This window comes from Chenopodium quinoa, unplaced genomic scaffold (genome assembly GCF_001683475.1).
Source record: "Chenopodium quinoa cultivar QQ74 unplaced genomic scaffold, ASM168347v1, whole genome shotgun sequence".
NCBI lineage: Eukaryota > Viridiplantae > Streptophyta > Magnoliopsida > Caryophyllales > Amaranthaceae > Chenopodium > Chenopodium quinoa.
In genome coordinates this window covers 406,201-478,289 of record NW_018744249.1, presented here as the reverse complement: position 1 = coordinate 478,289, position 72,089 = coordinate 406,201, and the positions used below count along the sequence as shown (strand labels likewise).

The 72,089-nt window shown below is 41.1% G+C and overlaps 2 protein-coding genes across 3 annotated transcripts; both read right to left on the bottom strand.

The window, feature by feature from the left end:
* Window positions 1-1,040: 1,040 nt before the first annotated feature.
* On the bottom strand, window positions 1,041-1,627 carry LOC110694813 (uncharacterized mitochondrial protein AtMg00860-like). Its single transcript, XM_021871977.1, has 2 exons — window positions 1,224-1,627; window positions 1,041-1,116 (listed from the first exon to the last, which is right to left on the bottom strand). Exons 1-2 carry the CDS (start codon window positions 1,625-1,627, stop codon window positions 1,041-1,043), a joined length of 480 nt encoding a protein of 159 aa, XP_021727669.1.
* A 38,501-nt stretch (window positions 1,628-40,128) lies between these two features.
* LOC110694828 lies at window positions 40,129-55,710 on the bottom strand. Of its 2 annotated transcripts, XM_021871995.1 has the most exons (14): window positions 55,426-55,708; window positions 52,534-52,678; window positions 51,602-51,669; window positions 51,443-51,496; window positions 51,111-51,194; window positions 50,939-51,024; window positions 49,515-49,595; window positions 48,952-49,082; window positions 43,033-43,074; window positions 42,849-42,925; window positions 42,658-42,748; window positions 42,468-42,549; window positions 40,581-40,653; window positions 40,129-40,436 (listed from the first exon to the last, which is right to left on the bottom strand). In XM_021871995.1, the coding sequence occupies exons 1-14, from the start codon at window positions 55,512-55,514 to the stop codon at window positions 40,268-40,270; spliced, it is 1,272 nt and encodes a 423-aa protein (XP_021727687.1). In that variant the 5' UTR covers window positions 55,515-55,708; the 3' UTR covers window positions 40,129-40,267. The 2 variants fall into 2 exon arrangements, with proteins under 2 accessions (XP_021727687.1, XP_021727688.1); XM_021871996.1 differs by lacking the exons at window positions 40,129-40,436; window positions 40,581-40,653 and adding an exon at window positions 42,276-42,370 and having other exon boundaries at window positions 55,426-55,710.
* Window positions 55,711-72,089: the final 16,379 nt, after the last annotated feature.

The following is a 72,089-nucleotide window of genomic DNA, read 5'->3' as shown; positions in this document are numbered from 1 at the left end:
TGACCAGCTGACAACTACCCTAGGTCGAGTCGTGTGTGTTTGTGAAACCATTTTGAAAACAAGGAATAACAAACACAGACGGAAAATTAAAGAACAAGAAAGCGATGGAACTGGCGGTTACCTTGTATTGAAGGTACTGTTGTAACTTCTTGGGTCGGCTGTGATGCAAGCGGATCAAACTCAAGTGGCAATAAACAAATTCTCTCAAAAGTCAAAGATTCTCTCTCGAAAAAATTTCGTGAATATGCGAAAGTGAGGGGGGTGAAACCTATTTATAGAGGGGTAAAGTTTCAAGGGCAATTATGAAATTTACTCCAAAAGGTAAACAATAAAAAAAACCTGTTCACCCATGCATGCATGACACTTGTCACAGGCGTGATGTGGCGTGCCACATCACCCTTGTGAGGGGCAAATGATTTGGGGATTTTTACCCCGCCACGTGGTCCGATGAGAGTGTGATACGTGTCACCCTAAAAGGAGTCCAAATGGACTCACTTGGACTTAACACATGGCATGCAGATATTCATTAGGGAATGACGGCCTTCAGGGCCCAGTTCCCGAGAAAGCGTCAAAGAGGCGCAGCCCACCAAATCTAAGGGCACATTTACCAATGACCCTATAAATAGGGAGATTTACCCCATTTTGGGGACACGTTCATTTATTACAACACAATTAATTCTCTCACATTAGAGAATCACCTAATATCTGGATCCGAGAAGATCTACTTTAACTTTCCGCACTTTTTACCTTACTTCAACCGGTTCTAACTTGATCGTCGGAGGCTTCCATTGTTTTGCAGGTACAACCGACAAGGAATCCAGTCTTGGTGATGTAACTCTCTCGTAGGACACAAAAAACCCCGAAACACCTTGAGCTAAGTTAGAATCCACTACTAAGATTGTTAGAAACAACAGCTAAGCATCCTGAATCCTTGAGAGAGCATCAGCAACCACATTTTCTTTACCAGCTTTGTCTCGGATTTCATAGTCAAACCCCATCAACTTAGATAGCCAAAATTGTTGAAAGGGAGTAGAGATCTTTTACTGCAGTAACCATCCAAGACTGTTTTGATCAATATTGATAATGAAGTGAGCACTTATCAAGTATTGTTCCCACCTTTGAATAGCAAAAACCAAGCTAACAGTTTCTTCTCATAGACTGATAATTTCTTCCAATTAGGTCCTAGTGCTCTGCTTATATATGCTATAGGATGGTTATCTTACATTAAGACAACACCAATACCATAATTAGAGGCATCAGTCTCTACTACAAACATCTTTGAGAAATCTAGAACAACCAAGACTGAGGCACTGTATAAAGCCTCTTTTAATTGAATAAAAGCCTTGTGAGATGTTTCAATCCATTCAAAAGCACCCTTCTTCAGTAACTCAGTCAATGGTTTACTCATGACAACATTTTCCTTAACAAACCTCCTGTAATAACCAGAAAGGCCCATGAAACTTCTCAATTCTTTCACTGTAGCTGGACTTGGCCGATAGTTAGGTGCACTGATCTTAGTGCGATCAGTTTCAACTCCTTTTTCAGAAATGAAATGCCGCAAGTACTCTACCTTTATAGTCACAAAAGAGCATTTGCTCAGCTTATAATAAAGTGAATGTCTAGTCATTAACTCAAATACACTAGCCAAATGCTGCCAGTGCTCTTCCAAGCTCTTGTTATACACTAAGATATCATTAAAGAAGACCAGTACGCACTTTCTAATAAGGGGCTTGAAAACTGAGTTTATCTAACTTTGGAAAGAAGAAGGTGTTTGGGGTAAATATAACCCCTGCCACGTAGCTCTATGAGGGCCTGACTCGTGTCACCCTCATACAGGCCTAAGGGGATCCAATCAGAGAATTCCACGTGGGCATTGAACCCCCAATGGGGGAGCAGATTCTCATCTGCTATAAATAGAGGAATCATCCTCATTTATGGAGATTCATAAATACATACAAAAAACCCGAGCATTATTAATTGCGGAGTCTCTCTAAATCAGTGAGAAATACCTATTTATTTTCCGCACGTTTACCCATTCGTAATAATACTAACTTGATCATCGGAGGCGGAACTCCACCCAACTGGAGTTTCGTGGTTTTGCAGGTACAGAAGTTAGGCGCGCATACTCCGTATTGTAACTCTCCCGAGGGACCAAAAACACTCGAAACATTTGGCGCCGTTTGTGGGGAGGGTACTACTGAGATGGCATCTAATGCTATACCGAACGTAGAGGGCAGCCGGCCTACGGCTGACCCTGAGGTCCATACGGACCACGAAAGTGGCAGTGGTGACGACTACAATGTCAAAACCTATATGGCCCCAGACGTGTCATTCCGCTCTAGGCGCACCCGTTCCAAGAAAAAGAAGGAAAGGGGCCAAGATAAAGCTTATCCCAACAACCCAGTCGGCAAGCATCCTGGACAACCCCATGCGGCGGAGGGGGCAACCCCCGTCACCAGAGACGAACTCATGAACCTCATGACTAGTTCAAGGGGGAAATTAAAGACATAATCAAGATGTCAACTGGCTCCAGCAAGGGCCAGTCGGCATAGAAGCCTTCACCCTCTAGGAAGAAGCAAATCAAAGACCGGTTGCCTACTCCGCACCTTAACCCCAAGGGGACGGATGGGACCCTGATCAACCTCTCAAAATTTCGTTTCCCTGAATCATGGCAATTGAAGGCCATCCGACATACACAGCTGGATGGGTCAAAGAAGACTTTCTCTGACGCCCGGTTGTTCATCCAAGAGAAGAGAAGTCAGTGTATGTCTTAGTCGGCTTCAACGTCGACCTACTCAGACAGTTTCAGGAATTCTTCAATGAAGCATTCGAAGACGCAGCAAGGGAGCCAGTCACGCGGTGTGTCCGCACGAACTAGTCCTCAAGTTATCCAACAGGCTCCGTATGTGCCCTAGCGGCCATACGCGCCCTATGGATCTCCATTCATGCAGTCTGCTCCCTTCGGGGGTCAGGCGGCATACCAGGTCCAGCCTATGGACTGGCAACTCCGGCTGCTAAACCTTGGGAAACAGCCTTAGGCTTTCTCCCGGGAAATAACCGAGGCGGCACAGCCGGCCAAGGTTAAAAATGTGTTGGTTGGTGCTTACGACGGTACCACCAACCCTGAAGATCACCTAATGGCATACACCAACCTCATGTACCTACAGGGGTCGGATGACGCCGCCTTGTGCAGATGCTTCCAGGCTACCTTGAAGGGCATAGCCCAGCGATGGTTCGGTAACTTGCCGGCTGGGTGTGTCAACAACTTCAAGACTCTTGCATATCTGTTTGCGTCCAACTTTTCCATGAATATCCCTGCTAAGAAGACAAGTCTCGACCTAGGGGCTATACAACAGGGTGACAAGGAGGGACTTTGGTCCTATGTCAGGCGGTTCAATCTGATGAGAATTCAGGTTAAGGGGCTGCCTGACGAGGTTGCATATACAAACTTCTTCAAGGGTTTGAAGGATGGTTGATCTTTTAAATTTGATCTGGTGCGCAAGAGGCAACTGAGCTCTACGCCATCAAACATCCGTCGGAACCCAAGCGGTCTGACAGGAGAGACAGTCGGCCAAAAACGAAGAAAAAAAAAGAAAAGAAGTCTGGGGAGCTGACCACCCAGGTCAGCAGTCCCAGAAGAAGCAGAGGAAGTTTGAACCGTACGTCCCCAAGTACGAGTTCAAAAAAGACTGCTCCTCCATCCTTATGAAGATAAAGGACAGGTTGACAATCGAAAAACCGCCTGCAATGAAAAGCTCTGTTAAGAACAGAGACAAAAGCATGTATTGCCAGTTCCATGAGGACGTTGGCCTTGACACCAATGGTTGCTATAGCCTCAGGCGGCTATTGGACCGTCTAGCTGATGAGGGTACTCTAGAGTCCTATCTGGTGAAGTCCAAGGGCAACCCCAAACCAAGTGGGGGACAACCATATCTTCACTATAGCAGGCGGCTTCGCAAGCGGAGGTCCTACCATCCGGGGTGCCAAAGATAACATCCGGAAATTATCCAACCTAGAATATGAGGGCCAGGCGTCGAAAGACACCTTCCCTAAGGTCTTTATCTCTAAGAAGGATAGGGGCACGGTCAGGCGTCCCAATGATGACCCCATTGTCATCGAATGCAAAGTTGCCAATCAACGAGTTGGCCGGATCTTGATCGATACCGAGAGCTCGTCTGACCTGACTAGCTACTAGTGCTTGACAAAGCTCAAGTACGAGCCTAGCAGCATGCATAAGGCCCCCCACCCCTTGGTTGGCTTTGGGGGAGGGGTCGTGCATCCGGTGGGAAGGATTGACCTACCCATCCGGCTAGGAGACAAAGGGGAAGGACGGCACATGGTCGTCAAGTTCTTGGTGGTCGAGGAATTGACCGCCTACAACCTTATTCTGGGCCGCCCCACCCTCAACGAGTCCAAGGCTGTCATCATCCCCTCTCTTATGATCATCAAGTTTCAGAGGGATGACATATCAGTGGGTGCCCTAAGCGGGGACCAGAAGACGGCTAGGGAGTGTTACCTCTCAGACGTCAGGCCGATTGTTACTACAGCCGGTCATAACGAGGAACCTGCTGACCTCAAGGACTTAGAAGTCGCGCCTGCCCCCAAGGCAGCCGGCAAAAAGCGAAAGGCGGACCAATTGGCCCCCGTCAGAAAAGCAAAATAGCAATCACTAGCCGGGGAAAGGCCAGATGACTCCCGACCACAGCATTAACGTCGTCCTAGATGACAGCCGTCTTGACAGAACAGTCAAGGTTGGGACGGTAGCTTTTGAAAAGTTGGGGGCAAGCCTGCTCCAACTTTTGATAGAATTCAAAGACATTTTTACCTTTGAAGTGGAAGAGATGCCAAGCGTCAGCCCGGATCTAGCTGTCCACAAGTTAGCCGTTGATCCCAAAATAAAGTCGGTTAGGCAAAAGAAGAGGGATCATGGCAAGGAGAGGTCTCAGGCGGCAGCCGCTGAGGTCAAAAAGCTCCTAGAGGCGGGGTTCATTCGGCAATGCTACTACCCGGATTGGGTAGCAAACGTTTTCCTTGTCAAAAAAACCGAATGGTACGTGGCGGATGTGTGTAGATTACACAGATCTGAACAAGGCATGTCCGAAGGATAGTTATCCCCTTCCAAAGATCGATAGCCTGGTCAACTCTACAGCCAGCCATGCCTTGATGAGTTTCATGGACGCCTACTCAGGCTTCCATCAGATCCCCTTATGGAAGAAAGATCAGGAGAAGACGACCTTCGTCACTGATCAAGGGTTGTACAGCTACACGGTGATGCCGTTCGGATTGAAAAATGCGCCTGCTACCTTCCAACGAATTATCAACACGGTTTTCATCAATCAAATCGGAAGGAATGTAGAGGCGTATATTGATGATATGATAGTCAAATCCAAGCTTCAGGCGGATCATCTAGCTGACCTCCGAGAATTCTTCACCACCCTCAGGCGGCACAAGGTCATGATTAATCCCAAGAAGTGTGTTTTTGGTGTTGAGTCTTGGAAGTTTCTCGGATTTCTAATTGATCAAAGAGGCATAGAGGCCAATCCTGAGAAGGTACAGGCGGTGATTGTCAAGGAGGCCCAGAAGCTAACTGGTTGCCTGGCGGCATTAGGAAGATTCCTCATCCGGTCAGGCGACAAGTGCCTTTACTTCTTCCAAGCAATCAGGAAGAGGTCTAGATTTGAATGGGGAGAAGAAGCTAAGGCGGAATTTCAGAGGTCAAAGCAACACTTTCATTCTTTGCCATGGCTAGTGAGCCCCCTGCCTAAGGAGGTTCTCTACATGTACCTAGCCGTATCATATCACTCCCTTAGTGTTGTTCTCCTTGCTGAGAGGGACGGCAAACAGCTTCTGGTGTATTTCATCAGCCAGATACTTAGAAATGCTGAGCTTCGGTACCCTATGATTGAAAAATTTGGGCTGGCTCTTTACAAAGCAGTCAAGCGGCTAAAGCCCTACTTCTTGGCTCATCCGATGACTATCTATACTAATCAGCCACTCAAGCGTCCAAAGAATACCATAGAGTCATCCGGCAGAATGATCAAGTGGGCTGTTGAAATGCAAAGCCTAGAGATAACTTTTGAACCTAGGCGGGCAGTGAAAGGTCAGGCATTTGCCGACTTCATTGTTGAGATGACTAGGCCGGATCAGCAGGAAAATTCCGACCAAGTTTGGAAGTTATTCGTAGACGGAAGCTCTACCTTGAACGGCTGTGGTGCAAGCGTAATTTGTAAATCTCCGGAAGGGGATACCTATGAATATGCACTACGGTTCAAGTTTCAAGCTTCAAACAATGAAGCTAAGTATGAAGCCCTGCTAGCCGATATACGCATGTGTAAGGCGGCAAGGGCAAGAAAAGTTGACGCCTGTTCTGATTCACAATTGATTGTGAGCCAATTCAATGGTGACTACGAGGCCACCCATCCAGCAATGATCAGATACCTTCAGGCGGTCAAAGATGAGGCGAGGACACTTGACGAGTTTCATTTGAGTCAAGTGCCTCAGTCAGAAAATAATCAGGCGGATGCTCTTTCCAAATTGGCCTCATCCGCCACTTGTGATACGCCTAGGTTAGTCTTCTGGGAGGTCATTGAAAAAAGAAGCAATGAGCATGATCCCATTGGAGTTCTTGACCGAAGCTCTACCTGGATAGACCCCATCTGGGACTATTTGGTAGACGGCACTCTGCCGGATGCCTCCTCAGAAGCGGCTGCACTTAAAAAACAAGCTTTGAGCTTTGAAATGTACAAGGGAGAACTCTTCAGAAAGGGTTACCTCCAGCCGTTGCTGAAATGTGTTACCCTAGAAAGGGGAAAAGAGGTGCTAGAGGACCTGCATGCACGCTTCTGTGTGTCACATATAGACGGCAGGACTCTAGCAAAGAGGGTCAGGCGGCAAGGATACTTTTGGCCCACTCTTGAGGCAGACGCGATGGAATTGGTGAAGAAATGTGACAAGTGCCAGAGGTTTGGCCGGCTCATACACCGTCTGGCAACAGACCTGACGGCTATCTACAGCTCGGTCCCATTTGCAAAATGGGGCATGGAAATCTTAGGTCCTTATACGCCTTCCACAGGCGGCAGAAGATATATTCTGGTGGCTGTGAATTACTTCACCAAATAGGTCGAGGCAGAGGCGGTCAAAGGCATCAAGACAAAGGATGTCATCTCCTTCATTTGGAGGAATATCATCACCCGGTTTGGGGTTCCTATGTGTATGGTGTTTGACAACGGTCCTCAATTTGAAACGCCTACCCTCAAGAATTGGTTGGGAGATCAGGGGATCTCACATTGTTTTGCATCTGTTGGCCGACCCCAAGCAAACGGCCAAGTAGAAGCCTTCAATAAGCTCATCTCAGACGGCATAAAAAAGAAGATTGAGAGAGCCGGTGGTCTTTGGGCGCATGAGTTACCTCACGTCCTATGGGCCATCAGAACAACTGAAAAAGGGGCAGCCGGTGCAACCCCGTTTCTCATGACATACGGCACTGAAGCCGTCTTGCCCATTGAACTTTATGAGCCAACACTCCGAGTCATGCTCTATGACGAAGAGGCTAACTGGGAGGCCATGCGTCTTGCATTGGATTCTCTCCTAGAACGCAGGGGCAACGTCGCCTTGCGTCATGAGATATACCGTCTGAGAATGACGAGGACTTACAACAAAAGAGTACACAAGCGGTCCCTCAAAGTGGGGGACTTTGTGTTACGAAAAATGGAGGCAACCGGTAGGGCAAATGAACAAGGAAAGCTAACCCCCAATTGGGAAGGCCCCTACCGGATTTTTGAAGAAATTAGAGGCGGCACCTACCGTCTGGAAACACTAGACGGCAGGCAGTTAGCCAGAACTTGGAATGTAGATAACTTGAAAAAGTACTACTTCTAAGGAGATTGTAAATACTTTTTGTAAAGAGTAAATGAATGAAAGGAATAACTTATTTCAATTTTTTGTATTAAGTCCCATGTGTAATGCACAACCGGGCATCTCCCAAGTCCCCTGTGCAATGCACAGCCAGGCCTCCGTTTGCTCAAAATAAGAAGCTAAGTTCTTAACTTAGCTACTTAAGGCCCAAAGCCAACATATTTTCAAAAAAACTGTCTGCTTTAAACCTAAGCAGTTATCTGGCGACGCCCATCTGTGTGAATTCGTCGAAGAGAGCATCTCCCTTTCGGGTGATACATTGTTCTATGCGTCATGAACTCAAACGGCTTTAACCAGTTAGGTTAAAGATAAACTATGTTCATTTGAATGACTTATCGCAAACAAGATACACCCGGCTATTGCCCCAAGGCAATACAGACGGTTAATTAAATCTTGTTAAGCAGCCGGCTTTGCTCAAAAGCACTATAGCCGGACCCCTCTTCTATCTTGAAGTTCAACCTTAATTAACTTCGAAACCATATCTTAAAAATTGTAACCGGCTATTTCCTCAGGGCAATACAACCAGCAAATTTTGTTATAACTACAACCGGCTAGTGCCCCAAGGCAATACAGCTGGAAAGTAGTGTCATAGGTCAAAACCGGTTATTGCCCTAACGCAGTACAGACGGTAATATCGACCTTGATCAGTGGTCGGCTTTTGCCCAAAAGCACCCCAGCCGGCCTAACAATCCATGCGGAAGGTCAGACCTTGTTGACCCCAGCATCCGCCTTGCTATTGCCCCATGGCAATATAGGCGGAAAATTGTACCTCAGTGCGCAACCGGCTTTTGCAAGAAAGCATTACAGCCGGCTACGATGTAAGAAAGTCCAGACCGTGCTTCATACTTAACAAGGGTCTAAAGAGCATACGTCCGATCCTAGGCCGCCTGTATGCAGCCGGGCAAACCTGTTAAAGTTAAGGGTCTTATATTCATTTATCTGGATAACTGTGGACGGCTGCCTGCTTAAACTGAGCAGCTAAGCAACCAACCATCCAGGGGCATACGTAGCGAATACATCCAGCATATGAAAAAAGAATTGAAAATGATAAAAAAAAACCGACCCAGTCGGCGCATATATATATAAATAAGAATTTGTTCAATTGTTAACCGGACCCCTGTCTGGTGAAAGATACATAAAATACACGGCACGCAGGCCGAAAAAGTTGAAGACAGTAAAGCTTAAGGCTGAGGTAGAGGCTGAGTCGGGTCCTTAGAGGCGGCTTCTGAAGTAGGAGGGACTATCTCTTTTTGATTCTCTCCCCCGTCTGAGTCGATCTCCGCCTGCATGGCCTCGATCTGCTTCTGGACCCACTCTTCATAAGGCTTTGGAGCCAGCTGGTTCGACTCTTGGGCCTCAATGGCAAGATCAGCGTACTTATAGGCAAGTTCCCAAACGGTATACTCCGTGTCCGGATGAACCAGGGACCAAGCCTTTTGCATTCGGTTAACCCAGTCTTGCTCATTCTCTTCAATGAGCCGGCTCTGTTCAGCTTCCAGCGTAGATTTGAAGTTCTGACTGGCAGCGGCCGCCTCCTTCTTCAAGTGGACATTGTCAGCCAGGAGCGTCGAATTCTGCTTCTTGGCCAGGTCCAGAAGTTTGGAAGAATCCGTCACCTTCTTCAACTCCGCTTCAGCATTATCTTTTGCCGCCCGGAGGTTGAAAATCTTGGTGTGGGCTTCATTGAGAGATTTTTGAAGAGCCTTGACGGAGTCCGCCTATTGCATGATTATGCCTTTAGTTTTTAATTCATGCATAATCATGGAATATTGGGCTACGCTATGTGCCTCAAACGCATCCTGTTTAGCCCGTCTTACCTCCTCGCATTTGCGGGTGTAGGCTTTCTTGAGCCCCTCCACGCGTAGCATTGACTGCAAAAGCCCAAGGGGTGTTAGAAGGGGTCAGACGGCATATTAACTTAAACAAATTGAGAGAGCATATACCTCAGCCAGTCCGGCCATAACCTGGTCGGCGTTGAAGGTGTTTATCCCTGGGATCGCCTCCTTCTCCTCTTTGGGAATGGCCTTCAACATGGCCCGGGCGTACTGTTGTACATCTGGCCAGCGAGGGGAGTGATCTGCACCAGAAAAAGATGGTGAGAAGGCAACATACTTCCCTCCTACGAACTGTCGGCTGCCAGAAGAGTCTTCTGGTTGCAGCTGGGAGTGGGACTTGACCTGCATGGGCTTGCACTATAAGAAAGCAGCTGGATTCCGACGGAATTTTCCCGTCGAAAACATATGGTATTTCGTCGGAATCAAGCCTTCCGTCGGAAGTAGTCTTTCGGAGCACCCCTTGTCGGAAATTCGGCCTTTTCCGGCGGAAATTCTGTCGGAAGAGGTGATTCCGACGGAATTTCCGACGGATCTAATTCTGTCGGCGCCGATTTTGACTTAAATTGAAATTCCGTCGCAATTTTCCGACAGAAAATTCTATCGGAGGTGGATTAACTTCCGACGGAAAATTCCGTCGGAAGAGGAATATTCCGACAAAATATTCCGTCGGAAAAGTCAATTAAAAAAAATAAAAAATAAACCAGCCCCTCACCTTGCCCAAACCAGCCTCCCACCCTGCCCAGACCAGCCCCCCACCCTGCCGAGACCACCCCCCACCCCACACCCACACCTACACCTAACGCCACCCCTTCCCACCCACACCCAGTGCCACCCCTTCCCACCCACACACCACCACCAAACCACCCCACCCCCTGCCCCCTACCCCCACCTGACCTCCCACCCACGCCACCACCAGCCCACCCTACCCCCTACCCACCCACGCCACCACCAGCCCACCCCACCCCCCTGCCCCCATTGACTACCCCCCTACCCACCCACGCCACCATCAGCCCCACCCTACCCCCTACCCACCCACGCCACCACCAGCCCACCCCACCCCCTGCCCCCATTGACTACCCCCCTACCCACCCACGCCACCACCAGCCCACCCCACCCCCTGCCCCCACTAACTACCCCCCTACCCACCCACGCTACACCTACGCCCCCTAACCCACCCACAACCAACACTGCCCCCCTACGCCCCCTACCCACCCAAAACCCACACTTAATCCACCCACCCAAACCCGAAATCATCAAAAAAAAAACCGAAACTACCCAAAAAAACCCACCACCTTAAAAAAAACACCCAGATCTACCACCCAAACTCACGAAACCACCAAAAACACCCACCACCTTCAAAAATCGCCACCCACACATCACACACGCATACACAACAACGTTACACCCAAAAATTTAAAAAAAACAAAGAAAAAAAGTCGAAATTGACAAAATTAATAATAAAACATACCTTATTCGGCCATGAAATCGACGAAAACGGGTTAACAAGGCAAAATTCGGCCATTAAAAGTCTAGATCTAGGCTTTTAATGGTCGAATTTGGCCTAAAAAACCTTTAAAATAAAAAAAACACACCCCATGGTGGCTAGTAGAGGCGGTTGCGCAAGGAAGAAGATTCGGCGATGGTGGTGGTCCGGTTGCGTAAGGAGACGAGCGAGAGGAGGCATGACAGGGAGAAGATACGAGAAAAAGGAGAAGGGAGGAGAAGGAAGGAGAAGGAGAAGAGAGAGAAAGAGAGGGTGGAAGAGAGAGAAGGGGGAGAGAAGAGAAGAGGAATTCAGAGGAAGAGGAAAGAGAAGAGAAGAGGAGAGGAGAGAGAAGGAGAAAGGGGGGAAGTGGCGGTGGAAGGCTTTTATCAGGGTATAGTTGTTAATTTTTTATTTAAATAAGATTCCGACGGAATATTCCGTCGGAAACTTATTTTTCCGACGGAATATTCCGTCGGAAATTTTCGACGGATTTTAGTTTTGTCGGAAAGTTAGCGTTTCGACGGAATATTCCGTCGGAATATTAAGTTTCCGACGAAATATTCCGTCGGAAAGCCCATAATTTCAGACGGATTTTTATTCCGTAAGTAATCCGACGGAATATAAATCCGCCGGAATATACAGGATTTCCGACGGAATTTGTGTCCGTCGGAAATCCATCGGAATCTGGCCTTTTTCTTGTAGTGTTGCCAAGCAAAGAAGGGTTGAAAGGATCATTTGTACCTTGGGACGTTGGATGAGGGTCATAACTACCCTCAGCCGGTACTGAAGCGGCGGATGCCCTAGACGGTGGCGTTCCCTTGGATGCCCCTGGGACATCTGGCTGCTTGGGGACCAGGTCGAATCCCATACCCGTTGTCTTGACAGATTTACCCCCAACCGTCAGCCAGCTGGGAACTGTTTGGGAGGAGGTCTTCCTCGTCTTATTTTGGGCAGCCGGCTCTTCTCCTGGTCAGGGTCTGATAAGCTTTGTTAAGGAACGGGGCGCCTTGCTTCTATTCTGAAATAACAAACGTACAAAAAGGTTAGCCGGCACGAAGTAAAACGGAAGTTGAAGGAAAAAAGAAAGGAAAAACAGTATACCTTATTTTTTGCCGCCTGGGCAACAAGTTTCTTCTCCGCATTCTCCTTGTGGATTTCTTTGGCAGACTTAGCCGGTGTCTTCTCTGCTTATAACATGGCTAAGGCACACACTGTAAAAAGGAATCTACCCGATTAGAAAAGAATTGAAAGCACATCATGTACAAACGGCAAAATAGGGTCAAGCGCTAATGCAACCTACGTTTATCAAACTAAGTGCTAAGTTTACAGGCGGACAAAAACGCCTCGTCACGAAGGAATTCTTGCTTTGGTACCCAGTTCCTAGGCACGCTTATTAATTCTCCATTGGAGAGAGTGGTGGAGGTCTGTTCAAAAAATTTGGACTCTATTATTCTCTCGTAATCCTCATCCGGGACTCGAGGCTTTTTGCACTTGTGCCCCAGAAGGTCTGGTTTCCGGCTGTATACCCTATACTCCCGGTTTTCCTCCTTGGTGGGAGCAGAGACCAGATAAAACCTATTCTTCCAGTCCGACCACTTGGACGGTTTATCTAGAGTCATCAAGTATTGAGGATAGGTGGTCAATGTATACCAGGCTCTCCACCGGCCTGGGCTCCTACTCAGATAGTGCATATGGGCAAAGGCCTCCCAGCCGGGGTTGATGTTTTTCATCTCGCAAGCGAAGATATAACCTAAGATGTTAACCCATGAATTGGGGGTTAACTGCCAAATACCCAGACCATACCCTCGAAGAATGGCCTTTATGGTGTCGTGCAGAGGGAAGCGGAGACCGGCTAGAAACGTCACCTCGTAACAGCCGAAATACCTGTTTGAATTCGGCTGATCATCTTCCCAGACTATAGTGCCCATCTCAAGCGGCACAAGTATTCTCCAATCCTCTCCAAGAGGACGAATTTTTACAAAGTCCTCCAAGTTTTTGGCCATGCTAGCCCTATCTCTTGCAGAGACGACAGTAAGGAAAGGATCTCCCTTATTGTTCCAGGTGGGCCTCTCCTCCTCCTCGCTATCAGCATCCGACGTGAAAAGGCTGCTGCTGCTGCCGCTTCGCTCTAAGCAGGATAAGGAGGCGGCTTCTTCACCACTCGCGTTCTCTGATGGGTTTTCCTGTTCAACCCCGGAAGGAGAGGCGCATCCTCACCGCCTTCTTGATCAAATCCTAGTATTCCATCACTAGGAGTGTTTGGGGTGAGCCCATTACTCTAACAATATATATACAGCCAGAAAAATTAAAAACCTCCAAAAAAGCAAGGAACACAGGCGTTACCTTGTAGTTGAAAGGAGATGATGAAAAAAGTTGAGATTGTTGACCAATGATACCCTAGACGGTATCACTTTGAGCAGACTGCAAATTGGCAAAAGAAGGAAAAGTTAATCACAAATGTTGCCCAAAGATACCACATGCGGAAAAAGCCAGTTGTGGTAGACACACAGCAAGTAGTCTGGAGATTTTATGAAAGGTTGTCCAAAGATCCCGCAGACGGTATAAACCGCCTGAGGACCATTAATGAAAAACTCGTGAAGAGAATTAAACGGAACTACCACAGGCGCTAGAAAGCCGGTTGTGTATCCGTTAAAACAATAAATCAAGAGGTTGTTCGCAGTTACCCCAAACGGTATAAGGCCGGTTGGGGTGTCAGCAAAGCAGTTCAAGAGGGAATTGTTTGCACATACCCGAGAAGGTGTGAGACCGGCTGAGGGAGAGGCAAAGCCATTCAAAAGAAAGTTTAATTGAAGTTACCCCAGACGGTGAAAAACCGGCTGAGGGTCTATTAAATGCAACTCACAATGAGTTTTCTTGAAGATACCCCAGACGGTGAAAAACCGGCTGAGGGTCTATTGGGTGCAATTCATCATGAGATTGCTTGAAGATACCCCAGACGGTGAAAAACCAGCTTAGGATCTATTGAATGCAACTCACAATAAGATTGCTTGAAGATACCCCAGACCGTGAAAAACCGGCTGAGGGTTTATTGGCATCAATTCATCATGAGATTGCTTAAAGAAGCTCCAGACGGCATAAGAACGGCTGTAGCTTTAACAAAATTCAAGATTAAAGAAAATAACAAGGCCAAACGGATACCTTAGTGAGGCGGGAAAAGAAATACTCAGCCGGTATCCGGATGAATTGAAGTTGAAGGTTGTTTGCTCGAGAAAACAGTCGGGATCTGGAGCTCTCTTTTTTCTCTCAAATAAATTCTCTCTCAAGTTTGGCAAAGTGAGGAATGAGAGGAGGGAGGTCCCAGAAGGTGAAGCGTCACCTTTTCCCCCTTCAGTTTCAAATTCAAAAAGTGGAGGGAATGAGGCGAACCATCGCCCTCGCGCATGGTGACAAGTGTCACAGGTGCCACGTGGCCAGCCACGTGACACCTGTGAGGGGCAAATGTTTGGGTTAAATATAACCCCTGCCACGTGGCCCAATGAGGGCCTAACATGTGTCACCCTCATACAGGCCCAAGGGGATCCAATCAGAGAATGCCACGTGGCATTGAACCCCTAATGGGGGAGCAGATTCTCATCTGCTATAAATAGAGGAATCATCCTCATTTATGGAGATTCATAAATACATACAAAAAAACCCAAGCAATATTAATTGCGGAGTCTCTCTGAATCAGTGAGAAATACCTATTTATTTTCCGCACGTTTACCCATTCGTAATCATACTAACTTGATCGGTAGAGGCGGAACTCCACCCAACTGGAGTTTCGTGGTTTTGCAGGTACAGAAGTCAGGTGCGCATACTCCGTATTGTAACTCTCCCGAGGAACCAAAAACACCCGAAACAGAAGGTGCATTAGTTAGGCCAAATGGCATGACTAAGAACTCATAATGGCCCTCATGAGTCTTGAAAGTTGTTTTAAAGACACCATTGGGATGAATTCTCAATTGGTGGTTTAGATGATGATATTGGATTGTATGTGGTAGATACTTGCTTTCTTTTTGTAATAAAATTTCGAGCATGGTTTAGATGCCCTTGTTTGAACATAGAATTGGCTAGTTTAGGCTAGTATGAGAATAACCTTATCGAATGTACAAGACTTAAGTCTAGGTTTGTGGTAAGATGGTGTCGCCTGTCTCAAAGGAATTTGAACCCCAAAAGGTAGTATTTGATCCCACATTTGTCCTAGAAAGTGAGGTTTTATGTTTTCAAGCCATCAACACTTTTAATGAATGGCAAGGATCCTCCTTGATTTAGTACCTAGATCGAGAACTTGAGCTCCAACTCCTAAGATCGCGACTTAAACTACTTCTGTTATTAATGAAGGTTGTTTCATAAGGTGTATATGCATAGTGCAAGTTAAGGCATCCGAATTTAGTTTTATTAAGTGATTTTCCTTCTTCATTGTAAATATTAGTTGGTTATGTATATAAAATATTCAAAAAAAAAAAAAAGGAGATGTGATAAATAGTCACCACCTTACCAAATAAACAAGCTTGGGGTGCATTTTTTCTTAGAGTATGGTCATAGTTGTATTTGAAGATCAAGTTAGAGCCCTACTTAGGGTTGTACTTTACGGTTTATATTTTAGCTTGGAATCAAATACAAGCTCTTTTAGTTTTCTTCTATGCCTTAACTTGGTGTTGAGATCCTCATATTTTTTGTGTATTAATAGAAAGAGTTGTTAAAGCCATCGTCGGTGGAGGGAGTTGGTTCACAAGCATATGGAGAGGGTACTTTTTCATTGAGAAGTCGAGTGTTTAAAACCCGCTATATCTATGTTTTTACGGCTCCTTCGAGGAGTCATGAGACACTACCATTAGAGGGGATTTGAACTTTGTGATGGGGACGCGGTAAGATTTGTTAAATAGGCTTAAGTTGAGTATTTTTGGGAAGGTTAGCTAGTCCTTGGCTAGTCATGACCGTGGTAGATGTTAGGCTTATACCTCATGCTCGAGTTTTATTGCTTAAGGATTCTCTTATCTATGCATGAGCTTTTCTTTTAACAAACTAATCTATGGGGTTGTTTTGTGCTATGTGAATTGCTAGAGGACAAGCAATTAGCTAGCTTGGGGGGATTTGATAAGTGGTTTATTCGACCACATATTGTGGTGATTTTAACCCGGTTTTGTAATCTTTTGTATATAAATGTTGCATTTTGGCTTTGCCCTCTCCTTGTGTGTTTGTGTACTTAATTTGCAGGTATAGCTGAAGTGAGGCAAAGCAAGGAAGTTCATGGATTGAGAATGGAGGCAGAAAGGGATGAAGGGAGAGGCTGCTCCTGGTGGAGCGGGCGTGCACCTCCCCAGGAGCGGGCGCTCCAGCAAGAACTCAAGAATCTGGCCAAATTTGAGATTTAGAGGAGCGTCCGTGCACTCATTGAGGAGCGGGCGTTCCTAGCTACTCAGCTCGAATCTGCCAACCTTCTGGAACAGGAGGAGCGGCGCTCCTCCCTGATATCTTGAATCTGCCATCTACTGAAGAATAGGGGAGCGGGCGTGCACCACCTTTGGAGCGGGCATTCCTGACTGTGGAGCGGGCGGTCCTGACTGGGAATCCGGGTTACTTTTGACGGATTTCCCTACGCAATTTGGGGAGTAAATACTACCCCTTTAGTTCATTTTAAAAGCAGCAAGCAGTAGAATAGTTTTCAGAAAACTTCCTCTTAGTTAGCACCTTAGTTCATTAAATTAGTTGATGATTTAGTTTGGAAACTCTCAAATCTAATCATTGTAGAAGCAAACTTCAATGTTCATTTTCAGATTTTCAGCATTTATTCAACATTTTGAAGCTTCAATAGTAACTTCTTTCACTTGTCTCTACTTATTTTCTGATTTTATTTTGTTATTGCAAGTCACTTGAATCTCTCTTAATCTTGATAAATTGTTGTTGCATGTTAGTTTTATCCATAGTGAATCACTTTTCCCCAATTTTAGAATTACTTAGAATTCCATCTTGGAACTTTGATGTCACTTGAAATGAGTTGTGAGTAGTCCTCTTTGCTATGGGTTGGGTGAAACTCAACCTAATGGTCAATTAAGTAGACTTGGGAGAAGTATTGATGTTTGATTTGTGATTAAATTGATTGTATGAGATTGCTTGTTAGTTCTTCATGAAAAGAGTAGCTACCCTTGAGTTTGGAGCTTGATGGCATGTTATGCTTAGTTTGACATGGAAATGTAGATTGAATTCAAAAACATTAGCAAATGATCAAACACTCCCCTTCTAATTCAAAAACTTGCATCAGGCAAGTTAGGCTGTCATATGTGATCATATCAGCCACTTGCAGTAAAAAAATAAGAGTTGCATTGGCCATACACTTGACCGAGGGTCCTTCTTCTATCACTCTAAGTTTCTCGACTGGTATACCCTAAAGTTCAACCTCCTTTTTCTGAATGCAGAACCTCATGGTAAACTGTCTAAAGTCCTAAGTAATAAACCCAAGTGTGCTGAGCCATTAAATTGCTAACACCATGTCACAACATCCCAAAGGAATTAACATGACATCAGTCATAAACTCATGTCCACCTAAACTCCATGTAAAATTTCTGCAAACAGATTGGCACAGCAAGTGATTTCCATCTGCAACCAAAAGAGGTTGTCCCTGGATATGTTCAGTCACACACCCCAATTTCTCTACAAGATGTATATCCAAGAATCTATGAGTGCTTCCTGAGTCTATCAAAGTATGTAGAGGTTCTCCTTGAAAGGAATGGTGTCCTTCCAACAAGTGTATTCTTCCGATAGAGGGTTCAGAATTATTACGGAGCTAATTCTTCAGTAAGGTCAAGTGATCGGAATGCCTAGGTGGAGGCCGCTTCCGATCAGTAATATCAATGTACAATTGATGTTAAAGCTTAATCTTAACTGAACCCTTCGGGTCGAACCCAATCGAATCACCAATCCGAGACGATGAATTAATCCGAAAGGATTTGATGAGTCGTAGAGTTTTACGAATACAGACGTCGGATATCGAGCCTAGGGCGTCGAGACTGAGCGTCGCAAAATCACAAGCAACAAGTATGAGCGTAGCCGTAGCTAGGCTAGGCTAGCTCATCACAAGCCTAGGTGCACTATGTGTGTGATAGGCGCACCATGGTGTGCTAGGCACTATCGCAAGCCCTAGCATCATGCCTAGGCGCTATCGCAGCCCTAGCATGATGCTAGGCACCATCGCAGCCCTATCGCACCAAGCATAGCACCCATGTGTGTGTGCATAAGCGTGGGCACTGTCGCAGCCCCCTAGCACCACGCACAGCACCATCGCAGTGCTAGGCACATGCGTTTGTGCGTGTGCGTGTGCACCATAGCACAGCAAGCTGGCAGGTAGCACAAGCCTTGCGTGTGTGCTAGGCACCATCGCAGGCCACGCACCAAGCACAGCGCTAGTGCGTGCTGGCCTGGATGCGCGTAGATGTGCGAGCATGGGCGAGTGGTGCTTGCTGGCTGGGTGTGCAAGCATGTGCGAAGGGTGCAGCAATGATGTGTGTGATGCTGGCTATGCGAGAGCCATGCATGTGCGTGTACCTGCGATAGCAAGGCAGCAACACCACGCATGCATGTGCGTGTGCCTGCGATAGCAAGGCAGCACCAGGTGGCTGTGCGTGCTGGCAGCACCAGGTGGCAGCCAGCCCAGCTGCCTTGTGAGTGGCGGTTTAGGAGAGATGGGGACCAAAGCCTCCAAGCTTCCCTTGGGGAGCAAGGCAATGGTCCCCCCATGGGATATGGTCCTCACCTAACCCATTCTTCCTCTTGCCACTTGTTGCCTTGTGATTGCTTTTGCCTAATTATTTATTATACAATTAAATAAATTATTGCAATTGCACATGATCCCACATTGATCATGAAAAGGGGTTTCAAGTCTCCATTCTCTATAAATAACCACTTGGTTGGGATTTTGAGAATACAACCTTGAGTGGAATTAAAAAGGCAACTCTAAGAAAGAGTAAACCTTTGATTCGTAAAACTCATAGTTATTTTGTCCGGGTCTTGACTAACCTTCAAGACTTAGGACGCTCGGGTCGGGTTGAGGGTACGATCCATCGGAGATCTCGTCTTTTTGGGATTTTGAAGTAAGAGCTCTTTGGGAGCGAAGCACGCGTCAAAGTTATAATTCTTGTTCTTAATCTTGTTTGATTAAGTTTAATATTCTTGTTAATTGTTTTAATTAAGTGGCGGGTCTTGGTGGGTTTCCTTCCGCGTAGTGTCGGGTCACTACGAAACCCTACAGCGGTATCTGTTTAGGGTAAAAATTACCCGTGACAAATGGACCAATCCGGACCTGCCACGTGTCCACCACGTGGGCCAATCAGCGTCCGCCATTTGTCACCCTAAGAGGTCCAACATGGACTAATCAGGCCACGCCACGTGGCCTCCCATATGCCAAATAGGCAAAATGGCCACCAAGGCCCAAAGTCCGAGAGAAGCCCAATTTGCCCTGGTTAACCTAAACCTAAAATTGGCACGCTTCTCAAGACTATAAATACTTAATTAATCCTCATTCAAGGGGATTCAGCAGAATGACTCTCACCTAGAGAAAACCAAAACACATTGATCACTCCTCCCCTAGAGGAACCAGATCTCCCACCTTTACTTTCCGCATTTATCACTCCTCAAACAAGTACTAACTTGACCGTTGGAGGCGGAGCTCCCACCACAAGGAGTCTCCGTTGTTTTGCAGGTACAGGCGCAAGGATACCAGTCCCGGAATTGTAACTCTCCCGCAGGACATCAGAAAACCCCGAAACATTTTGGCGCCGTCTGTGGGGAGAGTACTTTCGAGATGGCATCACAGTCTGTACCGATTCTAAGTGACAAGCGTCCCATGGACGACCCCCTGGTTCAGTCGGACCAGGACACCGACAATGAAATCGATGTCGAGACTCACACGACCCCCGACCGGTCCCTTAGAGCTCGACGTACCCGTCCCACCGCTTGAGCATCAACAGGCGATCGAGGGGTCTGCTCCTGTTACCAGGAACGAACTCATGTCTTTCATGAGAGGTTTCAAGGGAGAAATCTAGGAGCTAATCAAAAAGAGAACCTCTGTTCCCGCAAAGGAACAGTCGGCCAGAACGTCCTCCCATCCCGGGAGAACTAGACTTGTTAAGGATCGTGTGGCGACCCCCTAGCCAAAGCCTGGGGTAAGGCAGTCGCCAGTGATCGACTAAACGAAGTATCACTTCCCTTCACAAGGGAAGAGAAAGCCCATCCGTTATGTTCAACCGGACGAGTCAAAGAGAACATTCTCTGATGCTCGAATGTTGCTGGAGCAGAAGAAGAATGACCGACTATCAGAGTCGGCCTCTACGTCTGATTTTCAAGACAGTCTCCACCATACCTCCATGAGGTATTCAAAATCTAACCATGAGAGTCAGACAGGCGGCACTCACCCTCACAAAAGTGTGCTAACACTCACAGGGTACAGCCGACATAGTTCTTGCCCATGCTAAATTAATAGACCAGGCGGCAATATAAGCAGTCGGCCAGGTCTAACCAACCCCGATTAAAGTTACATGCGCCTAGCATGACACTCAATGGGTACAGCCGGTAGAAGCCCAGCCTCCGAGCATCCGGCCAGGCGGCCAAGTACTGCATGCGTCATACGAACAAATGTTGGGAGTCGGATGGTCAAGCTTGTAGGCTGGTAAACATGGAATCAAGCGCTGACTACTTCATATCATTACGTGAGAAGCACATTGCTAGCCACACGTCACTTAGACCAACTAGGTGGCAAAGTCCCATGTGATCATAACAAGGAGGCGGCTCTTCAAGTGACAAGGCACAATACCAAGGGTATATAAACCAAGGCATGTGTCGTATAACATGGAGACCAAACAAGACTTACATGATCATAACCGTCGCCCACTAAACACTCAGCTTTTGAAACGATTCGCAAATGCTAGGTGGAGTAATGGCCCTTATGCTTCTTGAACAAACCGACACCCAGGCTTCGTTCTTCAAAGCTAGTAGGCGGCAATCGGCTCCAACTCAGCCACAAAGCAGTCGGCCTACTAGCTCTAAAATAGCCGGAACTCTTTAATGAGGGCCATAGACGCTAGCATACAATCGACTCTCAAAACGTTGTGAGCATTACACCCTTGAAGCCGAAAATGGATACTTAAGGCACCTCTCTTAGTTCTCAAACTAATCAAAGTATCATCCAACATCACCTTTGCCAAACGGTTCTTGACATAGCACAAGCAATCGGCATCAAGATGGTATTTTTAACCAGCCGGCCAATATATGTTGTTGCTATGGTTGAATATGCGCATGCTACTACTACTCTTCATACTTGCACTGGTAGTGGAAAGCTTGCCTAAACATGCAAATTTGGTGAACACGATGCCAGCTACTAACACGAATGGTTTCGATGCAAGTGTGGTATGAGCAGGCGGCAAGTGGGAGAACAACAGGTGCTCATATAAAGAAACAAGAACACCCCATGAGCAGTCGGTTGGTGCAACGCATCCGGCCATGCTAACGATGAAATGCAAACAAACGGCAATCTATGCAGCTGCTAAACATTCGGTCCTTCACTATTAAACCTGAACGTTACGGAACAACCATCTCCAACTCAGTCCCAGCTAGAGGCACTAAAACAGCCGGCTTTCACAATGGTTTTGTTAAATGCATCCAGTCGCTAAAAACAGCCAGCCTAGTATCAGCCAACTAGGCGGCAGTAATGATTAAATCAGGTGGCCCTTGCAACCAAAGCAATGATTAAACAGCTAGTCATGTAAAAACAAGCGGCACCCTATTGAGGATTGTCAATTGTTTCCGTTGCAATTACCGTGAGGAAGCTCTTACCCAAGGTGAATCTTAATTACTAAGTAAATTCTGGAAGAAGTCGTTTGTGAGCTTCTAACCAGGCGGACTTCTCCTCATGTCAAGCATCTGTTTGATATAGGCGGCATCAAAGGCTGCAAGCAATACATCCGGCCAGCTCCATATATGCTCACCCAACATTTATAATACCATATGTATTTCAATTCAAATGAAACTTTTTCCCGCTTGCATCATATGCGGGTCAACTAGTGGGTCTTGGTCTGGCTGAAACAAAACCGAAAACCAGCCGTAAAAAACAAGAGTTAGGTGCACGAATAGCAGCCGGCCATCTCTACGCAACATTAGTTAGCTCTTGATAAAACATCCGACACTCTCAGCATTTGAGAGCAGGCGACATTATAGAGTTAGTCGGCATTCGGTCAGCCAAACAGCCGGTGCTCGTCGAGGGTAGCCTTGAAAAACCGGCTATATGTATTTAAAGAAAGAATGTCGTGAATAATTACACAATCACAAGTGCTCCTCAAGATTACAGCCGGCCATACCCAAAAAAACCATTGTGCTCGGTTTACTTGAGGTTCAAAAACGGCCCCGGCATGCGAGCATCTATGATCTTTGCTATTGTGATAAGACCAGCCTGCTCTATATGATGTTTTATCATGGTATAACCGCATGGTTTTTGCTCAAAAATATAATGCCAAGTATACTTGATACAAATGAGTTTGGTTCCAGCTTGATCTTCCAAAAGTAAACAACCAACATACTCGCACATATAAACCTCAAACCTCACGGCCTGCCGAGAGGAGTAGCGCTTGGCTCGTAGTAATATAATCGGCCATGAGAGTGAATGCTTAAACTTGTTCATGTGCTAATTCTCTTATTGTGAAAGCTAGGCATTGGCGTCTCGCCCAAGAAAGCAGGCGGCTAAATGGCAGTCGGCCTAGTCCCAGCCACGAAGTAGCAGGTGGTAGCCACGATCAACTTTAACCATGCGTCCGGCACTTCGATGTTGGGCATGAGTTACATTGCCGAGTGTGTGAGCATGTAGCCTCGAACTTAGGCCTTGATTATAAGCGAGAGCTTGATGACTCCTACCTCAAATGCACACAAGCATTAAAAACAAGACACTCGAATGGTTCATAACAGTCGGCACCTCATAACAAAACCAGTCGGCCCCTTAAACCATTCAAAAGAGCAAGGCGGAGTAGGAGCGCCTATGTTTGAACAACCGGCTCCCAAGCTTCGTTCCAAGAATAATATGGGCCACACCCATATCTCATTTTGTATATACATGACCGCTAGCATGTCCAAGAAATCACAAAAGCCCACTTGGTATCCGAGCCTTCTTCACCAAGCGCCTCATGTTGATAGCTCAAGGAGGCGGCTCTTGGGTAAAACAGCAAGTTTAAGTAATAGCTTCGAACTTGAGCATGAAAACAAGCGGCTACCTGAACAATCGCATGAACAATTCGGTCATTTAAAGCCGAACCTTAAAATGCGAGATATTTAGCTTGATATTCCGGAAACATTTAATCACAAGGCGTTCATGGGTATCGAGCATCGTGGTCTCAAAGCTGAGGATTGGAGGTCTTGCCTAAGGAAAACAAGCGGCATACCGAATGGAATTATTTATCGTGGGTTTGCAGCCTTGTTTTAGGCTACCATCATCACTATTATGATTGAAAAAAAAAATAAAAAAAAAAATGTTGCCTAACAGTATGGCTAATTGTCATTCTCATGCATGAGAATAAGACAAAAACATATGATCCTCTCAAAAAATATTGCCTAAGTCTATCAAGCAAGAGAGGCGGCATGAATAGTAGTCGGCCCCCTATACGACGAAGTCTCGTAGCTATGAAAGCAGTCGACCCTCATTAATTTCACTAAGGGGCTAAAGACCGGCGGCAAATGTGTAGGCCGAGCAGCGAGGTCGCAAACCACATTAACAAGTTTAGCACGACCACCTGTTCCCATTCGAAGAAAGTAGAGTCATCAATCCTCCATGGAAGGGAGCTAAGTGATCTATCTACTCTAACACTTGAAATTATTTCAATACTTGATACTAATTCAGAGGGGCATGCCGCCTGTACCTTTATAGTCGGCTACTCTCCATTGATTATATCACTATATCATCAGAGGGGCATGCCGCTGTACCTTTACAGTCGGCTACTCTCCATTGAGTATAGCAGCGGTACCTCTATAGTCGGCTACTCTCTGCTTTGATTATTTTACTCTATCACTAGAGGGGCATGCCGTCTAGACATATAGTCGGCTACTCTCCATAGAAGAGGGCCGACTGGTTCCAAAGCACACAGCCACCCCCCTTATACTTAGCTAAAAAAGATTAGGGTCAGGCCGACCATGTGCCTAAACAAGCGGCTGCCCTCTTCTTACTTAACACCTACGTTCGCCAAGAACTAACCAAGGCCACAGGCCCGATGATCAGCCCAGGCGCCAAGCCAACTGATCCAATTTTTAAACTAATACGACCTGCCCCAACATCATAGCAGGCGTCCGACGGCATCCCTCCGGATGAAATTCTTCGCAGAGAGCAGCTCCCTTTTGGGTGGAACATTGCTCTATAAACTAATTACATGACACCTATACGACTGTCCCCAAGGGCAACCACGTAGCCGTTTTTCGAGACAAGGATAACTCTATCACTAACCAAACCAGTGGTAGTAGTTGACATCTGAGTCGGATGACCCCCTGTATTTCTTGGGATAAATTCAGGGGGTACCTCTTGAGTTAATAGCCAACAAACATTAGCGAATCAAAAGGTTCCGCCGGCCTCCGCCGCCTGGTACCTTTGCTACTCAAGCAGGAGTGACAGCGACTGAGTAACACCAAAGTCAACTCATAGGCACTCCCTCAAACTTGGTATGGAACCTAAAAGGTTTGAGTAGACCGCCTGTTTTTTGGCAAACAGGGGCACTCAAACCCCTATTCCTACTAGGTAACCACTCCTTGGGCTAATAGCCAACAAACATTGGCGAATCAAGGGGATCAGCCGGCCTCCGCCGCCTGGTACCTCTACTACTCAAGCTAGAGAGTGACGGAGACTGAGTAACTCCCATGTTAACTCATAGTCACTCTCTCAAACTTAGTATGGAGCCTAAAAGGTATGAGTTGCCCGCCTGTTTTTAGCAAACAGAGGCTCTCAACCACTACTCCTGCTAGGTTAACAACCTTTGAGTTAATAGCCAAGAAAAACTTGGCGAATCAAGGGGACTATCCGGCCCCCGCCGCCTGGTTTCCCTACCACTCAAACAAAATAGGCAGTGATTGACTAACCGCAAGGTTAACCAGTCGCCCTCCTTAGTACGGAACCTAAAAGGTATGAGGAGTCCGCCTGTTTTTTGGTAAACAGAGGTACTCGACCACTATTCTTACTAGGTTGGCTATACTTAAAGCTGCCGTCTGTAACCCAACAGGCGTAGCTACTTTGGTTGGACGTCCTGTCTGACGCCTGCTTCTATGCAGCCACCAAAGCAGACGACCAGCCATCCCCCAACGAAATAAACTAAGTACCAAACTTAGTATATTGAATCAAAAGAGGCCAATGGCCGAATAATGCTAAACGCTTACCCCTTATGCAATAGTTGACAGTCCACCTGATCAGGGGCTATCTGCATAGTGGGGCAAAGAATCGGCATCTGTCTAGTTCGGCGGCAATCATTATTATGATTGATTAACTTTGAAAATGTCATACCGCCCAAGGTATCAAAATTTTCTAAGTTAATCAAGTCCATCTCCCATTAGAACTAGACAAGATGCCGACCTATCAAAGCTTCGAGGGTCTAACTTTCGAAAGGAGCAATCCCTCCTGGAAAGAGAAATTACTCCTTCCGAGGGGCACATGTTTAGGGTAAAAATTACCCATGACAAATGGACCAATCCGGACCTGCCACGTGTCCACCACGTGGGCCAATCAGCGTCCGCCATTTGTCACCCTAAGAGGTCCAACATGGACTAATCAGGCCACGCCACGTGGCCTCCCATATGCCAAATAGGCAAAATGGCCACCAAGGCCCAAAGTCCGAGAGAAGCCCAATTTGCCCTGGTTAACCTAAACCTAAAATTGGCACACTTCTCAAGACTATAAATACTTAATTAATCCTCATTCAAGGGGATTCAGCAGAATGACTCTCACCTAGAGAAAACCAAAACACATTGATCACTCCTCCCCTAGAGGAACCAGATCTCCCACCTTTACTTTCCACATTTATCACTCCTCAAACAAGTACTAACTTGACCGTTGGAGGCGGAGCTCCCACCACAAGGAGTCTCCGTTGTTTTGCAGGTACAGGCGCAAGGATACCAGTCCCGGAATTGTAACTCTCCCGCAGGACATCAGAAAACCCCGAAACAGTATCGGAGCCACGCTCCTTTTAATTTTAGCAATTATTTTTTAATTAAGGTGTTTTAAAAGAATTTAATTTTCTGGTTCATGTTCTTCTAATTAGATTAAATGCTCGTTTTAATTAATTTTAAAACTCGATTTTATTTTCGATTTGGCTGTTGAACCCAGATTTTGGCTCAAAAATAGTGATTTTTGAGTGGAATAGACATTCTGGAACAGATTGAACCCTTTTAGGACTGTCCAGAAGACAAATTCGAACCAGAAACCCAATTTTTCTGGGGTTTTTTCGTTTTTCAACGAAAATTTTAATTCTTTTTAAGCCTTGATTAATGCAAGCATTACAAGGTTAGATTAAATGCACATTTGCATCACTAATCTACTGGTTTTAAAATATCCTTGAGCATAATAATGGAGTTTTTATTAGTGCTTAAGTTGATATACCAATTTTTCACATAAACTTGTTTTTCACAAATTTTGCAAATAAATTGCAATAAAGTGTGAAAACTTGTTGTGATTTTGTATTTTAAGTTCCCAAATAATGTTAAAGTTCTAATCTTTAAAAATTTAAATGATTGGAACCCTAACCCTAAATTCCATGTTGAACAAAGTTTTGATTTTTTCATGTTTGGTTGATTAAAATCCATTAGGTTCAATTGCTTGTGAGTAAAATTTGATTAATCTTCATATTGGAAGATGTAATCTTGGTGTTTTACACAAGTATGCAAGTTGGAAAAATTTTATCATTGGATGATTAATTTATTTTTCCAACTCCCATTTGTCAAATCCATTATTAATTTGCATATTGGCAAGATTAATTTTGGACATAGCTCATTTTACTTTAAGCATAAAATTAGACCTAATTTTGTTCAAAATTGAAATTTTGGATAATTTAGGCTTGTGCACCAATAAAATAAATTTTATTTAAGTTAGACTTATTTTATTTTATTTTCCCTCAAATTTATTGTAAAATGTAATTTGGAATTAATTATTGTCACACACAAATCAGAATTAAATTCCGAGAATTGGCACGCAAATCGAGGCAAGAACACCCAAGCACCACCAAGGCTAGCCGGGCTGCCCAGCAGCCCACATGTGGCTACCTATGGTGCGCACAAGGGTGTGGCATGATTATGCGTGGGGCTGTGTGGCGGGGAGCTGGCTGGGCGCAACTATGCGTGGGGCTATGGCTAGGCAGGGGATGCCTGTGCATGCTGGCTAGCATCAACAGGCGCCAGCCCAGCACGCAAGCAACTCGCAAGCACCAGCATGCTAGCAGGCATGCGTAGCATGCTAGCAGGCAGCTGGGCTAGCAGGGATGCTTGCTGGGCATTCCAGGCCTCGCCCACCATTGCGCCATGCCATGGGCTGCCTAGCAGCCATGGTGCGCACCCTCAAATGGTTTTGTGGGACGGTTTTGCTTATGCTTGAGCTATGATTTTGCGAATTTTTGGCATTTTAATAATTTTAAATAATTATTTTAAAGAGGCTAAAAACCTCGATTTTTGATTTTGCAAAATTTTGACAAATTATGGGTTATGCCGACTTAATTAATCGGATTAATAAAGTACGGATGCGGAATTTAGTGGGAGCTTAATTAAGTGCGTTAGCATTTTGCGTTTAGAAATAATGGATTAAACCACTTTGACTAGTTTTAATTAGGCGCGTTAATTGGATTAACCACCTAAGTTAGTTACTAGTTTTGCGTGTTTAATTATGTATTTCGTAAAATTGCATGGGCCATTCACAAATAGTGAATGGGTGAATGGAAGATTGTTTTCAAAACAGGTTCTTTGAAAATGGCAACTAGTGGGGCCCGACTAGGATAGAAAATATGGACTGTGTTCCGTTATGTATTTTTGTAAATCTAAATACGGTCTGCAAACCGTTAAGTATTTTTGTACTATTAGATTAATCTTAGTCGTTCTAGCTAGCTTCTTTTATTTAATTTTTGGCCAAGATGTCTCAAGACGGCATTTCGACGAAGACGAGCCGAGATGAAGACCCATGGAAATAGAAGATTTCAAGGGGTCATGTTAGTTGCCAAATGCATCTATTTTTATGCCTTATATATATTGTTATTATATATGATTGCTAGATGCATGTCTAGGATTTCTATTATGTTGCGACAATTAGTTAAGTTCACTTAAATCAACCAACATAGAAACCCCTAGGTCCCTTAATAACATTGAGCTAAAATTTGTCGTTCCAAGAACAACACTTACCGAACTAATGCGCGTACGTGATGGACTACGCCAAAGCGAGGCATCACTACTTCCCTAGGAACGTAAGGTATACTAGGTATACAAGTTGTCTTGGTTAAGCTCAACGATATCAGTAAGGAGTCCTTAGATGTCGTGGCGAAAGAGATAAAATGTCAAGGATGCATTAGATGCGACATTTTATCAAATCGAGGGTAGCTTGGAGCTATTAGCAATTGGATTGCTTACCTTAAGATATTTAATGATTAAGACAAGCCAAAGCATGCTTAACCATTTCTTGATCTTTGGGATCTCGGAATCATTTTATTCTCGCCCATAAGGGACAATTTTTTAAATGCGTGGATAAAATGTTCAATAAGATTGAATATATGCATAAACATTTTAAATTTCAACTTATTGATGTATGAATGGTTTTTCACTTCAAATTCTTTCAATTGTAGAACAATGTCTGCAAGTAACTCAAACAACGACCATATGTGCCCGGAACTCCCCGAGAAGTTGGCCTTTTCCTTAAACTTGGTCAACTTCAAGGAATGGGAGGAGGAACTCAAGAGAACTCTCCGAAATTGTTCCTTGGAGTATACCCTTGATACTCCCATTCCAAGCTTCTTTGCCAAGGGAATCATGACCAACGAGGCTCATGAAGAATGGTCTTCAAATTGCAAAAGGGTCTCACGACTCATGGCAAATTCCATCCCGGAAGATTGGAAGGAAACTCTTTCCTCCTACCTTCCGGACATGTTCCTCAAAGCACTTGAGGACGTTGTCAATGTAAGAGTCACCAAGAGTGACAATGGAAACTTTGATGGACTCGTGTTTGACTTGACTAGGTCACTCTCAAACATGAGGATAAAGCCACCAAACGTGGGATGTCTTGCTAAGGAAAGGCGACGGCTTTGGACCAAGGTCTACAATGCAAAATTGAGACCCAATATGCCCCTCCGACCTCATGTGCTTGGTATGACTAGGCTCTTCAAACACATGCAGCTTCTCGGAATCTCGATAGAAGATGAGATGGCGGGGCATATCTTGCTTGCTTCACTCCACTCGGGCTATGATGAACTTAGAGTGCATATCGCTGCGGGAAAGGAGACACACTCCCTCAAGGATGTGGTGCAACTACTTAGCCAAGCCACCGCCTATGGAATGACAAAAAGGCGTTCAAGAAGGTCAAGGCAAAGATGAGATGCTTCCATTGTGGCATGTAAGGCCACTACAAGAGGGAATGCATGCTCGTCAAGGAAGAGGGGATCACTCCGACTACCTCAGATATCTTCCTAAACACTTGTGAATTAAGCTTATCATAAGGTATTGGATACCAAGTATGACTCACTTAATGTTGCCTTTTCAGGAACCAAGTGAGAAGCTTATCAAGTGATGGTGCAAGAGCAAGAAGACGACGAGATGGTTTTTCGGTCGTGCTTGCATGCACTATTTTGTCTATGAAATGTAATTAAACTAATTCTAGTTTTCATCATGCCTTTGAACATATTATTATCCACGGTGTTGGACACCTAGAAATTTTGAGTGAAAGACTTTGACAATGGTTGTTTCAAGTTTGTCTTACAAATTTATGTTCAATTAAATTGCAGGTTTTTACATAAGAATAGACAAAAGTTGATACCACTAGCTAAGACCATCGAGTTGAATCAAACCTACTTGTAGCATTGTCGTCTTGGCCATATTAACATCAAACGCATCAAGAAACTTCTTCAAGAAGGTGTTCTTGACTCATTCAACTTAGAGTCGGTTGAAAATTGCGAAGGATGCTTATTAGGCAAGATGATAAAACAACCATTCTCCAAGTTGGGAGAAAGGGTAAGTGACTTATAGGTCTAATACACACGGATGTATGTGGACCAATGAGCACACCCGCAAGACAAGGTTACCGATATTTCATCACTTTCACCAACGATTATAGTAGATATGGCTATATCTACTTAATGTCGAATAAATCTGAATCCTTTGAGAAATTCAAAAAATTTCATAAAGAAGTTGAAAATCAACTTGGCAAGAAAATTAAAGCACTTCAATCGGATCGAGGTGGCGAATATTTGAGCCATGAATTCGACGATCACTTGAAAGAAAATGGCATTCTTTCAGAGTTGACACCTTTTCAGACGCCCTCAATGGAACGGAGTGTCCGAACGGAGGAATCGGACCTTGTTAGACATGGTTCGATCAATGATGGGTCTTAGTGAACTCCTTATCTCTTTCTGGGGACATGCACTACAAACTGCAGCACTAACACTGAATAGAGCTCCGTCAAAAGTTGTTGAAAAGATTCCATACGAATTATGGACTAAGAAACCTCATAGGTTGTCTTTTCTCAAGATTTGGGGATGCGAAGCATATGTCAAGCGATTAATTTTGGACAAACTTCACCCCAAATCGGATAAGTGTTTCTTTGTGGGATATCCAAAAGAAACCAGAGGTTATTACTTCTGCAATAAATCCGAGAACAAAGTGTTTGTTGCTCGTGATGGTGTCTTTTTAGAGAAGGATCACCTTTCCAAAATGACAAGTGGGAGGAAAATCGAACTCGGCGAAGTTCGAGAGGACGAGCAACAATGTCAACCTGACAAAACTGACAATCTAGATACTTTGGAAGCATCTAAGAAGATTGGTCAGAATCAAACAGACAATGTAAATGCTCAACCGATTACCCTTCGTAGGTCGCAACGACAAAAATCTCAACCAGACAGATACCTTGGTATCGTCTTAACCGATGATCAGGACATCCTAGTCATGGATGGTGATGAGCCGGCGACATACAAGCAAGCTATGACGAGCCCCGACTCTGCAAAATGGCAAGAGGCCATGAAATCCGAGATGGACTCCATGTCTGAAAATCAAGTCTTGGACTTGGTGAATTTTCCCGAGGGTTATACACCCATTGGTTGCAAATGGATCTTCAAAGTGAAGACAGACAAGGATGGAAATGTATCAATATACAAAGCTAGACTGGTGGAAAAAGGTTATAGACAAGTCCACGGGATTGACTATGACGAAACTTTTTCACCAGTTGCAATGCTAAAATCCGCCCGGATCATCCTAGCGATTGCTGCATATTACGATTACGAAATATGGCAAATGGATGTCAAAACCGCCTTCCTTAATGGAATTTTGGAAGAAACTGTGTATATGACACAGCCAGAAGGTTTTGTCGATCCAGGCAACGCTGGAAAGGTTTGCAAGCTGAAGAAGTCCATTTATGGACTAAAGCAAGCCAGCAGAAGTTGGAATCTGCGATTTGATGAAGCCATTAGCAAGTTTGGTTTTATCAAGAATCCAGATGAGTCTTGTGTATACAAGAAGGTCAGTGGGAGTGATATTGCATTCCTACTCCTGTATGTCGATGACATACTTCTCATTGGAAACAGCACAAAATTGTTGGAGTCCGTAAAGGGCTGGTTGGGAAAATGCTTTTCAATGAAGGACTTAGGAGAGGCACAGTACATATTGGGCATCAAGATCTTCCGGGATAGATCTAAGAGGATGATTGGATTAAGCCAAAGTACTTACATTGATAATGTACTGGCTCGATTCCACATGGAGAATGCCAAAAGAGGGCATTTACCCATGTCGTATGGCGTAACTCTCAGCAAGAAACAGTGTCCACAGAAATCTGTTGAGCGAGAACGAATGAAAAGATCCCATATGCTTCGCTAATCGGATCGATCATGTATGTCATGATATGTACAAGGCCAGATGTGTCGTATGCCCTGAGTGCTACGAGTCGATACCAATCAAACCCAGGAGAGGCGCATTGGACTGCGGCCAAGAACATCCTTAAGTACCTGAAAAGGAACAAGGATAAATTCCTGGTGTATGGAGGCCACAAAGAACTGGTTGTTGAAGGTTACACTGACACTAGCTTCCAGACTGACAGAGACGACTTCAAGTCACAGTCGGGGTACATATTATGTCTGAATGGAGGAGCATTTAGCTGGAAGAGTGCCAAGCAGAGCACCACTGCAGACTCTACAACTAAAGTCGAGTACTTGGCCACTTCAAAAGCTGCCAAGGAAGCTCTTTGGATTCGCAAGTTCATTAGCGAACTTGGTGTTGTACCCTCAATCAAGGGGCCGATAGACCTCTATTGTGATAACAATGGAGCTATCGCTCAGGCCAGGGAGCCGAGAGAGCACCAGAAGGTCAAACACGTGAAAAAGCGATTTCACATGATAAGGGAATGGAAATCCGAAGGTGAAATCATAATTTGTAAGATTGGCACGGATGATAATGTAGCCGATCCTTTGACTAAACCGCTGCCTCAAGTGAAACACAACAAGCACATTGAGGCGATGGGAATCAAGCATGTTGGAGACTGGCTTTGAAATTCCCTGTACATGTGTTTTAATTAAATAGGATATTTAATGTAAGACACTGTATTAAAACCATTCATTAATGGAGTAATTAATTTTTGTGCAAAATTATCATTCACTCCATTACTATTTAATTGTGGTTTAGAATTAAATAATGAGTCCATTCGATTTACGGAAATATTCAAAACAGGGTATCAAGACCATGTCTTGGATAAAGAAACACCTGTTAATTGAACATTGAATATTAAATTGAAAATTATCCCTAATCGAGGTCATCTAAGAGATGGACGATTGATGACCGCCATAGATTAGTGTGTAGTATGATTTACAGCACCGTTTCTTGTGCTGCGAGGACGTGACGGTCATAAATCATTTGCACAGGCGCAGTTTGGAACTGTACTGGATAAGACCTATGAGAGTACTTTAAGAAAATTTAAATTTTTGTCATAAGTACATTTCTCATTATGACTATCGGAACTTGTTTCCTCCGACCATGAGTACTGTGAAGTTTTCTTGTTTGAGTACTAGACTCTTTGATGTTTCCAAACGTCTGCCGTAACTGGGGATCATAACGGGAACACTCAGGAGACTATTTCCTCTTAGTAAGAAGAACTTATAATACAAGACTTGGATTGTCCCCCTACTAACAGTAGGAAAAATGTTTTGTTGTTGACAAGGCCGGTCGAAGAGCGAGACTGTGAAAATGCATGGTCGTGCTCAGATGGATTTTAGAAATCATCTGCTTATTGACAGTCGAACTCGGAGATCGAGAAACACTTCTAAACGTAATAAGGATGACAAAGAATCTTACCTTATAGTTCACGAAGAAACATTAAGTGACATAGGAAATGGGATATACACTATATGCACAGTTGTCCGGAAAGACAAGTGGGAGATTGAAAGGAATGGTGTCCTTCCAACAAGTGTATTCTTCCGATAGAGGGTTCAAAATTATTACGGAGCTAATTCTTCAGTAAGGTCAAGTGATCGGAATGCCTAGGTGGAGGCCGCTTCTGATCAGTAATATCAATGTACAATTGATGTTACAGCTTAATCTTAACTGAACCCTTCGGGTCGAACCCAATCGAATCACCGATCCGAGACGACGAATTAATCCGAAAGGATTTAATGAGTCGGCAAAGTTTTACGAATACAGACGTCGGATACCGAGCCTAGGGCGTCGAGATCGAGCGTCGCAAAAAACACAAGCAACAAGTATGAGCGTAGCCGTAGCTAGGCTAGGCTAGCTCATCACAAGCCTAGGCGCACTATGTGTGTGCTAGGCGCACCATGGTGTGCTAGGCACTATCGCAAGCCCTAGCATCATGCCTAGGCGCTATCGCAGCCCTATCATGATGCTAGGCACCATCGTAGCCCTGTCGCACCAAGCATAGCACCCATGTGCGTGTGCATAAGCGTGGGCACTGTCGCAGCCCCCTAGCACCACGCACAGCACAATCGCAGTGCTAGGCACATGCGTGTGTGTGTGTGCGTGTGCACCATAGCACAGCAAGCTGGCAGGTAGCACCGGCCTTGCGTGTGTGCTAGGCACCATCGCAGGCCACGCACCAAGCACAGCTAGCTGGCAGGCAACACTGGCCTTGCGTGTGTGCTAGGCACCATCGCAGGCCACGCACCAAGCACAGCGCTAGTGCGTGCTGGCCTGGATGTGAGTAGATGTGCGAGCATGGGCGAGTGGTGCTGGCTGGCTGGGTGTGTGAGCATGTGCGAAGGGTGCAGCAATGATGCGTGTGATGCTGGCTATGCGAGAGCCATGCATGTGCGTGTGCCTGCGATAGCAAGGCAGCAGCACCACGCATGCATGTGCGTGTGCCTGCGATAGCAAGGCAGCACAAGGCGTGACTCGCTAGCAGCACGCAAGTGCTGGGCTGGGAGATGCGTGTTGTGCCAGCCAGGCATGCTAGGTGGATGTGCGTGCTGGCAGCACCAGGTGGCAGCCAGCCCAGCTGCCTTGTGAGTGGCGGTTTAGGAGAGGTGGGGACCAAAGCCTCCAAGCTTCCCTTGGGGAGCAAGGCAATGGTCCCCCCATGGGATATGGTCCTCACCTAACCCATTCTTCCTCTTGCCACTTGTTGCCTTGTGATTGCTTTTGCCTAATTATTTATTTTAGAATTAAATAAATTATTGCAATTGCACATGATCCCACATTGATCATGAAAAGGGGTTTCAAGTCCCCATTCTCTATAAATACCCACTTGGTTGGGATTTTGAGAATACAACCTTGAGTGGAATTAAAAAGGCAACTCTAAGAAAGAGTAAACCTTTGATTCGTAAAACACATAGTTATTTTGTCCGGGTCTTGACTAACCTTCAAGACTTAGGACGCTCGGGTCGAGTCGAGGGTATGATCCGTCGGAGATCTCGTCTTTTTGGGATTTTGAAGTAAGAGCTCTTTGGGAGAGAAGCACGCGTCAAAGGTATAATTCTTCTTCTTAATCTTGTTTGATTAAGTTTAATATGCTTGTTAATTTTTTTAATTAAGTGGCGGGTCTTGGTGGGTTTCCTTCCGCGTAGTGCCGGGTCACTACGAAACCCTACACTGCTTTAGCTAGAGCTTTCACCCTCATAGTATGAAAATTTTGACTTCTTGTTAAGGCATTTAGAGAAATACAAGGATCCTGAGTGATATCCTCATCCAGCTCTTCTAACTGGATCACAGCAACATCTATCTCATCCAGCCCTGGAATCTTAACCGTAAACAGTTGTGGTTCCTTAAACTGGCATTTATGATTCCTATTATAAGGAGCATCACAATAGTAGTACAGACCCTTAGCAATTTTACTAGCTCTCACATCAGCAGGTACATATTTTGTTTTTGAGTAGGGTGTTTTCTAAAAGGGTTTAGTGTTTGGTGCAGGAAGGGTGAGAGGTTTAATTGGTGGTGTGGGAAGTAGGGGTGGTTTCGAAGAATAAAACTATGTTTGGATAGACATAAATGGAGGGAAAGGAAGAGAAGAGAAATGGAGGGATGCATCCTCTCTTGTTTGGATATCTAATGCAAGGAGGGAAGGGGAGGGAATTAGAAGGATCCATTTTCCTTCCACTTTTAATAAATCAAATCCCTCCATTGTTGGAGAGATTTGGAAGGAAAATGGAAGGTCTCCTTCTCCCTCCCCTCACCTCCCTTTACCTTCCCTCTTTTTCCTTCTCCTCCCTTTCCTTTCATTATTGTTATCCAAACATAGTGCAAGTTGTCAAAGGGTTCTGGTAAAGTTTAGCTGTAAATGGTTTCACAGATTTTGGAGAGTTTCAGCAATTGACTCATCCTGCAATCTAGCATATTCTAATGCAGCCATTACAGTTTGAGGTTTAAAGGCTCTAACAAATGGTTTGTTTCACGCTTAAGACCCCCAACAAAACTTTCCAGCAAATACTTCTCAAGCAAGGCATAGCTATTTTGCAACATAATAGCTTTCAAATTCTCAAACTCATCTATATAAGACTCAATATTACCAATTTGCTGCAATTTATTAAATTCCTCCAACACATTTACACCTACTTCATCCTTAAATCTTCCATTTATATCAATAACAAAATCGTTCCAATCTACTGTAGATCTAGTAGAGAAATAGCCAGATACCCAATTTTCAGCTTTAGCAATCATGTTAAGTGATGCTAAGTCTACTCATTTGGACTCTTACAAAGAGTAAAATACTTGCAACATTTCTTAATCCACAACCTAGGGTTACTACCATCACATTTAAGAAACTCAAGTTTAGTTATATACCCCAATTTAGGTTGATTGAATCGATCCTTAGGTGTCCTAGCTTCTGCCATATTGTCCTTAAGTGATTGCATCATTTGCATTAGGGCCTCGAACTTCTGAGTTGAAGCTAGATTTTGAGCGTCAAGCCTATTTTCCAATGCCTGCAGATGAGCTTCCATTTTCGTCACCCGACTGGTAACTGTTGGTGCCAGAATGTTCAAACACAGAGAGAGCAACGGTGGCTTTGATACCACTAATAAGGGAGGTTTAGGTAGCTGAATGAGCTATTGAAATAATCAAGTAAAACTCAGGAGCAGAATAGAGAAATGGAGGAAATATAGAAGAAGAGAGGAAGAAGAAAGAGATTTGGAGAGAGAGAGAGAGAATTAAGATTTGTAATTATCATTATGCCTTGATTATTATAACCACTAATCTTTTATACCAGCTCGGCTGTAACAAACTCAAACAATAAAACAACTTTGTAACAAACTAGGAAAACGAAAAAAAGGAAATGGCTAACAAAATTTCCCTCCAACACAATCATTTGCAACAATCATTCAATTACTCCCTTATCAGCACATGGTGGTGTGTCCGCGGTGAGAAGCTTCAAAGTTAATTCCGATAACTTGATACATGCACCTCTTTTGGCATGGTCGTAGTGTTGTTCTTGTCTGCGTATACTGCCTCAAAGGTTTAGTGAAACGCGATGAGCTTGGCAGTGTAGTGCGCCTATATACCAGTGGTAAAAAACTTGGGTTTAGTAAAAAGTTTTATTTTTTTGTTGTCAAAAGGTTGTTGTGATCCAAATATTATCCCAGCCGGTCTTTGAACTAGCCTTCTATCACACGAGAAGCTATCTAAAAAGTTATTAAAAAATGAAGAGAACACGATTGTATTCAATCTTCGAGAATGCCTAAATTCAGTTCAAGAGAGTGACAAGTTGCATAAAAGCAAGTCATCATGTTGTTCTTGAGGGTAATTCTAAATCCAAAATGGATTTTGCCTTCTCTCCGAGTGGTATACAAGTGAATCATGCACGCCATCATATTGTTTGTAGAATGGATTTCCAATTAGTTTGGAGAAAGGTCATGTTCTTCCTACTACTAAACAAGAAAATGAAAACATTCATCATTTGGAGCCCAAATATTGAGTTAATAACCTAAGAAGGCGAGGTTCCTCTATTATGGTCTCGGCAAATTCTTAGATGCACCGTAGTGCATCTAAGCTAGCTGCACCACAATTACTATTTATATACAAAAACACACATATCCCGTACCATATACTACTTTTTCTCCTTGACTCCTTCCTTGTTCAATCTTCTTCCTCCTTATTTCTCATGTATATGTTTCATTCCCTCTTTTTCTAATTTTTTCCTTGATTCCTAATTTTGTTTGAAGATTTATCTCTCCTCTGTTTTTGACATTGTCATCTTCTTTAAACTTTATCTCTCTCCTCTATTTTCTATAATTTCGTTGATTTCGTGATGAATTTAATTGGTATTCTTGAAGAGAGTGTTAATTCAAGTTAGTTTATGTTATTGATTTATAATTTAGTTTAATTAGGTTATATTTTCTAGATTTTTTTATTGATATTTCATATATAATTTTGTGTATTTTGTAAATTTGGAGTATGTAATAAATATCAATTAATTGTAGTAATTTTCTCTCCTCTCTCTCTCTCTCTCTCTTTCTCTCCCTCTCTCCCTCCCTCTCTCTCTCTCTCTTTTTTTTTTTTTTTTTTTTGTATTCTTTTGATTCCTAATCTATCATGTTAAAAATTGATAATTATTTTCTCTATGATGAACCAATATTAGATTTAAGTGGATTTTCAAATTTTTAGTGTTAAAGCAATTACAATCGAATTTGTGTATAGTTTCGATAAAAAAAAAATGAATACATAGTACTTTAAAAATGAACATTTTGTACACTAAAAATGAACATTCAGTACATAAAAAATGAACATATTTAAACAATTTATTTTATATTTATTTTTCATTAATAATTTTGTACAATGAATTTAAACTTATATAAATATGTGAAAATCATGTTCATTTTTAAAATACTAAATATTCATTATTTTTTTGACGTGTTCATTTTTGTACGTGTTCATTTTATTTAATGAGCTCATATATTTTTATGAAATGTTCATTTTATTAGGTAAGGTCCAGCAAGTCTATGATTGTATGATAAATGTTCATATTTAATAAACTAAGTGTTCATATTTCTTTTTTACGTGTTCACTTTTTATTACTAAATGTTAATTTTTTATTACTAAATGTTCATTCTTTTTTTTATACGTGTTCATAGTTTTTTTTTTTTTTTTACTAAATGTTCATGTTAAGGCTGTGGTTCAGTAATAATATGATTGTATGATAATCATATTCATTTTTAATATACTAATTAATAAGATTTTTTAAAACATATTCACTCATTAGTACTAAATATTCATTTTTTTATTATTGAATGGTCATTTTTTTTTTACGTGTTAATAACTTTTAACTAAACGTTCATTTATAGGGCGTGGTGCAGCTATCGTAGCTGCACCAGGTTCTAGCTAAGACCTATTGTATGGTCTCAAAGAAAGATTATCTTTTAATGGAGCAAGCAAAGGCCTACAAGGCTACAAGTTTTCCAACTCAAAGTTGGAGCCTTCTTCCAAGTCGCAGTTATTACATCATCGAAAGAAGTTAAAATTCAACTATCAAAGATGAGAAGGAAAGTGAGGAAGAAGATGCAAAGGTTAAAGAAGTGGTCAAGACTCAAGATGAAGTCGAGATTTAAGAAGCAACCACCTCAGCTAGGATGTCGTACCTACATCTGCTAAATACCGATGAGAAACGGGCTAAAGGGAAGAACTACATTTTCAAGTCCCATTATAAAGCAAGAAATCTCAAGAGAAGTAATCAACACATCTCAAAGGTGATCATTCCTCCCTACTTAACATGATTGTGTACGTGCAGGAACCACACTTGTGTTAAAAAGCAAGTGTGGCACCCCCCCCCCCCCCTCACGAATCTCTCCATCTAATTGATGGAAGAAGTCTTCTTAAGAGTCTTTGGTTGTTTTAGAGTTAGTAATAGTTGCTTATTTCAAGTAATATGAGTATAGGAAGAAAGACTAGTCACTTTTTTTTAACAGTATTTGTACTGCATTATAAAAAATTAAAAAAACCGAAAAAGAGAAAGAATATTTTGATTTCTTTAAGTATGCTATTAAAATGAGAAGAATTAATGTGCAAAAATATTTCACTTAGTACGCTTATATTTCAACTAACTATACAAGCACCCGAAAAGTTTAGATAGTCGTTACAATTACAATTCCAAATTTGTACCGGTAGGTATTGACTATCGAGTACTCATAGGCTCTACAAAAAGTTTCCTAGAGATCAAAACTCCTTGGGCAAACCATCGCAATTGCCAAAACTACAGCTGATTTTTAACACAGGCTTTGTCGATCATTCCAAAGCACACACTCAGTTATGTGATTAACTCAAGATTAATCTCATGACAATATAACACTTCATAACAATTACAATCCCAGAGAATTACAGCTCCCCAGATTTGTATTGGTAGCTATTGAGTACTCACATGGCAGAGCTACAAAAATTTTCCTAGAGGTCTCAACTCCTTGGGCAAGCCATCAAAATTCCCAACACTTACATCCGACTGATAAAACAGGCTCTTTCGGTCTTTCCAAAGCACACTCTCAGCTATGTGCTCCTTACTTGGAGTCAGCATGACAAAGTTTGGGTCAGCCCTTTCATAGCTGAAAAAACAAAAGGTTCAGTCAGTAATTGCATAGTAATTCCTTTACTGATAAGCTAAGAATTGAGATAGCTTCTGCTGCAGCAGCAAACAGTAGACAAGAACATGTCACTTTCTGTGCAGATGACAAGGACCTAATGTATACCTTGCTTCTCTAAGATTTTCCACTCGGATGCCAAACCCAAAAGACGTATTTCCAACTGTATGATACCTGATTGCTGCAGAACCACCAAGGTCATGTTAAGCATCAGTCAGTTAAACTGAATAATTGGTGACAATTTGCATTGTCTAGAATATATCAAATGGAACATAAGTTAAGGAGGAGAATTATTTATTAATTGAAATACGTAATGAAAAAGAATATTTGGTGACATGAACAACTATCCTCTTCACTGAATATGGAATCATTTTAACAAAGTCAAAGACTTTCTCCTTTTCTTTTGGCTAAGACAATATGTAAGCTATACACATTCATGATTCTAAATATGGGATATGTCAGATATTGTCATTCATTACCTAGACAGAATACATACAAAATGCTTTATGCCATTATAAGTTTATCAAATTACAGACCCTAGACAGTGTTTCTTTTGTTCAGTTGACACTTATATTAAAATGTATCATACCTAAAGTGTATCATCAACAAAATTCATAACTAAACTAAAATTAAATCCAAATGACCCTGATCCGAACAGCCTACATACAAAAATTCATAACTAAACCAAACTAGGTAAAGTCTAGAATTGACTTGGTGCACAATAATTTATTGTGCACCCAACCATCTAGTATGTCATACGAAATGTGATTATATCATTACAAAAGTTATTATATCATCCAGAAACTGATTATGTAAATGTATCGTCCAAAAAGTGAATTTATCATTAAAAAATGTATGAAACAGTAATTAAATCATTCGAAAAATAATTACTTCCTCCGTTAAATATTAATTGCAACAAAGGGGTATTATTTGTGAGATATATAATATTCCTTTGTTGCAATTAATATTTAATGGAGGAAGTATATCATCCAAAAGATAATTATATCATCTCACTAAATTGTTTTAAATACAATTATATCATTCAAAATATGACTCACAATAAGATAATTATATCATGTAAAAAAGTGATTATATCATCCAGACTGTGAATATATTATTTGAGAGTATTAAATTTTGGGTCTATAATAATTTATTGTTGACCGGGTCCATACAAGGCCTGCTGACTAAACTAAATTAAGTTCCTGATCAAATTTTTTCTATATCACCAATGAACTTCCAGCTACTTACAGACAAAAATGTATGATACCTGCCACAGATATAACAATGATACTGAGTTGTTTAACTAACTAATCGACTTACAACCCTTGTCAAAGTTTATAATTCTTTCAACACAGCATCACAAGAATTTTTTCTGTTTTTATCAAAACACAAACAAGGTTCACTTAGACATTTTACAAAGACTAAGATAACTTGTTTGACTTTATATAAAATAAAAAAAAAAAATTAATGTAGATAATCAACTAACCTTTTATGGGTCAATTAAGTTATAATACTTCCTCTGCTTTTTTATATTTGCAACAAACCTTTTTGGCACGATATTTAAGGAAGTGATTTGAAAAGATAAACAGACGAATTAAGCTATAAAATTTAAACCATAACAATTTAATACTTTTTTTCTTACTGGTGATAAAATTAAACCAATTAATTTATCTGTTTACACGTGAGCTTAGTATAAATAATTAGATCTCATCTTTGTAGCAATCTGGCATGAATATGAATGAGCCTAACTAACAAAAAATTCATGCTGAAGATCCATCAATAAGTACTGAGACTTGTGACAATATACACACATTATGAACCAGCATATAAAATGCCACCAGATTATGCCAAATATCACTGTAAAGCCCTCCACCCAAAGCTCCTTTCTTCCCTGGATTCTTTATTTTCAAAGTATCATAAATCTGACTTTCATGTATTAATTATCCAACAAAGAGGGAAATAAGATGTAATAGAAGGTGGTTTTGTATAAAGTACCTGAAAAGCTAATAGTGAAAGCAGGCTTCCACCATGACTTGAATGCCAATGACAAAGTAGAACTTAGAGGTCCCACCTTCCCCTGCATTGTCAACTCATTATACTAACATCAATACACATATATACAGTCATGTACCTTTAACGACAACTAATACATATTCTCATCACTAAAAGTGATTTGATCATGTACCTTAAACAAGAAATTTTTGTTTGCCTGCCAAGATGCTGCTACTTGAAATGTAGAATTCTGAGATTTATCTGATGTATTGTTATCCTCCAAGCTGCAATGGAAACAACAACAGCAACAGCAACAACAAGAACGATTAATGAGCTTGGGTACACTAAGAAAAACCTCTTAAACTAGTGACCAACTTAGATTACCTTGTCTTGAGCTCAAAACCAAAATCTAAGTAGTTTGTAATTCCAATTATTTCATTTTCTTCAAATGGATTCTGTACCTGCTCAATGGAAATAGTGTATAACTTAGTGACTAGAACAAACAAGGTCTTAGAATTAAATCTTGCAGAAGGAAACTATAAATATGGACAAGGTGGATAAAACATACCTTTCTTTGGACAACAAAATGTTGGTAGAATGAGGAAACAAACTGCAATAGATAAACGAATTCATGTTAAAGTTTTAGGATTAGAATACATCAATGTAATTTACAACAACGCTTTGTTGACAATGTCATCAAGAAACACAGATTCTCAATATTGGTTGCCAAACCTACGATCTTGTAGCTTCAATGCCAATGATTCATCTCCAATAAGAGAATTCATACGGTCATAATTTCACAAAAATAGAAATTCTTGACAAATTTAGTTTTGTTTTACCTGGTAGTAGACTATGGGCGTGTTTGGTTAAGAGATTTTTGGAGTAAAAAGTTATTTGACCATTTTACAAAGCTCTTTGGGTGTTTGGTATAGAGCTGTTTGAAAGAGTTTTTTGGATCCAAAAAGCTCTTTTTCCAAAAGCTCATATGAGGTTTTTGGAGTAGAGTGAGGCATAAAGTGCATGGTAGAGTGAGAAAATTTCTAGACTTTATAGCTTGGGATGTGAATTTTTAATGACCAAACATAGGAAGTAGATTGCAAGTAGGTGGTCCATGAAGGGTGTTCTGTAGCATGTAAAATTTGAATTACCAAAAAAATTTGCATTTTCAATTGACATTTCACTCTGAAAATATTCCATACAAATATCTATTTCGATCCCCCTTTTGAGGTGCATTTTTCTTCATACATATGAAGGCACAACAGAATATATCTTCGTGTTTGGAAATCAGCTTTTAGTTATTTTGACTAGATGTTAGTTAGCCCAATAGCTGTTTGCATTAGCTAATTTAGCTGTTTGTGTAAAAGTGTTTGGTAAATAGTTGTTAGCTATTAGTTGTTTCAGTGTATAAACAACCAAAAAGCTAAAAGCTCTTTCTCCGTACAATGGGAGAGGATTGTCAAAGTTATTGTGGGATTTACATAAGCTTCATGGATTGCCCATTCATGGGAAAAGTTGTGATAACATTGTCCCCCATCATGCAATATTGATAGCACAAGATGATAACGGTGACCAATATATCTAGAGGTTGTGAGCAATCTGTTTTCTTCTTATCGCCATCGTAGGTATCAAAAAGAGAGGTTTCAGTTCAGTTTAACAATGGATAAATTATTGGTACTAAGGAGGAAAAGATGTGTCTGCTCATCCCCCCACCAAAAAAAAAAAAAAAAAAAAAAAAAAAAAAAAAAAACTACGAATGACCTTGATGGAAAGTTATCTCCCACACTAACACTGCGGATGGAGGATGAGTCATCCATGTTTAAACATTAGGAAAGAAACTACACTGTTGCTTTCTTGTTCAGTTGGTTGTGTATGTTTGTACTTCTATAGTGTGATGATTAATACACCAAACACTTTTGAGACAGCAGCTTTGATGGCTTGAGGTTAGACCTTTATCTAGCAGTTCTTGACGGCATTTATCATCGTCTCAATGGCATTTTGGGATTTTTAAAACCCTCTCAACTTTTATTTATTTATTTGGCTTATTACCTATTTGGTTGGCTCACATATTTTTTGGCGCTCACCATGATGTGGAATACCCCAACTAGACCCCATAATGACCTTATTCTCGTTGTATTTTGAGAATATCGATGTGCTAGCTCTCATACACGAACCACAGCCAGGGTAGGATACGTTATAATGAACATGAACATGAACAAGAATGTTTTATTGTTTGATAATTGGAAATTGGAGCTAGAACAACTGTTAGGTTTCGTAGAGTCCGACTCTACGCGGAAGAGAAACCCGCCCAAGACCCGCTCACTAATTAAAGCAACTAAATATTTAATCACATAATTAACAACATAAAACAGAGAAAGAGAAAAGACGTTCTTACCCTTGACGCGTGCTTCGCTTGAACCCGAGCTCTTACTTGAAAAGCTAAACCTCGCAAGCGTGACGATCTCCAACGGCTTGTACCCACGAACCCGACCCGAACGGTCTTAGTCCCGAAGGTTAGTCGGGACTTGACCAAATAAAACTTAGAGTATTACGAACTTAAGGTTTTCTCACTTTACTAACGAGATGCCTTTTTAATTCCACTCAAGTGTTCTTCCCAAAACCCAAAACTTGAGTATTTATAGGGAAATGAACCTTGATTTCCCATAATGGGAGGAGAGGGAGAAGGTGAGGACCACCAAGGGAGGGGGCCAACCCACCTTGCTCCCCAAGCCAAAACACCAACCATTGGTCCCCACCTTGAGCGGGTGTCAACGCCACTTGGCTGGCTGGCAGCTTGCCTTGGCTGCCTGCCAACTGGCGCATAGCACCAGGCTGGCAGCCCGCTAGCCAACTAGCACATCTCCGGCCAGCCCGCAACACATGCACAGCCGGCCAGTGCGCATGCATCACTGCTGCTTAGTGCGTGCTGCTAGGCGCTGCTGTGCAAGGCTGCTGCTTGCTAGCACACACGCATAGCCCAGCATGCCCGGCACGCTGCTGGCTGGTGCGTGGTGTTGTGCGATATGCGTGGCTGCGATGAGCTAGGTGCCAAGCCCTAGCACGCTAGCAAGCACGCAAGGCACCATGCCTGTGTTGCTTGCGATAGCAAGGCCCAGCAAGACTAGCATGCTGCTGTTGCGAGCTAGCGATGGGCTTGATGTGTGGCCTAGCATGCTGCGATGGCCAGTGCTGCTATGCTAGCACGCCCATCCATACATAGCCACACCACACGCATGCATGCATCTTGCGATGCTTGTGCCATGCGATGTGCGTGTGCTACGGGATGCTAGGCACGCATAGATTGGGACCTCGCCTAGCCTAGCACTCACATGGCTAGGCCAATGCGAGGCTACGGCTAGGCTCAAACTTGTTGCTTGTTTGATTTCACGTCTCGTCGAATTCTAAATTCGACTCGACTTGCGACACTCGGTCTCGACGCTCTAAGCTCGATATTCGACGTCTTTTTTCGTAATACTCCGAAAACTCATCTAATCCTTCGGATTGATTCATCATCTTAGATCGGTTGTTCGATTGGGTTCGACCCGAAGGGTTCAGTCAAGATTAAGCTGAAATATTAATTGTAATTAATATTACTGATTGAAAGCAGCCTCCACCTAGGCATTCCGATCACTTGACCTCGCTGAAGAATTAGCTTTCTAATAATTCTGAACCCTCTATCAGAATAATACACTTGTTGGAAGGACACCATTCCTTTCAACAACTAAGCTATTTTATCTCTCTTTGTTCTAGCTAACTTCCTTTTCATTCAGATGATACCTATTAAATAGAGTTTGAGGTAGGAGATGATGTGAAGTTTCTCTTACTAGCAGACCCTATGAGAAACTTGCAGCCCGTTTTTATGGGCCATTCAAGGTGCTGCAACGTGTGGGAAAGGTAGCGTATCGGTTACGATTACCCGAAGGGAGTAATATCCACTCTGTCTTTCATATTTCGCAATTAAAGAGGGAAATTGGGGCTGCATCAGCTCATCCCACATTACCAGTTGAATGCTGAATTGGAATTAAAGGTAGAACCGGAAGCATTGTTGGGGTTAAGGCATAAGTGCAAGGGTCAAACTACCATACTTGAAGTGCTGATGAAGTGGCGTGGATTACCAGATATTGAAGCAACTTGGGAGGACTTCACAGTCATGAACCAGCGTTTTCCTTCCTTTCACCTTGAGGACAAGGTGAAACTTTTTTTTTTTTTTTTTGGGGGGGGGGGGGGGAGAGAGTATTGTGATGACTCAGCAACCGTTGGCTGTGTACACCAGGAAGAGGCACCGTAACCCACACTCAGCAGCAGCAGCAGACCAAGGCAAGACAAGAGGGTCAGACCTCCAACCGAGGAGAGAACAGGACACCAATTCAGAGATCGAGGTCAAAGCTACTTAAGGAAGTCTTTGGGATCAGCACCGAGAGTCAACTCAACATTTTGGAGTAAGAAAAGAAAAGCAGAAAAGCAAATGAACTAGAAGACAAATACCATTAAGAGATTACTTGTAATCTGATTTGTATATATAAAGAATAGGGTAGGAAAGAAAAGGCATGTCTTTTGAATATTGAAAACATTAGAGTGAGATAGGCAACCTCAAGTTGCTTAGAGATTGATAACCTAAAGTTATCTTGCTTAGAGAGTGATAGCCTAAAGCTATCTTGTGAACTGCTATCTTTTGTATTGCTGCCTGGAACCCTTGGTTAATGAAATCAAGCTTGCTTTCTGCCATATCCATGTGTGTGTGTGTTTTGTGATTGATCCAGGAAGAAAGTCAGTCTATTTCATTGCGGTATTGGGATTTGATTAATTTGAAGGTAGTCAATCTGCAGTGTTGGTCCCTAGCCTTTCTCCAGATTGGTGTGTGATCTTACAACCCAAATATTCAGCTTTAGTAGTCTAAAGTGACATTTAATGATCTTATAGACAACTAGACAAGGTTAACATCCTTTGTGTCCCAGAAGAAGAGTCAAAGACATGGAAATGAAACCAGAAATCAAGACAATTTCCCCAAGAAAGAAAATTCTAAAATGACAATGAGTAGAAATGTTAGCAAAGGAAAGAGTTCTAGTAGTTAGTCTCTGATGTCGATTACAAACATAAGCGAAGAAGTACAAAGCAACCAAACTTTGTTGATGTAGAGGGTAACAAATTATATTGTGCGGATTTTTTCAACAACTTCCCATATTCCCTACTTTCCCCATTGGTATACATCTAGTAAGCTTCATCTCTTTTTTCCCTCTTTTAAACATTATCAACATTTTTTTTTTTTCCAACAAACTTTGTGTTCCATTCTCATTTATCATGTAACCTTGCAAAAGAAACAAACAGGAAAGCAAAAGAAGGACCCCCTTCCCCCTCCTCGTTAAATCCTATTGCTCAGCATTACAATACAGTAAATACGCTGATTTGGGAGTATTAAAATGCAAAAGTAGTGAGTATTGGTACGAAAGTATTAATACGAAATACGCGGGGGTTAAGGAGTATTAGGTAAACCCGAGCGACACCCTATCCTGAGGTGACCTGAAGAGGTTCCCATGGTGGCATGGTGTAGCAAGGTTTCCTGAAGAGTGATCCACATCCACTAAAGCTTAAGGTTGAGTTTTATGTTTGTTCAGTCAATACCTATCTTGCTCTAGAAGAAGCTGCAGTAAAGCAACAAAGATACTAACCTGATTTGAGGTGCAGAAAAAGCAAGAGCTTTGAAGGCAACAAGACATCACAATCTCAGGTAAAGTAGAACACCTTAAGCTTAAATAGCTAGAGCTTGTGAAGAGAAGAATCGTTTGATATACTTCCTTCTAGTACGAAAATTTTAAGTCAAAGGTTTATGATTTCTATGTGAATTAGAAATAAGGTTCATGCCTAGATAAGGTCGACATCTATAAGGTTCATGCCTTGATATTAAGTGCGAGATTTTATAGAAGGTCGCCATCTTTAAGGTTCATGCCCAAATATCAAATGTGAGATATTATATAAGGTTGACATCTTTAAGCCCAGGTTCTATATTAGTTCAACAATATATTGTTAAGTTTGACTGTTTGAGAAGTCAGTCATATCATGTGAACTGCAAGAGCAAAAGTCACTTTACCAATATCTAAACCTAAAACTATTTTAGAAATGATACCCCATTAGTTGAGATTAATATGAGTTAAACCATAGTACAAATAAGAACAACAGCAATAGTCAGGATCAGTAGTATATATATTTTCTATATCTGATAAAAATTTAGTAATTAAATCAAATACTTCCAATTTATCTAGATTTCTGATTGAACTTTTCTAGATTCTTTTAGTTATTTAAGTTACCAAATCTGAGCCTAAACACTTCAAAGGTGTGAATAAAATATAAGACAGTAACTTAGTAAGATACACCTATTTGCAAGTAAATCATACTCAGATTACTACATTGAAAAAAAGTAGCAAATCCCAGACTTAGATGATATACACAAAAGGAGCACACAATATGATCACACTGATGATAATACTTTTCATACCTGAGAGCTATTTGCAAGTTCTAGACAAAAATTGAAAGAAGGGCTTAGTGGGCTGCCTGATCCCAATCCATAGCCAACTGCATAGCTCCAGTTCTTCGGATTTTTGAAATTTGAATCATCTTTGGTTCCAGCTGATAATTTTAATACATACTACTCATCAAATACCATGCTGATTGTCTAACATGTAAAATTTAAATAAAAACAACGTAAACTGATGACTGACATTTACAAAACTTTTAGTCTAGAGAATTTGGTAGAATTTAGTAGTTTATGTTAACTTTGTAGTAAGTTTATAGTGTCCTTTTACTCGTTTCTTGCTAATGTGTGTCAAATGTTGTAAATGCTTGTATTAGCTCCTTTTTATACTTATGTTCACCACTTCTACTCAAATCTGATGCTTTCAAGGTGTTTCTAATTTGTAGGAACATTGGAGGATGAATGGCTTAGGTGTATACAAAGAAGCTAAGGAACTTAGCAAAGGAGAAGTAGCAAGACGAAAGGACAGTGAATCTGTAACAATAATTAATCAAAAGTTACTAAATTGTGACTTCTATGGTACTTACATAGTTGTTCATACTGCATTCCGGCAGTAAGTCTACCCATCTTGCTGACCAACCAAGCATTTTTAGGAAGCCCATCAGACACTGCAAGAAAGAAAGATACATAATGGAACACTGATCATGAATAATTCAAGTAATGGTTTCAGCTGATATAACTTAAGCATGGAGATTCCCAATTTATCATCATTGAACAAAATTCTTAAAAAGCATGTGGTCCAAACATGCAGACAGGATAATAAACAATACATAATTGACCCTGCTGAAGCAAACAGCAGAATGGTATATAGAAATGCGTAGTAAGCAAAAACAAAAGCGAAAAATAGATCTCTATCAACGAAGGAAAATGAGAAATCATTTCCACAGAAAATTAATGCCTCCTTTAAACTTATACAGTAATTGGCCCGGTTGGGATATCCTTCCTACATGGGATGCCAAAATAAAAATTAAAAAAATAAAAAACAGAGAGAAAAGGGGGATGATGAATGACAGTATGGGAAGGCAATTAAAATTCTTATATCAAGTTGCATTGAGACGTATGCTGGCAGCCACATTCTTGAAATTAACAGAATAGAATATTCATGAACAGCAATAGTTTAAAAGAGCCTAATTGTTCATGAATGACACTGATTCATGAATCAATACATGAAGCATGAACACAAAATCAATATATCAAGCATGAATACAAAGTGTTCATGAATTTTGTCCCATTATCTCAAAGTTTATGTTATTTAATCACATGTTTCTCCTTTCCTTTTATCTCCTTAACACTCTTTTAAAACTCTCTTAAATTTGATTTGTATACTCTTTTAAACTTTTATTCAATCGATTATCTAGTTATGCTCTTGTTTCTTTTCAAACGGTTCCTTATGATGATTTATGTTGCCGAATGCCGATCCCAAATCATTTCGGGACTAAGGCTTTGAACATGGCTAGGTGCAATTCCCCAGCTTAGGATGGAAGAGTCTAGGAGCTCTTTTTTCCATACATGGGAACCTTAGAGGGCTTTGGCATCCACAACAAGCACTGTGAGAACGTCTCTAAGAATGAAAGCAGGTCACAATTAAAAGTGAGGAACTTTTCTAGAGTTAGTAAGCGTCAAATACAAGTATAAATTACTGAGAGGGAAATATTGTTATCCATCCGATTTGTGTGAAGTCTTGTAATCCTACTATCATCTTATAATGGAAGAGTTGGACTATTAGTCTCACAGTATTATCCAGATTTTGGGTTTTCCGTGCAACCAAAAATTCTTGTGTTCCTTTGAGTACTTCATTTTATACTTGTTTTTATTTTCATTTTAACTGCACAAAGAGGGAAATTTATAATTTTTCCTAACATCTACCAAAAGGCGTAAAATTTAGGCCAAAAAAATTCTGGACATGACTCACTGAAATTCATTAAATTAGTTGGTAATATAAGTCACATACTAGGGAATGTAGTATCAGTCAGCCCACAAGACAGATATTCTGAGCCATATCTCAATCCCATAATACCATAATCTTCAGGTGATATCCTGCACAAACACCAAGTTCTTTAGAGAAACATTCAAAATTTACTTTCACACTCAGATTCTGAAATACAGTAACTTTCAGAAAATACCTTCTCTTTGATATTAATGGGATGATTCCAAAGGCTCCAAATCCATATTTAGGATAAAACGCAGATGACCGTATCCGTAAAACCCTAAAAGAAATATATATACCATTTACATATTTGATTCTAGAACACAAAAGGATGTACAAAATACTCCAGTTCCATAGAACTTGTCAACTTTTTGAAAGAGAAACATTCAGAAAAGTCATAGTTGGGATTTCTTCCCCACCTATTCGAGGTAAAGAAGAATAAACAGGTTTCAAATTAACAAAGTGAAAAATTTTTGGGCAACTAAGAAAGGAATACACATCAAGTTCTATAGGAAAAAAAATACTTACGGATCAGTGTTTGCAACAAAAAAGTCAATAAATGTATGTGGATCATCAACATCACTGCTTGGCAGAGGAAGAAGCAAAAATAATCAGTTAATTCATATTAATTAGTATATATTCCTAACATATACTTAAAACCTGGTATTTGGAATAGATATATCGTACCTTTGCCAACGAAACTGTGCATTACATACAACATTTTCCTTAGACTTGTGATCAAGAGGACCAGAAACCTACTGATAGTTAAGAAATCAACCATAAATCAACCATAATCACATCCATTGGTCAAAATCCATTTATTAATGTGGGAAGAGATATTTTACCATTAATATCAAAACAAAAGCTGAGCTTAAATGTTAATTTCAAGTGCTAACATCTCAGTTGTTGAATAAAATTGTTTGATTAACTATTTAGAAGATAGGGGAAACCTTAGCATGAGAAGATACCATTTTGCAAACAAACACAAGATTCACACGTTGGTAGTTAATTGATTATTGAGCATAACAACAGAACATAATTATAACATCATAAAAATTCACAACGTGATCACATGATTACCACGATTGTCCAGATCAAAATTAGCCAGTTTGAATTAATATGAAGAAAGACAATAGAAAATTAAAACTCTCTATATGTGGATGTAATAGCTATATATATCAATACCCACTTTATATTCTTTGAGAAGAATATAAACTAATACTAATATCAGAATAACTACCAAAATTCCAAAATGGATGTGTATAATTAGTTAAGGAAATGTTACAATTGATCCACATGGAGAGGAAGTCGATAACACAACTAATGTAAAGAAAATTTTAAAATGGATTTCTCCCTTTATAAAAAGTATCATTTCACCATTATCCATTTATGTATTCACTTTTTTAATCAATCAACCCACACCATCTTCCTTTATTATTCACTTTTAATCAACCAAATACCACTATCTTCTTTTAATATTCACCTTTAATCAGCCAAATCCCACCATCTAATTAATTTATTCACCTTCCTAAAACTTGTGCAAAAGACAAATGGTTTATTTCAGAACTAAGGGAGTAATGAAATTTCGACAAAGTAACTGCACACGTTTAGAAGGATACTGTTGCAATTAAATCAACATGAGGGTCATCCAATGGCTTTAGCAAGATTCTTGTACTAAAATTCCTTGCTTCATCAAAGTAATCTTCAAAAAGACATTTCAAAGCAAGCTTTCCAAATAACATATTATACGAGGATTCTAGCATCCTGCATCAAGATAAATGTAAAATAAATAATTAAACAAATAAGGCTTGTCAGCCAAACGTATTTTAAGACATCAAGTTGTTTAACTTGAATTCAATTAAAACCATTCAAAAAAGATTCCCCTCTATATAGACACCTATGGTGCATGGAAACGCTCATGAAGGTTACACTTCCTAGTTGCAATTGGTAAGTATGATAACCAGAAAACTTGTAGAAAATTGGAGGATTTTATTTATTAATTTTTTTGAATCCATTAGGGCCCAACATGTAGGTACGTCTTTTAGAGTAACCTCTCTTTATATCAGCCTAACTTAGTTTGATGCAATCTTTTGGTCACTCTTCTATACTTGGTGTGTTTTCCAAAGTCACCTCAAGGAAAGTGAGTTGTAACAATTAAGCAACAAGAATTATTTTCATCACTTTGATGGTTGTACTAGACAGGTCACCGACTACTGTGAGGGTGGCTTGATGGTAACCTAATATTGCTACTAGCTACTCTCTTTGTGGAGCTGGAAATGACAGCACTCACCACCTCTTCTTTTTACCTGCTCCTATGCTGGTGCTGTTTGCAATTAGTCTTTGGACTATGATCCAGCAATCAATTGGGTTTAAATACTGTCAGATGTTCTTTTAAAGCAGGAATCCAAAAGGACTATATAATCACCGCAATAAAAGAGTTATGTTGGTAGCTTTTCATGGACTGTGTACTACACCTAGCTGCAGAAAATTTCTAAGATTTTAGGAATACTTGTAAACCTGTAGAGGCTGTTGCTAAACATATATTTCTTGAACCCTGGGAAAGGTAAATTCAATAAACCCATATCTTTTCCTTGTTGCTTGTGGGTGTTCCTGAACTCTTGGACATCTTGGTAACTCCTTTAGTATTTGTTCAACCTGTTCACTCCTCAAGTTTCAATAAATCTGTCACTCCTAACCCTTACCAGAAGGTGTAGCGAAGTTGAATGCCAATGTTCCTATGTAAGACTAGCTATTTGTGCTACTGATGTCTTGGTGGTCTGTTCTAAGCTTTTTTTCCATTTGAAAGGATGTATGTTAAGCTACATTATCATAAAAAAAAACTATAAATTTTTTTTTAAGAAAATTAAAAATATTAACACCATCTTCATTTACAACTTCTAAAAAACAATAGACGAAGTTTTCTAAAATTCATAATAAATATATTAGCTTGTTGTTTAGCTTTTGCGATTCACTCTTCCTAATTGAATGAAATTTTTTTTACATGATTCCCTTGTATTTTTATGCTAGACATTGGTATATATTACATAGAAAACTACTGATGTCATACAAATTTATGGAAGTTCATGAATGTATTTCCTAATCCTAGCTAAGTAGCTTCCTATCAACTGAGTTGTAGTCTATACGTAGTAAACAAGTCTCATTCTTCTGTATACAACTAAGGGTCACAATTCGTGAACTTATATTTCAATGTATGCAAACAAAAAGGACATAGAGCACTTATCATGGAAAATGAAATGACCTTAGGGGGTGAACTGTCTAAATTATCTAGCAATTCTAAGGTACCTTCTTACACTTGTGGAGCATACTTTCTTTAAGAAGTCTAGCAAGTTATCGTGAAATTGGTTTGTTGATATAGATTTATGTTGGATCATAACAATCTTCAATTTTCAAATATAATCAAATTGTTAAATTATTTCCTTGAAAATGATATAGTATGTGCAAGAAGCATCTCACAAGACGATCGTAGTTTTGCTGATGCCTAACTTTATTTTATTTAGTATGTTATCTAATTCTTAGATTCAAAAGTCTTGTAGAAATATTGATTCAAACTTTTTATATTTTTCTTGTTTTGTTGTTTTTCTACGAATGAGCCACAAGGGCAAAATTTGGTAAATATGCTACCAACTTCGAGATAGAAAAAAGTTAAGGTCAAAATGAATCAAAGGAGAGAGAAGAGGAACCCATTTTAGTCACCGAAATGTTAGTAGTTGCCTTTATGGCCGGTTTGGTAGCCGATCATAAACAATGGTAATGAGAAAGAATATGTATGTAAATTCGGAAAGAAAAGTGATGGTCATTCAAGATGATCCTAAACTGCCTATTTATATATATAAATTTTCACTCCCACCTAATACCACCTTTCAAGTTGTAATGGATAGTAATGGAAATACATGAAGAAAACACGTGCTTGGGGGATGAAATTGTGTTTATTATAGGTTTTTTTTTCATACTAAGTTACACTTAAAATTCATTCCCATTGCCGCAATTTATTACATACTACGAGCTGTTGTATTTATTTATTGATATAGAGTTGTATCAATGACTGCAATTGGCCCGAAATTGTCGTCACCGATTGTAATTTTGCCGAACAAGCCTGATACCCTCTTATCGGCCAATCCGATTGGTGGAGGCAGCGAGACAAAACAGCAGGGATCGCCATACAAGTGCACTATTTTGCAAATTACTTTCTACTTTTCCATGCAACATACTCAATTAACATCAAACAGAAACAAAGACATCTAAATTGACTGGAAGAACACAGATAACAACACACACATTCAAAAATACAGGCACACAAATAAATGATTAAGTTAGAGAAGAACATAACAATTAATCCAAATGTATAAAAGCTCAATAAGTAACTGATGGAACACAGAGTAAAATGAAATTGCAGAGAATATCAAAGAATACAAAAAAAAAATGAAGGTAAATCAAAGAATGAGACATTAAAAAGAAAAACTAAGTGTAAACAATGGGAAGAAGAGAAGGACCTGGTTCGTGCGCCAAGCGGAGGAAAATCGAAAAGCGGTGGGACTAACACCATCGGCGGAGGCGGTTCTTTGCTTGGCCACACTCCCATTTTGGTATGAGAATGAATGAGGAGAGATTCAGGAAGTGAGAAAATGGAGTATGTAATACACAGAGGTGGTGTCCGTATGTGGTGCCAACAAATGCTGCAAAATAATGAGCGCGCACTTTTACTTCGCCAGGCTTCTCTCCCAACCTTGGCAGGACGACTAGACGAGTATGACTAGTGGCACTGCCAAATCGGTTCGACAATTCGGGATGAAACGAGTATGTCATTGTACGTAACTTGAGTAAACGAGTTGGTTGACCACCTTAGAAACTACAAATCGCCTTCTACAAGGTCCTCTCCTAAACCAAACAACAATGGTTCAATCAATACCCCAACAATATAATTTATAGCAATACTAACTTATTTTAAAACCCCTTAAACCATTGAAATAATGCTTTTAAATTACTCACAATAGTCAAAGTTTATAATTCAATAGTTCAACTATAAGTCTATATGTTAAAATCATGAAAATATAGCTTATAACATAAAATTCCAACAACCTTAAAGTAAGGATTATAATCTGAAAATTTAGTTTAAGAATATAAAACAACCTCATAAACATCTCTACTTGATATACTCATTATATAGTAGGTTAGTATGTTAAAAACCTAAAAATCTATCATAAAACCATGATTTAAAACCTTTAAAACCAAGATTAAAAATCTGAAAATTTAATTTAATAGTAGAATGTATGAATACAACAATCTAAACTTAAAATATATAATTGCAATTCTAACTAGTTTCATAAAAACTCAATCGAACCTTCAAAATTCAATTAAACAACACTTTAAAACCTTCTTTTTTGCTAGAATTAAAAGATTATATATTATTCTAAAAATTTCCTACATAAATACATTAAAATACATACTTATTCATAAAATTACAGCAAGTTTCAAGCTTTATAAAAGTCTGAAAATTTATTTTAAACATTAAACCTTCGTTAAAAATCTAAAACTGCCCGAAAACCATATTTAGAGGCTGAATTTGGCCACGAAAGGGTACTACTTACTACCAAAAGTATTGAGTTTTGATTAAAACCTCATTTACACACGAAAAACACTATTATTTTGTAAAAATTGGACGAGTTAGAATCTAAACGTGATTAAAAATAAATTAAGAACGGAGTTCATAAGTTGATTACGCAAAACTGAAAATTTGTTTTTATGCTTAATTAATCATTAGAAATTCAATAAGAACAAAAGCCCCAAATTAATTGATCATTAGAACCCTAAAATCTCAATTTAACTAAATTAAAACCTAGGTATAAAATTACAATATCAAAAAATTAAAACAACAATTATAATCTGAAATTATTAGTTTAAAACATCAAAAACATGATTTTGATACTAAATAAACTATTTTCAAGCAATAAAAATTAAAACCCAAAAATCAATTACATAAGCTTTATGAAAATAATAAAAAAATAAAGGAGGAAGAAAATAAGACTAACCTTTTTGTGTGAGGGAATAATTTGGGGATTCATGGGGTATTTATTGGAGAGAATTGTAGGGTAGAATTGGGCCTCATGAAAATAATGGGCCAATTAAATAAACAAATGGGTTAGGCTTTGTTTTTATAATAATGGATTGTAGGATATAGGTTCATAAAATAATTTAGCCTAGAATAATTTTTGACCCAAATTAATAATTTGAAAATTAAATTCTGGAAAAATACAAATAAATATTATAAATAAAATTTCATTTATAAAATATTTAAAAATACGAGGGATTACACTTTTACTTGTTGATTTGTTAATTAGCATGTTGATTGCCATGATTATGGAGTATTTCTTTTTAAGGTTTTGTGGATTGTTTAATTAATGCTTGAGCATGTTTTAGCTATATGATTTGGTTTGATCATGATTAAAGCCTTTGTATGTTTGATATTCTTCAATTTGCTTGTAAAATGTATGTTGTTTGTGAATTGAAGGTGAATTGATGCTTGATGATGAAAGGAATGGTGTCCTTCGAACAAGTGTATTATTCAGATAAAGGGTTCGAAATTATTAGAAAGCTAATTATTCAGTGAGGTCAAGTGATCGGAATGCCTAGCTGGAGGCCGCTTCCGATCAGTAATATTAATAAATTATTAATATTACAACTTAATCTTGACTGAACCCTTCGGGTCACACCCAATCGAGTAACCGAATTGAAACGACGAATTAATCTGAAGGATTGAATGAGTCATTAGAGTATTACCAACTAAGACGTCGAATATCGAGCTTAGAGCGTTGAAACCGAGCGTCGTAAGTCAAGTCCAATTTAGAATTTGACAAGACGAGAAATCAAGCAAACGACAAGTTTAAGCTAAGCCGTAGCTTCGCATTGGCCTAGCCATGCGAAGGCTAGGCTAGAATAAGGGCACCAACCGCATCGCATGGATGTGCCCAAGCCAAGCATGTATGTATGTGCTAGGCTTGCTAGCCGAGCATGCTTGCGAGGCTGGTGCACCTGGTCGCACGCATGCTAGTAGGTGGCGCACCATGCGTGCTAGCGTGCTAGTGTGCTTGGCCTCACACTCAGCCGCAAGCATAACAGCAGCTAGGCTACGCCTAGCACGAGCATCGCATTAGCAGCAGCAGCGTGCTATGCGTGCGTGTGTTGTGGGCTGTGTGTGCTTGCATGCTGAGCAACGCCTAACACAAACAGCAGCTAGCTAGCGAAGGCTAGCGATTTCAGCACACCATGTACGTGTGCCGCACAGCAAGACTGGCAGCCAGCCATGCCTTGCGCCCATGCCAGCCACAGCTTGTGCGTGTGGCTGCTCTTGTGTGGGGTTGGTTGTGCGTGTGTGGAGGCATGTGTGTGTTGGGTTTGCTTGGGGAGCAAGGGGAGGAAAGGGAAGATGGTTCTCCCTTGTGGTCCTCACCTAACCCCTTGCTCACCATTTGACACTTGTCGTTTGTTGATTCACTTGCATTTCAATTTGATTTTTAAATTAAGATAAATTGAATAAAGTGCATTTTACCAACTCTCCCACATGGATGGGAGATTGGAATTCAAGAGCTCCTTTCCCTATAAATATCAATAGTTTGGCATTGGAAAGGGACACTTGAGTTGTGAACTTTAAGGGATCTCCAAGAAAAGAATACCTTAGTTCTGATACTCTAAGTTCTATTGGTCTAGCCGCAACTGAGCTTCGGGGTAGGGGCCGTTCAATTCGGGTCTCGAGGGTGAGAGCCGTCGGAGGCTTGCGCATTTGCGGAGAGCCGTCGGAAGCATGCATTAAGGGTAAGATCGTCTTTTTCTCTTTCTCTCTCCTTGTTAATTAATTAATATGCATGTTTAGTTACTTTAATTTGTGTGCGGATTTTGGGAGAGTTTCATTCCGCGTAGTATCAGACACTACGAAACCCAACAGCGGTATCGGAGCCGCGCTCATTTAATTATTGTAACTAATAATTAATTAAGGAAATTTAAATAGATTTAGATTTCTGGTTTTGCTTTCTAATTAGATTAGAAGCTCGTTTTAATTGGTTTTAATCTCGTATTTATACTAATTTTGGCTAAAGAACCCAGATTTCGACCCTAAAGTATTGAATTTTGGGTGGAATCAATGTTCTAAATCATTTTTTACCTTCTTTGAGAACTATCTAGAAGCCAAAATCCACCCAGAAACATGTTTTTCGAAGGATTTTTCGTTTTTGACGAAAAATTTTAAATCTATAAACCTTGATGAATTATGGCATGTTAATGTTAGATTATGTGTATGGTTACACCATTAATCTATTGCAATAATAACCCTTATTAATCATGTTATGAATTCATATTTAGTGCTTAATTTGGTGAGTTCATATTTCACATAAACTTAAAATTTCACAATTTTGCAAATTAATTGCTTCAAGTGTGAATGTTTATGGTGAATTTGTAATTTTGAAATCCTTAAAATGTTAAAGATCCAATATTTAATTGTTTATTTGGTTGGAACTTTACTTTCTAGATTCCATGTTGAGCTAATTTTTGGATTTAATCTTTTTTTAGTTGATTAAAGTCTTAAAAGTTCAAAACTTGTGATTGAAATTTAATTAATCTTCATATTGGGAGATGTAATTTTTCAAGTTTACACAAGTTAGTGTTGGAAATTTTTCATTGGATGATTGTGTTTATTTTTTCCAACCCCTTTAATTTTGTCAAATCTCATTATTAATTTATGTTTGTTTAAATTAATTGTAAAAATAGCCCTCAATTTTGTAGCATCAAGTTGAGCCAAAAATAATTTAAAGAATGGTTCTTGAATTAATTTTGGTTTGTGCACTAAAAATTGAATTTATTTAAGTTGGACTTATTTTATTTTCATTTTTGATCAATATTTGTTCTAAAATTAATTTAGAATTAAATGTTTGTCACAAAAAAAAACTGGGATAAAATCTCGAGGTAAGAGCACAAAAATCGAGGCACGAATGCCCTAAGCATTCCCTCGGCTAGCTGGGCTGCTCGCGCAACTCGCATGTGGCTGCCGAGGAGTGCCGGCTGGTGCTTCGATGGTGCGCTGCTACTGTGGTGTGTGCGAGCTTAATTAGTGCACGCTTGGTGCAAGCTCGGTGCGGTGCAATGGGTGCTGCGGTGTGCGGTAGTGGCCAGCACAACCCTGTACAGCGTAGGGCCTTTGAGGCCGAGACTTGCCTGCGTGCAAGCATAACGCGCGAGCGATGCTATCAGCCACTCCCACGTGCTTGGAGCAGCAAGGGGTGTGCGAGGGCAGCAGCCACGGATGGTAGCCACGCCTTGATGCCTAGCACATCGAGCCTCGGGGGTTGGTGTTCGGCACTTGGGCATCGTTGGGCTATGTGTTTTGCGATTTTTCCGTTCTAATTATTTTATTTTAAACAGGCTAAGCCTTGGTTTTTTCCGGCACTTGCAAAATAATTTGATAAAATTTGGTAAACCGGCTTAATTAAATTAATTGGATTAATTTTAATTAAGTTGGATGCGGAATTTAGTGGGAGCTTCGTTAATTACTTGAGCTAATTTTATTGCGTTTTAATCACATAATAGATTAACAACTTTGACTAGTTTTAATTAGGCGCGTTAATTGGATTAACCACCTAAGTTAGTTACTAGTTTGAGCGTGTTATGTTGTTACTTGTTTTACGTTGTAAAATGCATGGGCCATTCATATAGTGATGGATGAATGGAATAAATATTCTATCATAGGTTTTGTGAAAATGGCAACTAGTGGAGCCCGATTAGGATAGTAAATACGGAATGCGATCCGTTATGTATTTTTGTAAATCTAAACACGGTCTGCGTACCGTTGCGTATTTTTATACCTTAATATTTAGATTAGTCCTAGTCTTACTAGTAGTTGCATAATTGGTGGAGATGTCTCGAAGACGGCGTTTCTAAGAAGACAGGCCAAGAGGATGTAACGAAGACCCTTGAAGACTCAAGGGGTCATGCTAGTTGCTAAATGCATCTTTTACTTATGTTTTCTATATATAATTATGCTTATATATGAATGATATGTTAGATGCATGTTTAGGATTTTGAATGTTGCGATGATTAATTAAGTTCACTCAAATAAACAAACAGAGAAACCCTAGGTCCCTATAAAATTGAGCCAAATTTGCCATTCCAAGATAACACTTACCGAGCTAATGTGAATACTGATGGGCTATGCCAAAGAAAGGCATCATTATCTCCCTAGGAACGTAAGGTATACTAGGTATACAAGTTGATTTTGATTAAGCTCAACGATATCAGTAAGGAGTCCTTAGATTTCGTGGCGATGGAGATAAAACGTCAAGAAAGCATTAGATGCAACGTTTTATCGAAACAAGAGTAACTTAGAGCTATTAGCAATCGGATTGCTTACCTTAAAATATTAAGTGTTAAGACAAGCCAAAGCATGCTTAATCACTTTTTGATTTTTGGGATCTTGGAATCGTTTTAATCTCGCCTAAAAGGGACAAATTTTAATACGTGGATAAAATGCTTAATAAGATTGAAAATTTACATGTATGCTTTAAATTTCAAACTTATTAGTTTTATTGATGGTTTTTCATTTCAAATTATTTTAATTATAGAAACATGTCTGCAAATAACTTAAATAACCAATTTTCGTTACGCTCAATTCTCGACAAGCGAAAATTGAGTAGGCCAAATTTTCTTGATTGGCAAAGGAACTTGCGTATAGTTCTCAATTGAGTACGTCCTTGATGAGGAAATGTCCGACGCTCCCAATGAGGAGGTCACTCAGGCTACCCTAAACCGATTGCAAACTGCCAATCGGGATGTCAAGTGCATCATGTTGGCCATGATGTCTCTGAAAGGAATGGTGTCCTTCCAACAAGTGTATTATTCTGATAGATGGTTCAGAATTATTACATAGCTAATTCTTCAGTAAGGTCAAGTGATCGGAATGCCTAGGTGGAGGCCGCTTCCGATCAGTAATATTAAGGTATAATTAATATTACATCTTAATCTTAACTGAACCCTTCAGGTCGAACCCAATCGAACAACTAATCCGAAACGACGAATTAATCCGAAGGATTTAATGAGTCGACGGAGTTTTACGAATACAGACGTCGGATATCGAGCCTAGGGCAACGAAACCGTGCGTCGCAAAATCATAAGCGACAAGTACGAGCATAGCCGTAGCAAGGCTAGGCTAGCTCATCGCAAGTCTAGGCGCACCATGTGTGTGCTAGGCGCACCATGGTGTGCTAGGCGAGGCATGAGTGCTAGGCGCACAAGGCAGTCCATCGCAGCCCTAACATCATGCCTAGGCGCCATCGTAGCCCTAGCACCACGCACAGCACCATCGCAGTGCTAGGCACGTGTGTGTGTGCGTGTGTGTGTGCACCATCGCCCAGCACCAAGCCCAACATGTGTGGCTCGCTAACAGCACGCATGCTAGGCCTTGCATGCGTGAGGGGCTGGCTGGCATAGCTGTGCGTAGCATGCGAGGGTGTGCGAGGCAATGCATGGGAGTGCTAAGGCCAGCGCCAACATAATGTGCTAGCAGGGCCTAGCACTAGCACGCACCAGCGCCAAGCATCGCCCAGCACCAGCACGCACTACCTGGCTGGGGATGCAAGGCTGCTGGCTGGTGCTAGCTGGCAGCTGGCAGCCAGCACAACCCTCCTTGAAGCCTGTTTGTGTGTGAGCAAAGCCTTGGGGAGCAAGGCTATGGTCCCCCCCACCTAACCTTGGGCATCACTCATTAGCATATAATTGTGCCACTTGTCGCGTTGTGATTGAATTAATTATTTATTTAATTTGGAATTAAATAAATTGTTGAATTTACCAACTCTCCCACATTGGTGGGAGGTTGGAAATCAAGGGTCCATTTCCCTATAAATACCAAGGCATGGGTATTGGGAATGAACACACTTGAGTAGAATTGAAATGGCAACTCTTGATTTGAGTAAACCTTGAATTCGTAAAACTCTTAGTTTTATTTGTCCGGGCCTCGACTAACCTTCGAGGCTTAGGACGCTCGGGTCGGGTTCGAGGGTACGATCCCGTCGGAGGCCTCGTATTTTTGGGGTTCAAGTAAGAGCTCATAGTTGAGCGAAGCACGCGTCAAAGGTATAATCTTTTATCCTTTATTATGCTTTTAATTATCTTTTGCTTGTTAATTGCATTTATTATGGGGGCGGGTCTTGTCGGGTTTCTTTCCGCGTAATGTGGGACACTACGAAACCCTACAGCGGTATCGGAGCCACGCTCCTTTTAATTTTTGCAATAATTGATTAATTAAGGTGTTTTTTTTAAGTAAGATTTAAATTCTGGTTTTGCTTTTCTAATTAGATTAGAAGCTCGTTTTAATTAATTTTAAAACTCGTATTTTTATCGATTTGGCTGTCGAACCCAAATTTTGGCTCAAAAATTGTGATGTTTAGGTGGAATCGACATTCTGAAACAGATTCAACCCTTTTAAAGGGCTGTCCAGAAGCCAAATTCGAACCAGAAACCCAAGTTTTGGGGTTTTTTCGTTTTTCAACGAAAATTTTAAATCTTTTTAAGCCTTGATTAATGCAAGCATTACAAGGTTAGATTAAATGCATTATTGCATCCCTAATCTACTGCTATTTTAATTATCCTTGAGCATAATTATGGAGTTATAATTATTGCATCACACAAACTTGTTTTTTCACAATTATGAAAATAAATGGCATTAATGTGTGAATGTTTGATGTGAATGTGTAATTTTAAGTTCCCAAGTATGTTAAAGTTCTAATCTTTAAAAGTTTAAATGATTGGAACTCTAACCCTAAATTCCAAAATGAACAAAGTTTGGATTTTTCATTTTGATTGACTAAAATCCATGAAGTTCAAATACTTGTGAGTAAAAATTTTGATTAATCTTCATATTGGAAGATGTAATCTTGGTATTTTACACAAGTGTGAAAGTTGGAAAACTTTTATCATTTAGATGGTTACTTTATTTTTCCAAAACCTATTTGTCATATCCATTATTAATTTGCATATTGGCTAAATTAATTATGGACATAGCTATTTCAATTTTAAGCATAAAAGAAGAGCTAAATTATTTCAAAATAATTTTTTGAATGATTTAGGCTTGTGCACCGTTAAAATTGAATTTAATTAAGTTGGACTTATTTTATTATCATTTTGCCCCAAATTAATTCTAAAATAAATTTAGATTAATTTTATGTCACACAAATATTGGGATTAAAATCCCGAGAAATGGCATGCAAATCGAGGCAAAACACCCAAGCGCCACCAAGGCTAGCCGGGCTGCCTAGCAGCCCACATGTGGCTGCCTATGGTGCGCACAGGGGTGTGCCTTCAGGGGCTGCTGTGTGGCGGGGAGGCTTGGGGAAGTGGCTGGGGGCTGGCTTGCGAGGGGATGCTACTGGGCAGCATGGCAGCAAGCACCAGCCCAGCGCACCACTTGCTGGCAGGCGCCAGCTTGCTAGCCAGCATGCGTAGCATGCCAGGCAGGCTGCTGGTGCTAGTAGCGTGGCTTGCTGTGTTGGGCGCAGCATGCTAGCACCACGCACTAGGGGTGAAACAAATTTGGTTTAAAACCAAACCGAACCGAATTAGGAATATGGTTCGGTTTTTTTCTTAAGTGGTTCGGTTTCGGTTTGTAAAATCAAGAAACCGAAATTGTATGGTTCGGTTTCGGTTTCGGGAAATGAAAACCGAAACCGAACCGAATTTCGGCCCATACTATATAAGGCAAAAAAAAAAAACCCTAATCACTCTTCTCAGCCTCTCACTCTCTCCACTTCTCTTTCTGCCCTTTCTCTCTCCTCTAATCCTCTTCTCTTTTCTCCATTTGTGAGCTTTCTCCCTCTCAGTTCTCTCTTTCTCCTTTCCTCTTCTTATCTTCTCCAATCTCTAGTTCTCTACTCTGTCCTTTCTCTCTCCTCTTCGATCTCTTCTCCACTTTCACTCTCTTCTCCTCTTTGACAGTACGACCAAGGAGGCAAGGACGACCACCTGGGCACCAGTGTTCACATTCTAAAGGTTTTCATGTCAAATTCGACCATGAAAACACTAGATCTAGTGTTTTCATGGTCGAATTTGACCTTTAAAACCCAAATTCGAGGTTTTTCGGTGGAATGTGAGGTATGTCCTCTTTTTCTTTCTTTTAATTTGGTTTGAGTTTTTTATTTTTATGGTGGTGTATGATTGAATTGTGGTGGTGGTAAACAGTTTTGGGTGGGTTTCGGGTGGTCAGGATGGATGGTGGGTTTCTTCAGTTTTTGGTGGGTGGAGGGGTGGTTTTTGATGGATTCGGGTTGATGCATGATGAGTGGGTTTCGGGTGGTTTTTGATGGGTTAGGGTGGATGGCGGGTGGGTTTCGGGTGGTTTTGGGGGATGGGTGGTGAGTTTCGGTGGTTTTGGTAGGTTAGGGTGGGTGGTGGGTGGGTTTTAGGTGGTCAGGGTGATGGGTGGTGGGTGGGTGTTGGTGGTGATAAGGTGGGATGGTAATAATTAATACCCTGGATTGGTTTGATTTTGTTTGGTTCGATTTTAATTGGTTTGGTTCGGTTCGGTTTTTTTTGCAAAATTTGATGTTCATGATGCTTGATAGGAAAATTTGGTGCGGTTTGGTTTTTTTTTAAGAAAACCGAAATTTAGGTGGTTTGGTTCGGTTCGGTTTCAAAGAGAAAGTGGTGCGGTGTGGTTTGCAAAATCAAGAAACCGAAATATGGTGGTTCGGTTTCGGTTTGGGCCAAAAACCAAACCGAAAACCGAACTTTCACCCCTACCACGCACCATAGCACAAGGCGTGGGCTGCCTAGCAGCCATGGTGCGCACCCACCAAGCGCTTGTGTGGGCTAGTTTGCTTGATTTTGAGCTATGTAATTTTGTGAAAATTTTGTCGTTTTAAATTATTTATGTAATTATTTTAACGAGGTTGGACCTCGATTTTTCCGGCCTTTTGCAAAATTTTGATTTTGACAAATTGTGGGTTATGCCGAATTAATTAATTGGATTAATTAAGTATGGATGCGGAATTTAGTGGGAGCTTAATTGATTACTTGAGCAATTGGCTTTTAGAAATAATGGATTAAACAACTTTGACTAGTTTTAATTAGGCGCGTTAATCGGATTTACCACCTAAGTTAGTTACTAGTTTTGCGTGTTTAATTGTGTATTTCGTAAAATGCATGGGCCATTCACAAATAGTGAATGGGTGAATGAAAGATTGTTAATGGGTGAATGAAAGATTGTTTTCAAAACAGGTTATTGAAAATGGCAACTAGTGGGACCCGACTAGGATAGAAAATACGGACTGCGTTCCGTTATGTATTTTTGTAAATCTAAATACGCTCTGCGAACCGTTAAGTATTTTTGTACTTTAGATTAATCTTAGTCGTACTAGCTAGTTATTTTATTTTTGGCCAAGATGTCTCAAGACGACGTTTCGATGAAGATGAGCCAAAATGAAGACCCATGGAAATTGAAGATTTCAAGGGGTCATGCTAGTTGCCAAATGAATCAATTTATGCTTTATATATATTATTGTTATATATGAATGTTAGATGCATCTCAAGGATTTCATATGTTGCGACGATTAGTTAAGTTCACTTAAATCAACCAACATAGAAACCCTAGGTCCCTTAAAATATTGAGCTAAAATTTGCCATTCCAAGAACAACACTGACCGAACTAATGAGCGTACGTGATGGGCTATGCCAAAGCGAGGCATCACTACTTCCCTAGGAACGTAAGGTATACTAGGTATACAAGTTGTCTTGGTTAAGCTCAACGATATCAGTAAGGAGTCCTTAGATGTCGTGGCAAAAGAGATAAAATGTCAGGAATGCATTAGATGCGACATTTTATCAAACCGAGAGTAGCTTAGAGCTATTAGAAATTGGATTGATTACCTTAAGATATTTAATGATTAAGACAAGCTAAAGAATGCTTAACCATTTCTTGATCTTTGGGATCTCGGAATCATTTTATTCTCGCCTAAAAGGGACATTTATTAATGCGTGGATAAAATGCTCAATAAGATTGGAAATATGCATGAACGCTTTTAAATTTCAACTTATTGATTTATGAATGGTTTTTCATTTCAAATTCTTTCAATTGTAGAACAATGTCTGCAAGTAACTCAAACAACAACCAATTCTCTTTACGCTCAATTCTCGACAAGGAGAAGTTGAGCGGGCCAAACTTTCTTGATTGGAAAAGAAATCTGCGCATTGTATTAATGCAAGAGCAAAAGGAATACGTCCTTGATGAGGAAATGCCCAACGCTCTCAATGAGGAGGTCACTCAGGCTGCCTTTAACTGATGGCATAGTGCCAATCGGGATGTCAAATGCATCATGTTGGCCACTATGTCTCCGGACCTTCAAAAGACTTTCTTTGAAAAGGAGACGACTTTTGAGATCATTTTTGAGCTTCAGAATATGTTTCAAGAGCAGGCCTAAACTGAAAGGTTCGAAACCCACAAGCAGATCCTTGAGAGCATGCTCAAGAAAGGAGAGCCAGTCAGCCCGCATGTCCTCAAAATGATAGGATTATTTGAGAACATGGAAAGGCTTGATGTTGGGTATTAAGCCGAGATGGCAATTGACATCATTCTCCACTCGCTTCACAAAGGCTATGATCAGTTCAAGATGAACTATAATATGCATAGCATGGAGAAAACCCTCACCGAGCTTCATGGTATGTTTAAGCAAGCCGAGCAAACCCTCAAGGATGAGGGCAAGCATGACGTGCTCATGGTGAGGAAGGGCAAGCCATTCAAACGTTCGAGCAAGAAGAAGAGCTTTAAAGGGAAAAAGAGAAATATTCCGCCTAAGTCAGACACTGCCAAGGGCAGCAAGGACAAGAAGGTAGCCTCTTCCAAGTCCGATTCCGAATGTTTCTACTGCAAGAAGAAGGCACATTAGAAATGGGACTGCCTCAAGTTCAAGGATGATAAGAAGAACGGCACCATTGCTTCTTCATCAGGTATTTTTGTTATAGACTTAAACTTCGATAGAAAAACATCATGGGTATTAGATACCGGATGTGACTCACACCTTTGTTCCAATGCTCAGGGACTAAGGATAAATAGGAGGCTAAAGAAGGGAAAGGTCGTGCTTCGGGTCGGCAATGGAGCAAGAATGTCTGCCGTCTCCGTTGGAACTCTCAGTTTGTCATTGCCCTCTAGGCTCATTTTAGAACTTGACAATTGTTATTCATGTTCCTAGGGTTACCAAAAACATTATTTCAATAGCAGCGTTGGACACCAAAGGTTTTGAATTTCGAATTAAGAACAATAGTTGTTCATTTTATTTCGATAATGTTTTATATGGTAAAGCATATTCAGAAAATGGTCTTTATGTGCTTTCTCTTGACAAACAAGTCTATAACATTGATAATACCGCCAAAAGGGCTAAGACCATCGAGTCAAATCAAACCTACTTGTGGCATTGTCGTCTTGGCCATATTAACGTCAAACGCATCAAGAAACTTCTACAAGAAGGTGTTCTTGACTGATTCGATTTGGAGTCGTTTGAAAATTGCGAAGGATGTCTGTTAGGCAAGTTGATAAAACAGCCATTCTCCAAGTTGGGAGAAAGGGCAAGTGACTTATTAGGTCTAATACACACGGATGTATGTGGACCAATGAGTACACCCGTAAGACAAGGTTACCGATATTTCATCACCTTCACCGACGATTTTAGTAGATATGGCTATATCTATTTAATGTCGAATAAATCTGAATCCTTTGAGAAATTTAAAGAATTTCTGAAAGAAGTTGAAAATCAACTTGGCAAGAAAATGAAAGCACTTCGGTCGGATCAAGGTGACGAATATTTGAGCCATGAATTCGAAGATCACTTGAAAGAAAATGGTATTCAAACAGAGTTGACACCTCCCGGAACTCCTCAATGGAACGGAGTATCCGAACGGAGGAATCGAACCTTGTTAGACATGGTTCGATCAATGATGGGTCTTAGTGAACTTCCTATCTCTTTCTGGGGACATGTGCTACAAACCGCGGCACTAACACTGAACCGTGCTCCGTCAAAAGCTGTTGAAAAGACTCCATATGAATTATGGACTAAGAAACCTCCTAGGTTGTCTTTTCTCAAGATTTGGGGATGCGAAGCATATGTCAAACGATTAATTTCGGACACACTTCACCCCGAATCGGATAAGTGTTTCTTTGTGGGATATCCAAAAGAAACCAAAGGGTATTACTTCTACAATAAATCCGAGAACAAAGTGTTTCTTGCTCGTGATGGTGTCTTTTTGGAGAAGGAACACCTTTCCAAAATGACAAGTGGGAGGAAAATCGAACTCGATGAAGTTCGAGAGGACGAGCAACAATGTCAACCTGATAAAACTGACAATCTAAGTGATTTGGAAGCAGCTGAGAAGATTGGTCAAAATCAAACAGACAATGTAAATGCTCAACCTATTACCCTTCGTAGGTCGCAACGGCAAAGATCTCAACTAGACAGATACCTTGGTATTGTCTTAACCGATGATCAAGACATCCTAGTTATGGATGAAGATGAGCCAGCGACATACAAGCAAGCTATGACGAGCCCCGACTCTGCTAAATGGCAAGAAGCCATGAAATCCGAAATGGACTCCATGTCAGAAAATCAAGTCTGGGACTTGGTGAATTTGCCCGAGGGTTACACACCCATTGGTTGCAAATGGATCTTCAAATTGAAGACAGACAAGGATGAAAATGTATCGATATACAAGGCTAGACTGGTGGCAAAAGGTTATAGACAAGTCCACGGGATTGACTATGATGAAAATTTTTCACCGGTTGCAATGCTAAAGTCTGTTCGGATTATTCTGGCGATTGCTGCATATTACGATTATAAAATATGGCAGATGGATGTCAAAACCGCCTTCCTAAATGGGATTTTGGAAGAAACTGTGTACATGACACAGCCATAATATTTTGTCGATCCGAGCAACGTTGGAAAGGTTTGCAAGCTCAAGAAGTCCATTTATGGACTAAAGCAAGCCAACAGCAGTTGGAATCTGCGATTTGATGAAGCCATCAGTAAGTTTGGTTTCATCAAGAATCCAGATGAATCTTGTGTCCGAACGACATTCTTTTGGAGTTGACACCTCCCGGAACCCCTCAGTGGAACGGAGTGTCCGAACGGAGGAATCAGACCTTGTTAGACATGGTTCGATCAATGATGGGTCTTAGTGAACTCTCTATCTCTTTCTGGGGACATGGACTACAAACTGTAGCACTAACACTGAATAGAGCTCCGTCAAAAGCTGTTGAAAAGATTCCATACGAATTATGGACTAAGAAACCTCATAGGTTGTCTTTTCTCAAGATTTGGGGATGCGAAGCATATGTCAAGCGATTAATTTCGGACAAACTTCACCCCAAATCGGATAAGTGTTTCTTTGTGGGATATCCAAAAGAAACCAAAGGGTATTAATTCTACAATAAATCCGAGAGCAAAGTGTTTGTTGCTCGTGATGGTGTCTTTTTGGAGAAGGATCACCTTTCCAAAATGACAAGTGGGAGGAAAATCGTACTCGACGAAGTTCGAGAGGACGAGCAACAATGTCAACCTGATAAAACTGACAATCTAGATACTTTGGAAGCATCTAAGAAGATTGGTCAGAATCAAACAGACAATGTAAATGTTCAACCGATTACCCTTCGTAGGTCGCAACGGCAAAGATCTCAAATAGACAGATACCTTGGTATCGTCTTAACTGATGATCAGGACATCCTAGTCATGGATGGTGATGAGTCGGCGACATACAAGCAAGCTATGACGAGCACCGAATCTGCAAAATGGCAAGAGGCCATGAAATCCGAGATGGACTCCATGTCCGAAAATCAAGTCTTGGACTTGGTGAATTTGCCCGAGGGTTATACACCCATTGGTTGCAAATGGATCTTCAAAGTGAAGACAGACAAGGATGGAAATGTATCAATATACAAAGCTAGACTAGTGGCAAAAGGTTATAGACAAGTCCACGGGATTGACTGTGACGAAACTTTTTCACCAGTTGCAATGCTAAAATCCGCCCGGATCATCCTAGCGATTGCTGCATATTACGATTACGAAATATGGCAAATGGATGTCAAAACCGCCTTCCTTAATGGAATTTTGGAAGAAATTGTGTATATGACACAGCCAGAAGGTTTTGTTGATCTAGGGAACGCTGGAAAGGTTTGCAAGCTGAAGAAGTCCATTTATGGACTAAAGCAAGCCAGCAGAAGTTGGAATCTGCGATTTGATGAAGCCATTAGCAAATTTGGTTTTATCAAGAATCCAGATGAGTCTTGTGTATAAAAGAAGGTCAGTGGGAGTGATATTGCATTCCTAGTCCTGTATGTCGATGACATACTTCTCATTGGAAACAACACAAAATTGTTGGAGTCCGTAAAGGACTGGTTGGGAAAATGCTTTTCAATGAAGGACTTAGGAGAGGCACAGTACATATTGGGCATCAAGATCTACAGAGATAGATCTAAGAGGATGATCGGATTGAGCCAAAGTACTTACATTGATAAGGTACTGGCACGATTCAACATGTAGAATGCCAAAAGAGGGCATCTACCCATGTCCCATGGCGTAACTCTCAGCAAGAAACAGTGTCCACAGACACCTGTTGAGCGAGAGAGAATGAATCAGATCCCATATGCTTGGACTGCGGCCACATACACCAATCGAACCCAGGAGAGGCGCATTGGACTGCGGCCAAGAACATCCTTAAGTACCTGAAAAAGAACAAGGATAAATTCCTGGTGTACGGAGGCCACAAAGAACTGGTTGTTGAAGATTACACCGACGCTAGCTTCCAGACTGACAGAGACGACTTCAAGTCACAGTCGGCGTACATATTCTGTCTGAATGGAGGAGCGTTTAGCTGGAAGAGTGCCAAGCAGAGCACCACTGCAGACTCTACAACTGAAGCCGAGTACTTGGCCGCTTCAAAAGCTGCCAAGGAAGCTGTTTGGATTCGCAAGTTCATTAGCGAACTTGGTGTTGTACCCTCAATCAAGGGGCCGATAGACCTCTATTGTGATAACAATGGAGCTATCGCTCAGGCCAGGGAGCCGAGAGAGCACCAGAAGGTCAAACACGTGCAAAGGCGATTTCACATGATAAGGGAATGGAAATCCGAAGGTGAAATCAGAATT

What these genes read in the sequence shown, in the direction of transcription:
- LOC110694828 (XM_021871995.1), bottom strand. Translation starts at nt 55,514, where the DNA reads ATGGGAGTGTGGCCAAGCAAAGAACCGCCTCCGCCGATGGTGTTAGTC. An exon ending in CCATTAATATCAAAGAGAAG is followed by an intron (nt 51,025 to 51,110) that starts GTATTTTCTGAA and finishes GTGTTTGTGCAG; the next exon opens with GATATCACCTGAAGATTATG. An exon ending in ACAAAAATTTCTTGTTTAAG is followed by an intron (nt 42,550 to 42,657) that starts GTACATGATCAA and finishes TTGACAATGCAG; the next exon opens with GGGAAGGTGGGACCTCTAAG.
- LOC110694813 (XM_021871977.1), bottom strand. Translation starts at nt 1,627, where the DNA reads ATGACTAGACATTCACTTTATTATAAGCTGAGCAAATGCTCTTTTGTG. An exon ending in GGTATTGGTGTTGTCTTAAT is followed by an intron (nt 1,117 to 1,223) that starts GTAAGATAACCA and finishes TGCTATTCAAAG; the next exon opens with GTGGGAACAATACTTGATAA.